At 32.1% G+C, this 72,089-nt stretch overlaps 2 protein-coding genes and 1 long non-coding RNA gene across 3 annotated transcripts; 2 read left to right on the top strand and 1 right to left on the bottom strand.

Moving 5' to 3' along the window:
• Positions 1–3,957: 3,957 nt before the first annotated feature.
• Positions 3,958–4,431, bottom strand: LOC112701668 (uncharacterized mitochondrial protein AtMg00860-like). Its single transcript, XM_025752402.1, has 2 exons — positions 4,425–4,431; positions 3,958–4,346 (listed from the first exon to the last, which is right to left on the bottom strand). The coding sequence occupies exons 1-2, from the start codon at positions 4,429–4,431 to the stop codon at positions 3,958–3,960; spliced, it is 396 nt and encodes a 131-aa protein (XP_025608187.1).
• Positions 4,432–16,461: 12,030 nt separating this feature from the next.
• LOC140174525 (uncharacterized) lies at positions 16,462–19,596 on the top strand. Its single transcript, XR_011864204.1, has 4 exons — positions 16,462–17,251; positions 17,348–17,462; positions 17,567–17,714; positions 19,346–19,596. It is a non-coding gene; the product is annotated as an uncharacterized lncRNA (long non-coding RNA).
• A 2,454-nt stretch (positions 19,597–22,050) lies between these two features.
• On the top strand, positions 22,051–23,650 carry LOC112703611 (epidermis-specific secreted glycoprotein EP1). The gene has a single exon (XM_025755149.1). The coding sequence runs from the start codon at positions 22,066–22,068 to the stop codon at positions 23,407–23,409; it is 1,344 nt and encodes a 447-aa protein (XP_025610934.1). The 5' UTR covers positions 22,051–22,065; the 3' UTR covers positions 23,410–23,650.
• Positions 23,651–72,089: the final 48,439 nt, after the last annotated feature.

The raw sequence follows: 72,089 nt of genomic DNA on the forward strand, positions 1-72,089 counted from the left end.
GCAATATAAATGAAGAAAATGAGAGTGAGAGCTTACTTCATTTGAGACCACATGTCAACGAAAACGCTTTATGGACCACATTTAGTAAGATGTTGACTAACGCTGAATCCAAACGACGCTTGCTTTGATAGAAGGATGAAGGAGGACGATGATACTGATGGACAACGATGCATCACCTCCTTTAAAATTTTTTTAATTTATTTTTTGAGACTTATACTTTAGAATAAGACACCCAAATCTTTCATATTATTTTTTTATTTTTAAAAATTAAATTTATTAGTTTTTACCTCATTTATTCAAAATAAATAATAAAGAGTACCAAGTAATCATATTCTATATTACATATACATTAAACTAAATGAAAACAGAACTCAACCATTTTGATTTTATTATATATACTTTTAGAGTAAATAACTATTTCTAACTACAAAAGATTTAAAGGTTGACAAATCTATCCATGAAAAAATAAAATTAACGATATATCCATGAAAGATAGATTCCAGTTGACAAAACTAACCAAAACTTAAAAAACTGTTTAAAATTCTCAAATTACCTTTTCTAACATTTCACAATCACCTCGTTCAATCCCACAACCTTTTTTCTTTTTCTTTCACCGCCACTGTGACACCCACTCCCCCTCACCTCAATCCGTTACTCCCCAATCTCGCACCCTTATTCCCAATTCTCTCCTCATTCTCCATATTCTTCGTCAACTAATAATTTTCTTGATTTTGACAAGGATTGAACCGAAGGATCGGATCTTTTGATGAAAATCAAGTATGGGCTCTGTATGACATACAATAATTATAGGATGTATGTCATGGTATTATGCGAAGATTCACATTATCTCTTGGCTTAACTCAAACAACAATGGTGAACTACCCCCTGAATTGGATTGCTTCAGGTTTTTCAAAAACTTGTGGGGATTAGAAGAGGCAGACATAAAATCTATAACAACATCAATTTTTTTATAAGGTTAGATAAAGAAAATGTATTCATGGTTACATCTGTATATATTCCAAGAAAGGGGTTGTTTGGTCCCTCTATAGGAGTTGGTCTCCTGAATGGAATGAGCTAACAGCTGACGATGTTATACACAAGTTTGACATGGTTGAAGTACTGGAAGGGTGTAATATGAATTTTATTGAAGGGAATAGCAATAGCAGGTATAACACACTATGGGGGACTCAAGCCTCAATGTAACAGTATAACAAGAACAGAATCAATATAACAAAGAAGAGAAGAAAAATTGTAAAGGAACGACATTAGAGACAATCCACGCTCCTCATTCAAAGACCTGTGCAGAATTTTGGAAAGGTGAGATCAGAAAAGAATTTTCATGACAGAAAGAAAGGAAGAGAAGGAGAGAGAATAGAAAGGCTAGAGAAAATAATAGAAAGGAGTGACAATTACCACATCACGGTAACGAACGTATTCCTCTAACCGCCTATTAGTAGTTCTCATTCTTACACTTCTTTTTGGGCCTTGATTTACCCCTATGCTTGCCACCGGTCCTTGGCTTGTAACTAATTCCTCCTCCAACATATGTGGCTCTAAGGCATGATTGTTATTACTATTTTCTGCATAGGTAGCCTGGTTAACCTCAGCATACTCTGACTTCTTCCTATTCATTACATTACCCCGCTCATCAACAACAACCTTGTCCTCAAGGTTGAAATCAGGATAAGTATGGCGCAGATCATTAACACTCTCCCACGACGTGTCGGCACTCGGCCCCAGACCCCATTTGACCCACAGTTGAAGAATCTATTTACCATCTTTGATGACTGTTCTCGTACCCAGAATCTCTTGCGGTTCCGAGAAAGGTCCCAACTCTGTTGTGCATAGAGGAAGGGGGAGATAATGGTCAACCTTCTCACCCCTAAACTTCTTTAAAGCTGATATGTGAAACACATTATGAATCTTGGCTTCAGGAGGCAGTGCCAATTTATAAACCACCGCACTAAGCTTCGATAGATCGTAAATGGCCCGAAATAGTGCATCGCCAATTTTTTATGCTTCCTCAAAGCAACTGAATGTTGTCTATAAGGTTGAAGCTTCACCAACACGAAATCACCTTCCTCAAATTCAACCAAACGTTGCTGCTTGTCTGCAAAGTGTTTCATAAATTGTTGGGAGCGAGCTATGTTACACTTTAGCTGCTCTAATATCTGATCCCGTGCTAGCAGCATGTCTTGAAGAGACGGTTCATCATCTGGGCAGAATTATGATTGGATTTATATATATTAGTAAAAAATGTGATAGAATATTTTGAATATTCTATATTTATGTTTAATGATTTTTCTTCGAATGACTATTCATCTATTGTATTTTAATGGTAATAGAGGAAAAACTCTATGGAAAAAGGGTGGTTCAATTCTATGCTATTAATACTTCTATATTAATACTTATAATATAAAAGGATTAATCGTAGAAATTAGTCGTATAAATAGAATAAATAAATAGAATAGTATTGAATAGTATTCAATTTGAGAAGAGAATCTTTATAGAGGATCTCAAAATAGAAAGATAATAGAAATATCTTTCTATTTTGAGCGTAGGTGCGTTCCGAGGTGTGAAGTGGGCGAGAAGGGATTTCATAATTGGGATTTTGAATAAGACGACCTTTTTCATTTTGAATTCTTATTACTTTTTCATAAATACTTCACCAAGGACGGCGGTTCCTACCATATAAGGCCTTAAAAGGAGACATCTTAATACTCTGGTGCCATGAAGTGTTATACCAAAGTTGCGCCCATGGAAGCATCTCGAGCCACTTCCTAGGAGCATCAAAGCAGAAGCAACGAAGATACATTTCCAGAGTCTTATTCAGCGCTTCACTCTGACCGTCCATTTGAGGGTGGTAGGCAGAACTCATGGCCAACGTAGTGCCCTGCATCTCAAAAAGCTGCTGCCAGAATTTGCTTACAAAAACCTTATCCCTATCTGATACAAATGATTTACGAAATTCATGAAGCTTCACAACATGCTTAACAAAAGTCTCAACAACAATCTTACTACTAAAGTCAGGCTTGAGTGGAATGAAATGAGCAAATTTGGTGAGACGATTAATAACAACCAAGATCACCGAAAAGTCATTAACCGGTGGCAAGGCCACAATGAAATCCATGCATATGTCCTCCCAAACTCGAGAGGGGATGGGAAGAGGTTGCACCAGCCCAGCGGGTAACTTGGATTCTATCTTTGCCTTTTGACAAGTGTCACAAGAGAGAACATAGCCTCTTATTTGTCACTGCATATTCGGCCAGTAAAAAGTAGAACAAATACACTCCACGGTCTTGGCAATACTCGCATGACCACCTACATCGCTATCATGGTATTCCTTCATGATGAGGTCAATGAGCTTGCTATTCTGGGGTACCACTACTCTGTTCCGCTAGAGAAGATGCCATTGCGATATAAATAATTCTTATCAGCTACCATGTTGTGACGGCACTGAAGGATAATATCGTGAAGGAATGTATCCTTATCAATCTCTTCCTTTAGAATGTGTAGCCATTCAGATTTTGGAGTGGACCAAGCCACAAAGAAGGAACGTGATAATGCATCGGCCGCAAGATTCTCCTTACTCGGCTTATATTGTATCTCAAAGTCAAACCCCAAAAGCTTATGCAGCCACTTATGCTGTTCTAGGGTGTGCAGATTCTGTTCCAAGAGGGTCTTTAAGCTCTGGTGGTCAGTGTGTATGATGAACCTCTTACCCAGTAAATAATGGCGGAACTTGGCAACTGCCTCCGTAATCCCGTAGAATTCACGGATGTAAGCTAACTGCTGCTGCATAGAGGGAGATAATTTTTTTGAAAAATAAGTAATAGGGTGCTTCTCTTGAGCCAATACAGCCCCAATGTCCAACCCTGAAGCATCTGTCTCTAACTTAAAGGGCAACTCAAAATTAGGAAGAGCCATAACAGGACGTGAAGAAATGGCCATCATGAGTTAAAGAAAGGCAGATTCAGCCTCATCTTTGCAGTCGAATGCATCCTTCTTGAGCAGATTGGTTAGCGGGGTAGCAATAGAGGCATAACCTTTGATGAAGCGTCGATAATAACCCGACAAACCTAAAAAATCCCATAGCTGATTAAGGTTTTGAGGTTGTTTCCACTCCATAACTACTTGCAGCTTTGCATCTTCCATATGAACCCCATTACCAGATATAGTATGGCCAAGATAATCTATCTCTGCCGAGCCGAAGGAGCACTTCGAAAGCTTGGCATAAAGCTGTTCCTGCTGCAATAGCTTTAAAACTAATTCGAGGTGGTGTAAATGATGTTCCCACGTCGGGCTATAGATGAGAATGTCGTCAAAAAATACCAGCAACGAACCGCCTTAAGAATGGATGAAACACATCATTCATCAAACATTGAAATGTCGTTGGGGGCATTGGTTAAGCCGAATGGCATCACCAACCATTTGTACAACCCTTGATGCATCTGAAAAGCAGTCTTGAAACGATCCTTCGGCCTAACCAATATCTGGTGGTAACCTGAGTGTAAATCTAATTTTGAGAACACTATCGCACCAAAAAGCTCATCTAAGAGTTCATCAACTATGGAAATTGAGAAGCTATCCTTGATGGTGATATTATTGAAAGTTCTATAATCAGTACAAATCCTCCATGTGCCATCCTTTTTCTTAACCAATAAAATTGGTGATGAAAATGGGCTCTTGCTTCGCTGGATCTTTTCGATGGACTAATACTTCGATTTTTTTCAGGTGCCTGAGGAGGAGAAGCTCGGTATAGCTGGGATCCATATGACGGGACCAGCAGTTCCTTGGTTTCAAATGTCTCAGTGTGCTGCTCAATTTCGTTCGTGGGATCAATTGAAGCGGGTAATAGAAATTGAATTTGGTCTGTCTCTCTATGAATCGCCACGGGAGCTTCTCTTCAAGTTGCAACAATCTGGGTCGGTGGGTGACTATTATTCCGATTTTGTTGAGAGCACCAAATGGAAGGATGTAATATGAATTTTATTGAAGGGAATAGTAGTAGCAAGTATAACACACTATAGGGGACTCAAATCTCAATGTAACAGTATAACAAGAACAGAATCAGTATAATAAAGAAGAGAAGAAAAATTGTGAAGGAACGACATTAGAGACAATCCACGCTCCTCATTCAAAGACCTGTGCAGAATTTTGGAAAGGTGAGATCAGAGAAGGATTTTCATGACAGAAAGAATGGAAGAGAAGGAGAGAGAATAGAAAGGCTAGAGAAAATAATAGAAAGGAGTGAGAATTACCACATCATACTAACGAACGTATTCTTCTAACCGCCTATTAGTAGTTCTCATTCTTGCACTTCTTGGGTCTTGATTTACTCCTATGCTTGCCACCTGTCCACTGCTTGTAACTAATTCCTCCTCCAACATATGTAGTTCTAAGGCATGATTGTTATTACTATTTTCTGCATAGATAGCCTAGTTAACCTCAGCATGTTCTGGCTTCTTCCTATTCGTTACAAGTACTTGAGTGGTTTCTGTGCACTTCGTAGTCTCGAATGGTGTCTAATTTGAGTCCTTCCCACTAATATAAAGTTGGTGAAGAAGGTGAAAAATATGGAGAGAATTGGGAGTAAAAGAACGGAATTGGGGAGGAACAAACTGAGGTGAAGGAGGAGTAGGTGTCACAGTGGCGGTGGAAGGAGAAGAAGAAGAAGAAAGGCTATGGAATTGGATAGAGTCATGGAAGTGATGGTAAAATGTTAAAAAAGATAATTTAAAAATTTTGAATAATTTTTTAAATTTTGGTTAATTTTATTAACTAGAATTTATCATTCATGGATATAACGGTAATTTTATTTTTTCATAAGTAGATTTATTAACGCTTGAATCTTTTGTTATTAGAAATAATTATTTATTCGTACTTTTATAATTTTAAAAATTTTTCATGTGTATTTTTGTCAATTCCTGTGTTTCATGTTATCAACGAGATATTTTAGCCAACAAGCCACACCAACATAATCGTATTCACGTATACATGGAAGTATCCATTCTTATTTATGTAATATCTGATTTTGTCCTCCTAAATCGTTATATCATTGCCTATCAAAGTTTCACTTTTGGTGAGATATTTGCTAATAGTATAGCGTTATTATTGTCTTCTTTTGTTGATCTATAGATCAATTTTAATCTTGTTAGGTTGTGGCATTTATTTCTTTTCTACTATTATATATTCTTCTTTATATTAACATGGGTTCTCATGATGCTTTCCGACCTTAATTAGCTTCTTTCTTTGAATGGAGACAACCATGTACCTTCATGCCTGATTTTCAACTGCTTTAATTTTGTCAACGAGACTATTGCCCTTACATTTATATTGCATGGCAAAATGATTCTTCAATTCAATTTCCTTTCATTGATGTAGCCGTTAATGGGGGGAGAGAGAGGATGAAGTTCGTATTGTCAGAGCCGTTAGATAAAAATTTAGTCAAATTAATCAAATTATCTAATGGCTTTCAGGTATCAACTTCACGTAAAGTTGACTTTACCTAAGTTTTCACTATAAAAAAATATTTTTACTAGAGAAATGTTAGAAAATTAACGACTAGTAAATTTTGTGATTTGTAATAATTAATTAATTATTATTGATATTTTTAATCGTGTGAGATTACTCACTTTTCTTTTACTAATTAAATGCGACTAAATTTTAATAAAAGTGCTGATCTTCTAGATTTTCTCTTTTTCCTATTTCAACTTTTTTAAAAGACAAAAGAGAAATTTATTAAGGGTATGAATTTCTATAACCATATGAATTAATACTATTTATATAACAAGGACATATAATTTAATATTGAGATTAAAAATCTTCCCCTCTTGATTACATACTTTTTTTTTCAGTTTAATAAAACCGCAAATTCAATTAGTTTAATTAGAAATTAGTCATCCGATGGTTCTATTCAGAATAAAAAACCAGTTACAAAAAATTAGATTAATAATCGGTAAAATTGATAAAAAAAAAATGGTGAATCAGTTAAACTAATCTAATCTTTTATTAGAACAATAATAACATCGTTTTATCATCTTATTCTATTAGATGGAGTCAGTTATATAAATTAGATGACAACATTAATTCTATCATGTACTAGTCTTTAATCAGATTATTTAGACGTTGATCTTCTTTAGATTTTTTACTAACTCATATATACGATGTCTTATTAAATCTTTTTCTATTTTTTATCATTTGTTTACTTTACATCTTATTTAGTTTTCAAACTGAATATTTTACTAATCTTTTTTCTACCAAATGTCCAAACCATAATCTTTTACTAGAAAATCAATTAAAATTAATTTTTATAAAAATATAATTTTTAAAAATATATTATAAAATTTATTATTTTATTATACTCGATTCAATTTTAATTAAATTTTAGTTAATAAATTTTTAGACTTTTAAATTACGACACCCATTGGTCCATTGATCTATCTAATTTTCAGAAAAAAAAAATTTGAAGCATCTGTTATTTACTGAGTTTTCTTCAGTAATTCACACACTTTTCTGGTTGATGTCATGCTTGCACTATAATTTTTTAACAAAAAAAATGAAAAAGAAACAATATTAATAATTTCGAACATGATAAATGACAAATTCAGATAAATATCGTTGTCCTTAGACATATATATCATTATCACCATGTACACATAAAGCAGCTCATGTTTTTCACTTTTTCTTTATTTTAGATAAAATATGAGATGAGACGAGACGTGTTACTTAGCTTTGACACTTTTTACTGTCATCTTCTTCTGATTAAGTGAATCTAATTCGAGGCTTAAGCGTGATTAACACCGAGTAGTAATAATAAAGTTGAGATGGTCTAATAGTTAGTTTATTAGTCTATTTAAAGTTGAATTGATTAATATTGTATATATATGTTATATAATTTATATTTAATATATATTTTATATTTTAATATATATTTTATATTTGTGGTTACTTTAGTTATTAATTTTTGGTATAATCATAATATAGTTATAAAATTAATTTTAGTTATATATATATATATATATATATATATATATATATATATAAATTATGATTAAGGAAGTATGATTTTGGTCCTTAAGGTATAGGTTAAAATTTTTTTTTATTTTCAACCTTTTTTTACATACAAAATTATTCTTAAGATTTAACTTAATTTTAAAATCGTCTTTTTTACCAAAATTTTAAATTTTATTATCAAATTATCTCTAACTAAAAAATTATAAAATAAAAAAAAAAGAAAACGGACGAGAGGGAGAAAAAACGGAAAAGGGAAGGAAAAAAAAGGAGAAAGGGAAGGAAAGAAGAAGAAGAAAAAATGGAGGCAGCTCCTACTTTGGCGTGGTCTTCTCCCTCAGAAATGGAGGCAGCTTCTACTTTGGCATGGTCTTCTCCCCAAGTTTCTCTCTCCCAAACTCGCTGTCTTCGTCGTCCTTCTTCTTGGTGAACTTAACAGCAGCAGTTTAGCAATGGCATTAGAAGTTCGGTGATGACACAACAGCTCCCTTATCCTTCTCCAATCTGTTCTCCCTCTCTGCCCTTTCTCGCTCGTGCTTTCTCGTCTCCCTTACGGTGCTCAACGGCGACTGTTCCACGCAGCTACTCTTCCCTAGAGTTTCAATTCTGATTCTGTTTCTAATTTTGTTAATCCATTGTTAATCACATTGTTTTCAATTTTGATTCTGTTTCTGATTTTGTTAATCCATTGTTCTTCTGCTTTTGTTTTTGATATTTTAGATTCTGTTTATGTTTGTGTTTCTATTTTTGTTTCTAATTTTACTTCTGCTTTTTTTATTTATGTTTTTGTTTCTATTTCTTCTGCTTCTGATGCTGTTTTTATTTTTTTATTTTTTTATGTTTATTACATTGTTTCTGTTTCATTGTTGTTATTGCTGAAGAAGAAGAAGAAAAAGAAGAGATGTTGTTGTGATGGGGAAGAAAAATAGAAATTGAATATTTTGGTGAAGAAGGAAAATGGTATTTTAATTCGAAGGACATTTTAAGACTAAGTTAAATTTTATGAACGATTTTGTATGCAAAAAAAAAAGGTTGAAAATAAAAAAAAATTTTCAATTTATATCTTAAAGACTAAAATTATACTTAACCCTATAAAATATTATGTCCACCTAAAATATTAATTATTATATATTTGTATATAAATACATGTGTTATTTATTTTTACTCCTCTTCCTCTTTTCTCTTTCTCTCTAAATGCTTTACTTTTTACCTCACATATTTTTTTCTCTGAAGAACTCACTCAACATAGTTTGATGAGACCAATCACTTCTTTCGAATACTTTTGTAATGAGTAATTTAGTATATATATATATACTTAATTTTAGGAATGTCTTTTAAATATTATCAAAATTATGTAGTTATCATAATGGTAATTATCACATTATGTCCACCTTATAACAATGTCACACTTCATCAATGTTATTATTGTTGTTGTATCAAAGAAGTTATACAAATCAAGTCAAGTTAATTTAATAGTTAGCTCATTAGTTTATTTAAATAAGTATTAAAAATAAAAATAGAGTTAAATAAAATATTAGAAAAGATCGAAAATATTTACACAATAAAATAAGATTAAAATAAAATTCTAAAATAAACTAAATTAAAATTTACATATAAAAAAATTAAAATTAGAAGAATTATTACCCCATTTTTTCACTATATGGCTCCGCCACAGATTAGTGATTTGAATATCTCTTATACATACGGTAATTTAGTAGTTAACGACAAATTTTAAAATAAAGTTTCGATTTTTGACCAATTAATTCTTAACGTATTGAGTTAAAGAATATCATTAGAAAAAAAGCTGTACAACAATAATAAAGTAATAACAGAAGCATCAGTCCCTTCGGCTATTCATCTTATGAGTGCTAATAACAATACGAATATATAAATTTTCACTATTCTAGCTATTTATTTATTTTTTTCCTTTCAATCTCAATTACAGTTATAGAGCCACGGCGTGAATTACATAGTGTAGGAGAATATTGTAGAAAACAAAATAATACCTGAAATCATAGGCATGCATTATTATGAGAGTAGGGTGTTGTATTCAATAATAATGTAACTTATAAATGCTATAAAGAATTATGAGTCTACATAAATACATAATTTCAATCCCTAATATAAAACTTGTGTCCGGTTGGTCCCTTTCTGATGCATCTTGCCTCTTCATTCTTGTTTTTTTTTTTTCTCCAGTATTTTAATCTTAACGGACTGAATGTTAATCCCTCGTAAATTTAAATTTTATTTAATACGTTATTATATAACTCGACATTTGTTATGAATGAATAAACTAATTATTCTATTCTTTACCATTTCATTGTGACATATTAATATGTAGAAATTTAACTAGACTAAAGAAATTAAAATTTGAATTTAACAAAAAATAATAAGAAATAATTTTTAATATTTTGATGAATTTCAACATTGGCCTTAGTAGGAGAGACCTCCTAGTGATGCCAATAATTGAGAGAAAATGATGAGATAGTCTCTCAACGTATTATTGGCCATTTTCCATTATTTGATTAATTTATAGGAGAAAGCGCCACTAAATGTTTTAGAATAATTTCCAAACAACGAAATATCAACATCATGATCCAATAGGATTCTCATCAATCACTCACACTACTACTAATAATATAAATTAAATTATTCCATTATTCAATTTATATGGTGAAAGCTTTGTTTTCACGGCAAGAATGAAGGGTAATCCAAATTTACCCGTATCAACCATATGCTCATATCTAGGAGCAGATTTTTTGGGATCGCCCAAACAATAATTACCCGTACAAATTAATTGAATAATATGTATTAATTACTTTCGAATAGTTATATAGAATATAGTGTTTAATTCTTTGGTTGCGAATCATGCATCCACTTAAATGCAAATTACGGGTCACACAATAGTTTTCATGTCCAAATTAAAAGTAAAATTCAAACTTATTACCAAGAGGCTCTTAATAATTAAAGGAGAAGATAATAGGTCACGAATAACAAACCCACATGGTTGCAAAACTAGATGATCAATTATCATCTTTAGCAAGGATTTGGAGAGACAATCTTAAATGGTTTCCAACTCGCAAATGTGGCCTCTGTGTTTTTATTCGCTTATTTTATATTATTTGTTTTGCATTATCAACTTTATTTTGTTATTATTATTCTCCCCCGATAACTTTTTGCTTTGTCATAATGATGCAAGATCACGCATCAACATCACTAATTTTTTTTTTTTCATTTTGAGCAGTTAAGAATCATTTAACTAACTAATTAAATTAAACTTGGATTGCTATATAGGAAAGGCGTTCCTTTATTTTTTTTTTCCTTTACGTTTTTATGCAATTTTCTTTAGGCCTACAAGAATCAAATATTACCTATCTATCTATCATCTTTGTCCTCACAATATATATAAAGTTTAATTATTTTATTAGTCTCTATAATTTTGTAAAAATTTTAATTAAATTTTTATATTTTTTTTAATTGAATCTCTATATTTTTTATTTAAATTTCTATACTAATTTTTTTTAGTTGAATTTCTATATAATTAAACTAATTACTATAAAGAAGGACCTAACTAAAAAAAATTGATACATGAATCTAATTAAAAAATATATATATAAAAATTTAATTAAAAATTTTACAAAATTATAAAAATTAACAGAGACTTCAATTGAATGATTCTCTTTTGCCATCTGTTTTTGAATGCTTTGGGCATAAGTTTAAGAACAAGTGAACAACTATAATTTTAACATTGAAGATTTTTTTTTTTTTTGGGCGTCTAATAACATTGAAGATTCTAGACGCTTTCGGATTTTCATAATAATAATAATAATAATAATAATAATAATAATAATAATAATTTTGTGTGTAGTGTGTCGGTAGGGACTGAGTGGCGTGTGTGTAAAGTGTAAACACCACGAGTGAAGTGATTCTGTTTGGTAAGTTTTCAAGTTATAGCAAGACACCATAGGTAAGGTACCTTTATTTTCTCAAAAGTATTATTAGTAACCGATTTTTGATATAGACGTATGATTATTAATTTCTTTAAGTACTAATAATAAAAATAATTGAATGGTAGTGGTGGGTTTCATTATTTCATTGTTATTAAATAAAAACACATTAAGTATTATTAGGGCGAAACTTCATTCTCAAATTTGAAGTTCTGGGTATTATACTACTAAGTGACATTTAGATAAGTTAGTTATTAGATTAGTTAGATTGCCAATTAAGCAAGGTAGGTAGTTAGTTTCGGTTAGAGTAGTTCATCTTATACACCGTATCCCCCTCCCCCCGAGTCTCTATATATATAAATTTAATTTTGATATAGTGTAAAATAATATACATCTAATTACATAACGTCACATTAATAAAAATAATTACTTTTTACATTAATTGTGTGAATAATTATCTTAAAAAACAATTATAAATGTACGACTATATAAAATATTTTACACTGTCAGTGTATCAATATATCAATTGTGTCTCTCTTCTTTGGCCATTTGTTTAAAAGAAAAGTTAAGTGTATAAGTAATTTTTAAATAAATCTTCAACTAAGTGGGAATTTCATTATTTTTACACCTTAGCAGCTTCTTCCTTCATCTCTTAACAAAATAACACAATAATCTTACAAAATAATAAATAAATTTTGTTGACACAGCACATAATTTTAACAAAAAGCAATACTATATGATTAACAATTTTTTTTTTTTACTAAAACACTCTAATTTTAAGTACTAAATTCTAAATTTTAAGTTATAAATTCCAATTCTAATAATATATATATATATATATATATATATATATATATATATATATAATATGTTGACTAAAGACATTATCAAATATGAATAAAAAAAATATTAACCCTTGATATTTCTCTTTTTAACAAAATAACACAAGAAAATATATCAAAACTTAGAGTGTTTTAGTAAAAAATAAATAAATTAAATATATCTCAAATAATTGCAACACTGATATTAGTTTGTGCAAATATAAGTATTTTAGGGAATGGATTCTCAAATCCCACAATATCAATAGAAGGATGAGGTTTTAAGCAATAATAATAATAATAATAATAATAACAATAATAATAAGAATAACAATAATAATAACAATAATAACAATAAGAACAATAACAATAATAATAACAATAATAATAATAATAATAATAATAATAATAATAATAATAATAATAATAATAATAATAATAATAATAATAATAATAATAATAATAATTTATATGTTAATTATTTTTATTTCCTTGACATGAGAGCTTTAAATATTCAACTTTTGGGATAAGAATAAAAATTTTGTTTTGTGGGAATAAACTGGTTTTGGTAATAAATTATTTTCAATAATTAAATTTTAAATTTTTGAAAAATTATTTTAATAATATATTTTTATTGATACTTTTTAAGAATAAATTAAAATTCCTTAAAACAAGTGCTAACAAAAATATTATGTACACATTAAAAATTAACTACTAAATTAGCTATTATGTATTTGTGTATAAGTATATATATTGTTAAACTTATTTTTAATAGGTATTTTATATTTTAATATATATTTTATACCAATAATTAATTTAATGATTAATTTTTTATATACACCTATTATGATTGAAGTACTAAATATGTTATCAAATGTCAATGTAAACATTTTATATTGATATTTCATAAAGATGGATCCTTTATTAACTTACACCAAGCTTATATTCAAAGAACAAAACATTTGGTCATGAGGATGTTAAATCTTTGTCTTCATTTTATATATTGTTTTATTTTCAAGATTTTGTAACAAAAATAGTTAAAATCGGAAAGATGAATTTTTTTTTTAATTTAACTAAAGTCAGGTTTTTTTAAGAAAATCCTAAAAAAACAAAGCAGAAAATGAAATAAGATTTACTTTCCAAAATTTAAAATTTTAAATAATCGAAAATTCCAATTATTTTGGAGTTTCTTTTTGTTCACAGCATTAGGACTATAAATATATGGTCCATTATCTTCTCTGGGTCAATCATTCATGGTCCCATTTTTTGGGTCTATAATAGACCTTGTGGTTCATGCTTTGAATTAAACAATGGACTAGTATTAAGAATTGGGTTTAGGACTGAATATAGCTCCAATTTAGGGGGTCCAAGATCTTACCCATACAAAAAATTGTTCAATGTGAGATTGTTCATATTTCACAAGAGTTCAAACCTTCGTTTGTATGGCTTTTTTTTTTTTTTTTTAAATGCAAATTGGACTTCGAATATGAAGAATTGGAGGTCTGTCTCTGGGTATTGTGAGTTTCTTGGTCCTAAAATAGAATAACATAATTTGTTCTAAAATAGAAACTTAGATGCTGAGCTATTAGTTAGTTAGGTGTGAGATTTCTCTAACAGCCTATATATATGTAGAAAGGTGGATTAACATCGTGTAACTCTCATTTATTAGTTTTACTGCAAGTATTATTCAGTTTGGTCTCTTTTCTCTCTCATTGTTTAGAGTTCAAGAAACCTTCTCTATTTCTACATCTCTGTTAATAGCAGAAGCTGTGTTTGCGCGATTCTTGTCACTCACAGCCTCACCTTCCATTCTTTATTACAAAAAAAAAGTCTATCATTACACTTTTTTCTTACCACACTTCAAAAGCATGGTAAAAAAGGTCAATAATCATACTTTTACATGAGTGACAATTGATTACAAATTTGGCTATGTTTTTTTTTTTTTGCTACACTTCAAAAGCATGATCATAAAAACAAAAATGCTTTTAAAGTGTAGCAACATAATTTTGTTATACTGACATTTTTAAAGTGTGCCCGTTTTTTTTAACTCTTTTGGCACGTTTTAAAAGCGTGGTCATAAAATTCCAAAAAAAAAGGTTTCCCATCCCTCTTTCTTTGAAATCAAGAGTTACATTTTTAACACAACTAACACTACTCTTTATTTTCTTCTGTTAAGTTTGAGAAAACAAAAACAATAATTTCATGATGACTAACATTATAGTCTTGAGTTGAAAGTCCAAAAATATTTGTAATATGTGTGTTCATTGTGCAGAAAAATATATTGCTCAAAACAAGCTCAATAGTGTAATAGGCTCAAGACCAAAAGCAGACATTTCATTCTCTTGTGGCCCATGACAATTGTTGCTAATTACAAAATAAGGAGAAAAGCAACAATCTTCTTCTCTTTGGCCTATAAATAAATGATCAAACACTCTCATCTCTCTTCAGTTTGTGACCCATGTGATTAATTCCTAAGTTAAGGAAAAAAGAGAACTTACTCAAGCAAAAAGGGATATTTAGATCAAAGTTCAGTTAAAATGAAAAAAGAAGATTACCAAATCCAAGTAACAAAGAGGAAAGACGAAAAAAATCATAGGTTAGGGCACAAAAGTAAAAATCAAATCAAAGGTTGAATCAGAATAACATTTTTATCTTTGTGCTTCCATTGTAGCTTGTTAAAACTGCCTTCCTCCTTCATGCACAATTCAGGTAAGATGAAGAAAATGGAGGTTGTGTATTACTGCTACAAATCAAAGGTCAAAAGAAAAACTTAGAGCCAAAGAATCGATAAATAAATCATATCCTTGAAGACAAAAGAAAAAGAAAGAAAGAGAAGTAGCTAGTAAGGATGCATGCAAACTCTAATCATTATTACTGTCCCATCTCTTCTTTGCGTTACTGCTCTGATTTTGGAAAAGAAGAACAAGTCAAAGATGCTCAACAAAGCTCAAGTTTTGGAAGATTTATTCTTCTTTAAAAAAGGTAAACGGCCAGAAATTGAAGTAAGGGGAGGGAACACACTGTTTGGGTTTTTATAGATTTCGAGCTTAACCTTCTTCTCTTTTATGACTTTACATTAAATTTTCTGTTCTTCAATTTTTATCTTTCTTTGGAAAAAGACATTATGTGAGATATTAGAAAAATCTATTGAGAGAAAAGACAAAGAGAGTAATCTTGGAGAAAAAGCTACAAAATTATTTCAAACTCTTTTGTTTGTATTTCTATTTTGTATTCATGATCCAGAGGAGATTTCTGTAAGACTCCTAAATTTTTAAAAATTATTAATAAATTATTTATGATATATTATATTTATTTAAGATTATATTTTTAGAGATTTTTATATAAAAGTTGAGTAAACCCTTATTTATTATTTAGAGTTCTTATAATTGAAAAATAATGAATAGTTTATATGCCTTAATTTTAATATATAGATTTTTAACCTTATTTTATAAATAAAAGAGAATTAATTTACTTATCTCTAATTTTTACTAAATTAGTATTTAACTGAAAATTATTTAAAAATTATTAATTAGAAGACATTTTTAAAGATGGATATTTTATATTTAATTTGATTTCTATTATTATCCTACTTTTTATTTAAATCATAAATAGCTTGTTTTATAAAACTTTATTCAACCGTAAGGAAATTATTTGAATGCTTTAATGCTGCTGCTTTGGAAATATAAACAAGACATAGCACTTTATTTTATTTAATAATTGTTATGATAACTAGATTTAGCAATTCTGGTTCTGATTTTAACTAAGAAAAGATTGGGAGTTAATTATCACTCACTTCTTCCCTTTTCCTTTTCACGCTAAACAAAACCCTAACCCCTTCTAAGCTTACCCTCCACCGCCACACTCTTTTTCCCAATACCCAGCAATACCCAAGTACCCAACGTAACTCCAAAAAAAAAAAAAAAAAAGAACCAAAAGAAAGAAGAAGAAAAGGGGAGGGCTGACCACATCACCAGCGCAGGAGAGAACCGAGGGGAGAGAGAGAGTGAGGCGTCTGAGAGAGAGAGAGTCAGAGGGAGCTGCTACGCCGTTGCGAGGGAGAGGAGGCGCCGCTGCTGTTATTGCCTCGCCGTCGCCGATTGATGGAGGGGGAAAACACGTGACTGAGGGAAGCACCCAGGAGATGCGAGGAAGAGGAGCCGCCGCGCTTTGCCGCAACCAGCACCATCGTTTCCTGCGCCGCTGCTGAGTCAAGACGTCGCCACCGAAGCCTATCGCCGCCATTCGCGCCTCTATCGCCGTCCGAGAAGCTTCCATGGTCGTTGCCGTCGAGCTCACAAGTGAGAGAAAGAGAGTTGCATGTGAGAGAGAAAGGTGTTGCGCCGCCGTTCTTTACTGTGCAGCCACCGCCACACCTTGTCATCGCTAGAGCTGCCACCGCCGCATGCCACCGCCGCTTCTCACCGCCAAGGGAAAACCTTGCCTACGCTGCTGCCTTCCAGGCTAGATTCACCGGTAACCCTGCCTCTTGCTTTCTTGAAACATGTTCCACTTCTATTCTGTTCCACTGTTTTGATTATTGTTGGTGTCTCTGCTGCCTTAATTACTCAGATTAATGCTCTCTGCTGCCTTAAACACTCAGATTAATGCTACTGCCGCCAGAACGGGTTTCCTGGTCTAATTTCTGCTTCTTGTGGCTCCACCGTTCTGTTTCTCTGTAGCTGCAGTTAGTCTTCCATCTAAAACCCTTATAATTATTGATGTCATATGCTTGTTTTGATTCAATTTTTGATATATGTCCTTGTCTTCGGTTTCTTGAAACTATTTCAGTCACTGTCATTGCAATTCATATTGACACGGTTGTTATAAGAGGTGTCGGGCTGTTGTTATTTCCATGGGGGTTATTGTTGTCACTGTCGCCATGAATTGAAAGAAAAGGGAATTACCACGATAAATTACGCGAACTCAGCTAGTTGAGGTAGGGATGTCTTTCTTAAATTTGTTTTCCTTTTCAGAGTTGTGATAAATCGATATTAATGCGTGAAATACATTTCTGTGATTTCGTAAGTCTTATGAATTGGATTGAGCTGTTTTGAATGAACGAGATTATTAATTTGATTGACAGATTGATCGATTGAGAAAATTGGGTGTTTTGATTAGTTGAATGATATTGTTAAAGTGGTTTTTCTTGAATTATCGGATGAGATTTATTATTGGCATTTAGTTTAACTTTAGAAAAGGTTTGATTTTAGAAAAGATTGAATATTGAAATCTGATTTGATGCCGGAATCTGATTTTAAAAACAAATTTGGAAAGGACCTGATATTTGAAAATGGCTTGTTTACTGAGAATAATTTACTATTTTGAAAAAGGTGCGAACAAGGTTTGAGGAATGGTTTGGTTTGAAACTGTTTGAGAAAACCGAGAGTTCTTAATCATTGATTGGATTTTGGATTTTACAGTTTTCTTGGATTTCAGTATGGTTGTGAAAATGGTTATTAGAAATGATTTGAATGATTAACAGGCACTTGGTTTGGTTTGGTTGGGACCCGGAAAGGGTGGCAGTGTCCGAGTTTTAGAGGAGATGCTGCCGAAATTTTATAAAAATAGAAGTTTTATTTGAATTAGTTATTTTAAAAAGGTTTAATTTTAAGCATTATATAGTTTAAGATTACTTTATTTATCAAAGGAAAAGTTATGTTTGAATTGGGAATTGTTAGTGAACGGAATGGAAAGAAGGACGATGAGGATTTTCTTTGAAATATGATTTTGAATGAAATCCGATAAAATTGGAAATGAGGTATGATTGATGAATGATAATGATGTTGAGAATGACTTAGACATTGATGAATGTTGAATGAATTATTTATATGGCTTATGAAATTGAAATATCTGAGACACGAGTTTCCCTGGATAAAGTGCTGTGGCTTGCCACCATGTGTACCAGGTAGAAAATTCGATACTCTGTTGACCCTACGACGTAAGTGTGACCGGGCACTATATAAATTCCCGGGAATGTTACCCCCATTGAGCAATATTGGTTATTTGAGAAAAAGCTATGCATAGACTCTTGGGGATGCACGTCGGGGGACAGTCTAAGGACAATTCAGACTTGTCGGGTTGGCTGGATAACCGACAGATGAGCCTCATCAGCCATAGGACAGGCATGCATCATATGCATTTGTATGCTTTGCTTGAGTTTGAACTTGTTTTGGTTTGCCTAATTGCTAAACTGTTCTTAACTGTTACTTGAACTATTTGCTGTAATTGCTACCTACTTGTGTTTTCCTTGTCTGTTTTGCCTGTGTTTGTTCTGCCGTGCTACATTTGAGAATGAACTTTGGTGCTGAATTATTGATTGTGCTGTTTGAATGTGTGTTTGGTTTTTGATTGAGATTCTCTTATAGGAAAGGAAAGGTTTCGGATTTCTAAAAGATTAAAAGTTATTTCTTTGAAAAGGTTCTGAACGATTATTCATTGGTTTTTAAAAGATTCATAAGGCAATGATAATCACTGAGCTTAAAAACAGCTTTCTTATTGAATATCTTCTTATGACAACTTTGAAACTCCGTGGTGAGACCGTGTGGTTAAGTTCTCACCCCCCTACAGGTTTACCTTTTCAGGAACCGGGTGAAGAAGCATTAAGAAGAGTTATACTGCGTTTGGTTTATATGCTGTTGTATTGATTAGATTATTTTTCTTCCCTCGTCTTTGTTATTACAAGTTTGTAAGAGGGATAGGAATTGTATGTTTTATATGTATAATATATTGAACTATTATGTAAGGAGTCTTGTATATGAATGTATGCCTGTTTTGTATTTTTCTTAAGATAAAGTATTTATTTATGGTTTTCAAAGAAATCAACGATATAGTGTCGAATCACAGGCTCCTATTTTATTATTTAGTATGTAAAGTGGTCGTAATACTTCTTGCTATTAGAGTAGCGCAGCCGGAAGCGTGACTTCTGATAGAGAGGGTGTTACAATTTCCTTGCTAAGTTGGGTGAGCACTTAGTGGTTGAAAGTCTAAAGAATGAATCTAGCAAAATCAAGCTTGGGTGGAAGTTCAATTTGTCCTAGATAAGTTTGGACAGAATCCTAGAAAATTAGTGATTGTAATCTTTGTGAAAGATAGTGAAAATTTCACTACAATTACGGTGGAGATTGGATGTAGGCCATATTGCACATGGTGATTGAACCAGGATATATGGCTGTATCATTTTCTCTTCTCTGTTCTGTTTCTAATTTTATTCTGATCAATTATATATATATTTAAAATTATAATTTATCTATACATTATACATTTCAATAAATATTATATTTAATTAATTTAAATAAAAATTTCTTATTTGGATGCCATTTAAATTATTAAAAAAATTCAATTAAAAAATACATTTTATTTTTTAGTATTTTTGTATAATAAAAATAAAAGTATTATAAGAATAAAAAATATCTTTTACATTATAATTTATATTTTTTAAATTTTTATTTAAGAGAGATTTTTATATCATTGCACCTAAACATAATTGTTAAATAAAAAAATATTTTTATATGAAATATAAAAATATAAAATTATTTTTAATTTTTTTAAAATTTTTTTTTAAAAAATTACTTAAAAAAATCTTTAATAAAACCTCACTCAATCAAATTCATCACATGATTGAGTGATATGATATTATATCAAAAAATAGAAAAATTTAAAAAAATTAAAATATAAATTCTTAGAATTAAAATCAAGAAAAATATTAGGATCTTCAATTACATCATGTATATTTATATTATTATATTATATTTTTATTTATAATATATTTCTCTAATTAAATTATAAGTCCAATACTAATTCTAATATTACGACTATTAGTTAAAATCTAATTTTCTTGTTTTTTTTTTAAAAAAAACCACGGTAGTGACTACTACTGACTAGTAAGGTAAAGATCTTTGTTTTGGACTTGGAGAAATAAACTGTGATTGTTGGAGCAAATAACGTCCTTTTCTATTTTATTTTTATTTCTTTGTCCTTCCTAATTCACTTTAACGACTTTATTGGGCGATTAGAATTTTATTAGGACTAGTGAGTTGTATCCAATTAATTGACCTAATGTCAAAAGTCATTGCCCCCATATATAAATGTCCACATAGTTTTTAATGTACGACATGACAAATCTCCTTTAATCAAACTTTTTCAAGGATTATTTTTCAAATAATAATAAGTGTGAAGAATTATTATTTTTACTGATTTAATAATCTCTCATTAATATTTCTATCATGTTATGTTATATACATCTTAAAAATTAATTATTAAATCAATTATTTATATATAATAATTAAAATATAAAATTATATATATCAGATTTGTGATTTTTTTTTTCTTTTTGTTTGTTTCGAGAAAGCTAAATTTCATTCATAAAAGGTGTAAGCTTAGTTGCATGTTCTTATCCGACACAAACTCCGTAAAACAATAGGCAATTCGAATCTTGGCCCATAGTATTTGTTTTTTTAAATTGACTTCACCACCATGGTCATACATTTCTTAATTAAAGAAAAACGTCTAAAATTTTTAAATAAATAAATATGTTTAATTAATACTTATTCAATTATCATAATGTATTATTTGAAGAAAAAAATTAATAATATCTGAATATTAGAAATAAACAATTATATTTTAAATTTTTAAATTAAAACACCACTTTCTTTATCTCTTCTTTTTAACAAATATTTTAAATCAAATGAAGTATTAAATTGAAATAAAATGCTTGTTGAAGAAGAGATGATGATTTAATTTCATGAAAAAGTTCAGGGACATCAACTTTATTAAATTCTAGTCAGCATGTAACTAGCAAAGAAAAGTCACAAAAATTTATAAAAGTTCACACCAATCTCACACTATTAAAATCATCGTTAATGACTATTTGATAATTACAAATCACAAAAATTGCTGGTTCCTAACACTTCTCTTATTTCATTGCTTACTGAGAGGATTGATGATGAAAGATTTTAGACAAATATAGAAGCAAGAGTCTTAAAATACTTAAACAATAGCCATCAACTTAGAACTACATGCATCCTCATCCGATAAAGAAGAGTGTACGAAATTTGTACCTCAAAAATGACATAAAAAAAGAAAAAGGATAACAATTTTAAGGGATTTTAGACAGTTGGCATCAATCCTCATCAGTCATCATCATCATCATCATCAATACATATTTTATTTGCATTTATAGATATGATCTAGATCCAACTACTCGAATTCTATATAATAATTGAGTTGACAACATTGACCAAACCACAATATTCAATCATCATTGCATGTATATAAATAAATAAACTACAATGGCAAATAAACCCACACAAATCAAAACAATGGTTTCTTCTTTGCCATACCCCAAAACCTTCCTTCTTACACTTTTGTTCTTATCATTCTCTATAGTCAATGCTCTTGTTCCTAAAAATGAGACATTCAAGTATGAAAACTCAGGTGAGTTTGGCCCTTACATTGTAGAGTATGGTGCCAATTACCGAATGATAAGCATATTCACCTCTCCTTTCCAAGTTGGTTTCTATAACACCACCCCAAATGCTTTTACCCTAGCGCTTCGCGTTGGCCTCCAGCGATCGGAGCAGCTTTTCCGATGGGTCTGGGAGGCCAACAGAGGCAATCCCGTCGGCGAGGGTGCCACTTTCGCCCTAGGAGCCGACGGGAACCTTGTGTTGGCCGAGGCCAACGGAAGAATTGCATGGCAAACCAACACAAGCAACAAGGATGTTGTTGCCTTTAGGTTGCTACCAAATGGTAACATGGTGCTAATTGATTCCAAAGGGAAATTTGTTTGGCAAAGTTTTGATTACCCAACGGATACACTCTTAGTGGGCCAGTCTCTAAGGGCTCAAGGCCCATCAAAATTGGTTAGTAGGCTTTCGGAGAAGGAAAATGTTAATGGGCCCTATAGCTTTGTACTTCAGCCCAATGGGCTAGCCCTATACTACAAGAGCAAAAATTCTCCTAAGCCTATTATCTATGGCCTCCTTTTAACTAAAAACTTTTTCTTTTCCGAAAAAGGGTCATTGAAAAACGTGACACTTGCATCCGATCCAGAAAGTTTCACCCTTGGATTTGATTACTATGTGGCAAATCCTTCTAGTACTGGCACTAGGGTTATTGCTTTGCCGGTTAATAATAGCACATTGACATACCTTAGGCTTGAAATTGATGGCAACATTAGGTTATACACTTATTTCCTTGATGTGCGTGATGGGGTTTGGAAAGAGATATACACATTGTTTGATAGAGATTCTGATGAAGAAAGTGAGTGTCAATTGCCAAGTAGGTGTGGGAATTTAGGGTTATGTGAAAATAACCAATGTGTTGGTTGTCCTTTGGAGAATGGTATACTTGGTTGGAGCAAAGATTGCATTGCTAAGAGTGTGACTTCTTGCAAGGCTAGTGATTTCCACTACTATAAGATTGAAGGTGTTGAGCATTACATGACCAAGTACAATGTTGGGGATAAGGTAAGTGAGAGCAATTGTGGGAACAAGTGTAGCAAGGATTGCAAGTGTGTTGGGTATTTCTATCATAGGGAGAATTCATTGTGTTGGATAGCTTATGATCTACAAACACTTACTAAAGTGGCAAATTCCACACATGTGGGGTATGTCAAGGTGCCTAATAGTTAAGGAGAGACATCTATATAGTCCTAGGAAAAAGTGTTGGTGTTGATGTAATTGATGATGTGTTTTCTATTTTGTATTTGGGGTTGTGAGTTTATTCATTTCGTGCTAGTGATTTGGTATTGCAATAAGATGGGTTTAGCATATGTTCTCTATGCGGAGACATGCAACATGGAAATAAAATAAAATGTGTCATAAAATTGTAATTGTCTTGTATTCGTAATGCAATTCTGAATTTTACGTATTAGTATTTTTTTAATTTATATTGATTTAAATTTGAATGTATAGTGTAAATGCATTATGGTACTTGAAATTGAGAATTGACCTGTTCATCGAACGAAAAAAAAAAGCAAATTGAAATAACTTTCAAGGAAGGTTATAGTTGGTAGTGGGCTTGGAGCTGTCCTGACTGTGGACTCTTATGGGTCCAGAAGTGTGGGCTTTATTATAATATGGACAAAAATATTTAGATACCATAAAGTTAGAATCGATAGATACCAATATTAATTTTTAAGTAAATGTTATACTATTTAATAACTTGTTCATATAACTTTTTAAAATTTCAATAATTGTATTAGAAGTTCATATGCTATAAATCACTTTTAAGAAATTTTATGTTAACTTAAAATTGTTTGTTATACCATTTATGTTCTAAAAGACCAACATGATATATTTTTTTTTCAAAATATACATGAATAAATAAAAATTCTTTAGTTACATATTTATTGATGTTCAATTATTATAAAATTTAGTATAAATAATTTTAATTAGAATAATAGAATATACTTCTTATAAAAATATGAAAAGGTAATTTTTTTTTTAATTAACATCAGTCTTATATATATTGTAGACGAGTTTTGGAATCTAATCTTGTGCTTGGATTCCACAGCATTTGTCTTATTCAAATTTTTTTATTACTCCTATAGTCCTATACCTAACCTTAATTTGTATCAATTATATGTTAGAAAAGATTGATAGTACTAAGCAATAAGCATCCCCATAGCATCGCCAAAAATAAATTAAAAGTAGATGAATTACTTAATGGAAAAAAGTCAATAATATAATTCTGATAACTTCCACACCAACAGCTAGTATGTCAGATTAAAGTATTGGAGATAAAACATATATATATATATATGCTTGCATCATGTAGGCATGAATTCGGTGTTACCCTTTCAAGTTATGAGTTATGACTTATGACTTTGAAAATCATAATATAAGTTATAAGGTGCCTAACGTCTTTATGATAGGAAGAAGAAATTATATGCATTGCTTTGATAAGCTATTGATTTAAACGCCTAAAATTGACAAGGCTATTATCTTTCTTATATTTACGTTGGCTTATCATTTATCAATAATTAATGCAATTAGGTCAGGCTAGAGACATTGTCAACATATTTGTTGAAGAATCAAACTATAGATGGGATAATTAAGCTTTAATAGTTTCCATGTATTGACTATATTGAAAGCTTAATTTATTTTAATAGATCTTTCCTACTTATAATTGTAAACACATTTGTTAGAAAAATTTAAAAGTACTTATACAATAAAAGGAGATATTAGGACTTAAAAAAAAGGGAGATATTAGAACTTTAAATAATATTATAAACAACAAGATACATTAAAATTTATTCCGTTTAGAGTGTAAACGAAATAAAAATAAATGATGTATTTTTATAATAATTTTTAAAATTATTTATTTAATTAATATAAATAAAAAACCCTTAAAAAAGTCCAAAATTTCAGTTTGAGAGAGATGCTAATTAAAAGAATAAGTTTTTTAACTATGATTTAAGGGAATCATAAGCTGAGCGGTGTCGGTAATAACAATATATATACAAAAATATAGGGGTGAGTATTGATCGGATTGGCTGGGATTTAAGGTAAAATTAGAATCGAACCAATTGAATTTTAATTGGTTTAGTTTGGTTTGGATTTGTATTTTTTTTTTTGTATGTATTCGAATTAAACCAAACTAATTAAAAATAGATTGGTTCGGTTCGAATAATTGGGTACCCAATAAAACAAAAATTCATAAAAAAATGAAACTTTTATCTTAAAAATTTTGTAATTACAATAAACATATAACATTAATAGAAATAATCTAAACATGTTAAATACTAAATACATTAAAAACTAAATACATTAAAATTCAAATATATTAAACACAAAAATATTAAAATCCAAACGTATTAAAAGACATATATATATATTTTAAATTTTTATTTATTTATTTATTTAATATATGGTTAGATCTACGGATTGATTTGGATTTCGCACCCATAGAATCATTAACCAAACCAATTATTAAAAAGAGTCGTTAGTTTAGTTCGAGTTAAACCAATTACCCATTAATTTTAGAACCAATTTAATTGGTTCAATTCGATTTGGATGAATAACAAAAACAGATACTGAATAGAAAAAATTTATTACATACTATTACCATTATATAAGAAAATCAACATTATTATTTAATTATATAAAATAAAAATGTCTATAAAGAGTAAAAATGCAGCACGACAGGAGAATAATATTTGTCTAGATGATAGTATATATAGTAGTATCAAACGTTTTTTTTAAAAGAAAAAAAAAACAAACAGTTTGAAAACTTCTAGTAGAACATACTACTTTGCATTGTAAGTCAACTTCATGAGCTGCATTGGGTTATTGAGTTATTGTTATGATCAATTATTCGTAGAAGGCGTGCACATGATATGTTTTGGCAAACATCAACCAAGAAAACCAAGCTACATTATTTATTATAACATCATTGACAATCATGGATTTGGTTCAATTGTTCAGGTTGAAAATAATGAGAACAAATATCTTAAAGTAGAACAATTTTATAGTTAAATTGAATTCTCGTATATTTAATATCAGTGAAAACTTTAAATTTTGTTTTTTATAAATTTTTATTCATAAAAAGTTCCCTTAAAATTTAAAATTGAAGTTATTTGTTAGTAAAAATATTTTTAAAAAAATAGAAAATGTTGTCGCCGGAAGAATAATAAGCATTTGTTGAAATAAGTATGCGAGTCGTGTATTTTATTCAAACTAAGACTTTATTATTGTGATAATCGTGGAGTATGATGTAATACAAATTATTAAAAACAAAAGGGGATGACTGATCAATGAAAGGCTAAGTTTACTTTTCATATTTTGTTGTATCAGAAATATAATAACACATCCATCCTAAATCAAATCATTTGAGTTAAAAAATGAATAAAAATAACCGATAGGAAAACGAAACAACATAGAATGAAAAATTTGGAAGCTTTAAGGAGCGAGTGAGTAAGTAAAATTTAATAAAAAAAATATTCGTACACTAAAATTAATAACTAAAATCAGCTACTATATATTTATATATAAATATATATATTATTTAATTTATTTTTAATATATATTTTATATTTTAACATATATTTTATATTTATGATAGATTTTATTAGTTAATTTTAATATGCACGTAACATAATTAAATTTAATATATATAACAATAACAAATATGGAATATAATCAACATATATAGCAACTTAAGTATTTCTTTTAGTAGCATGTCTTAGTTACAAATTTTAGTATTGATAATTTTTTTTAAATAAATATATCAAAAAAGAGTAATTTAGGAATAAAATACATATTTCTCAATCCGTCTCTTTATTTATGATTTTTTTTATTTCTTTTTACCTTTTTTCTTTTTTATTTTAAAATAATTTTATATATATATTTTTTAAATGAATGTAATAAAACTTAAAAATTACGTAAAAAATACACAAAGATAAAGAAAGTTGTGTTTTATATTTTTTGATTGAAAAAATTATAAAAATAAAGCTAAATATATAGGCCAAAATTGTAATCGAATTAATTTTGTTGAGCTGAATTTATGGGCCTATGTGAGACTTCTTTGTTGTTGTCATGGACTAAGACGGAAGAGTAGTTTAATATGCCCCCGCAAGACAGAGGATGAAAGATGTTAAGAACACTGAATTTATTGAGATTCAGATGGAAAGATTGAGGAGACAAAGACTTGGTGAAGATGTCAGCTAGCTGCGTAGAAGAAGGAATGGAGAGAAGTTTCATCACTCCATTTTGAGCTTTCTGTCAAACCAAGTGACAATCAACCTCTAAATATTTGGTCTGTTCATGAAAAATCAGATTAGCAGCAATATGAAGGGCACTCTGATTATCACAATATAAAATTGGTGGGCGGATAGAAGATATGCGTAAAAATTGTAACATATCTAGTATCCATTGAAGTTCACAAGTTGTATTGGCAAGTGTACAATATTCTGCTTCAGTGGATGAACGGGTAACGGTGGTTTGTTTCTTGGTCTTCCAAGAGATTAAAGAGTTGCCAAGAAGAAATAATAGCCTGTTAAAAATCGCCGAGTGTCAGGACATCTGACCCAATCAGAGTCACTAAAGTCTAGAAGCTAAATTTCTGATTCTCTTGGAAAAAAGTCCTTTATCGAAGTTAGTTTTCAAATATCATAACACACGCTTGGCAGCTTGAAGACGAGAGTCAGTAGAAGATGCCATAAATTAACTTAATTGTTGAGTGACATCCATGTGTCTGGTCGGATAGTGGTGAGATAGATAAGATGCCCAACCAAACGGCGATAAACGAAAGGGTCAGATAGTATGGGATTATTGTCTTGATATAGTCCTTTGGCACTATCCATTGAAACAGAGGTGGGTGTAGCACCTAATAAACCAAAATCCTCCAAAAGATCAAGATAGTATTTTCTCTGAGATAAAAAATTTCTTTCGCTGATTGAGCAACCTCAATACCCAAATAATATTTTAATGGGTCCAAGTCTTTAATTTGAAAGTGTTGGTGCAAAATAGATTTAATGGCAGCAAGTTCAGAAATAGAATTACGAGTGAGAATAATATCGTCAACATAGATCAGAAGGATAGAAATTTGAGCATCAGTGAATTTAACAAATAGACTATAATCAGATAAGGTCTGCTAATATTTATGAGATAGAAAAAGATTATAAAGTTTGTCGTACCATATATGACTATATTATTGTAAACTATACAATGACTTCAGCAGCTTACAGCATTGATTCAGTCGAGGAGATGTAACCCTGGTAGCAGAGTCATATAAACATCTTTAGAAAGATTCACATACGAGAAAATATTATTGATATCCAACTGATGTATGGGCCAATGCTTCAAAGAGGCCAAGATCAAAACCAATCTAATGATGCTAGGCTTGACAACAAGGGAGAAGGTTTTCAAGAAATTGACACCTTCAGTCTGAGTGAATCCTTTAGCCACAAGATGTGCCTTATATTGATCAACTGAACCATCAAACTTGCGTTTGATGCGATAGACCCATTTACAGCTAATCGGCTTAACATCTATAGGGCAATCAATAAGATGCCAAGTTTTGTTTAACTCAAGAGCATCCAGCTCATCTTTCATAGCACTACACCAATTAGAGTGTTGATTGGCGTCCTCAAAAGACTTTGCCTCAACATCAGAATATAGAGATAAAAGAAACTTATAATGAGAATATGAAAGCAAAGAAAAAGACATGACTAAAGATAGAGGATATCGGTACTTTGAGGGAGAGAGATTTATAGAGATGAAAGAGGAATTGCACAAGTAATCAGAGAGATATGCTAGAGGTCGGTGAGGTCAGTCATAATGACAAGGACGGGGTTGCTCAGGTGATGAGGAAGGTGGCGTGGGATGAAGAGGTGATGGTGGACTAGTGTCTATTACGGAAGGATGGAAGGGTGTATGACTTGAAATAGATTCAGTGGTCATGGGTTCAAGTTGGTTAGGACACGGCAGTGAGAAAAAATGAGAGGTTGTTAGAGAAAAAAAAAGAATTAGATGGAAGTGAGTCAATAGGTACAGGTGAAGGTCCAATTGGAAAACTAACTTAATCTTCTTTTTGAGAAGGCGTGTTTAGCAATGTTGGACTATGTGTATGAAATTGGACATTTTTTGTGACTAAGAGCAAGATCATTTCATAAAAAAATCATATTTTTAGAAATCTCAATTTTTTTATCTTATAAAACATAAATAATATATCCTTTAAAACCATGTTGAAAACCAAAAAACACAATCTTTTTGGCTCTTCGATCAAATTTTGATCTATTTGTCATTAGGGTAGAAACAAAACATAAGCATCCAAAAATTTTAAAGTCATGATAATTTGGTAGATAATTAAATAAAATCTCAAATGGTGTTTTCAAATTAATTGCAAATGATGAAACTCTATTAAGCAAATATCCAACAAGTTTAATAGCATAAGACCAAAAAAAATGATGGTAAATTAGATTAAAACATAAGAGCACGAGCTATATTCAAAATATGTTAATGCTTCCATTTTACTCTTCCATTTTGTTGAGGAGTTTCAACACAACTACGTTGATAAATAATGTCGTTTGATGCAAAAAAATCATGTAAAATGAATTCTGGTCCATTATTGGAACGGACAACTTTGACTTTAGAGTTGAATCGTATTTCAATTAAAGTAATAAAATTATTTACATGATTTTGTACTTCTCTTTTTTATTTTAATAAATTAATCCACTAAAATCATCAACAATAGTAAAAAAATATTTATCATTATGAATAGAATTTTGTCAAAATGGACCCTAAATATTAAAATGTGATAAATCAAAACTTGCATTAACTTTGTTAAAATTTTGAGAAAATAGAAGTTTCTTTTTTTTAGAAAGATGACAAATGTTACAAGCCTCATCATGATGCATAGAAATAAAAGGAAAATATTTACGTAAATGATTGAGTTTTTGTCCAGAAAGATGCCATAAATGAAAATGTCATATATTTGAAGGTATAATGGGTAGGGATTGGATGAAATTTATGAAATGTATAGTGGATGCATTTTTACCGAAATTGGGTTCAAGGATATATAATCCCTCTCTCATTCTGCCCAAATCAATCGTCCCCAAATTGTTGGCCGTAGAGTGCAAAAAGAAGATGAAGAAGTGAGTACACATTTGAATCCGGAAGTGATTTTTGAGGTGGAGATAATATTAAAATTAAAATAAGGTAAATAAATAACATTATAAATAACTAAGGATGGTGACAATTGAACAATGCATTTATAAAAAACAGTAATTTGAGAGTCATTTGGTAAATGGACAATAATAGGAGAAATTTGTGTGTAAAAAATGAACCAAGACAAATTTGATGCAATGTGATCTGTGACACCAAAATTAATGATCCAAGAATTCAAAAATAAATTTTAATTTAAAAATTATTAACAATAGAAAAAGTACCGAAAGAACAAAGATAATGAGTAGTTGGACTAGGCAAAAGCCCAAATTAGTTTGAAGGACGGTTTTTTTTTCTTTATTGAAAAAGTGGTTATTTCTGGTTTTGTAATATGGAAGATGAGCTTCAACCTTTCTTAGAAGTGTCATGAGAGAAGAGTGTTGGACTGATGAGAGGTCCAAAAGAGACTCTTGATGAAATTGCTAGTGTACTCTTTCTCCTTGACTTAGGACAAAGTAAGAAGGTAAGGGGACAACGACAGTGTTAATAGAAGAATGATTATTCATTGTGGGAAGGAGAGTTGATGAAGTTTTAAGATCTGAATTAGTTAGTTTATTCATGGATGTCAGCAGAACTCAAAACTGAGCTCTGATACCATAATAAAACTTAAAAGGTACTCAAAGATAAAGAATGTTGTGTTTTGTATTTCTTGATTGAAAAAATTACAAAGGTCAAATTAAAATATATAGACTGAAATTATAACCGAATTAATTCTGTTGAACTAAATTTATGGACTGGTGTGAGATTTCTTTATTGTTTGTTATGGGTTAAGGTGGAAGAGTAGTTTAATAGAATGAAAAGTACTTCATGAATGAATGAAAGATAAAACATGCAATTGTAAATAAAAAAAGCAAGACCAATAGTCTCGAACAAATAGTAAACACGATTTATATAAATAAACATGTTTTATTTACACAAATAAACATGCATTTGCAAATACAATAAAAATGGGTTATAGTTTGCAACAAACATGTATGTCACTGTAAGAAATTCGGTCAGTACTATTAGATTTTAAATAAAAATATGATGATAAAAAAATTTTGAATATCTAACGCTAACACAGTTAACATTATTGTCGAAAAAATTTGACAAAAAATGGCTAGCTATTTGGCAATTTCACGCATTTGTTATCGTTGAATAATTTAAAAAAAACGACAATAAAAAGAGCATTAAAAAAACTAAAAATTTTAAACAAAATATATGTTTCCAAATTTATTTTTAAATTTTTCTTCTTATTGAAGTAACAAATAAATCTTAAAAATGTCTAATATTTTTATTTTTATTAAAGTAATAAATAAAAATATCAGCAGTACAATTATGAAAAATTATCAAATGAAATAAATGATGCACTAAACAATCGACTAAGATGTGCTACGAGGCCACATAGATGGTATGATGGCATCGTTGTTGATGACAACTCCCTGCCCATGAGCTCAATCCGGCTCGCATATGCTCATAGTATGCAACAATCTCCTCCCTTATTTTGTGATTTCCTCTCAATTCCACAAGACTTTCGCACGAGTTTTTGAAATGGCTTATTTATCCTATATAAACAATTACTCACACTCATCAAGGCAAGTGAGCAAGTCACAGATGCAGTCCTCAATCTCATGGTATTACAGACCTTGATCCTCTAAACTTTGTGTGAGACTGCGGATTCTCTCATGCAATTCGGTGATGGTCTCCTGAGAAGGCAAAGATACATTTGTAGTTGTGGAGGACACCACTAGAGGACTAGATTAAAGTGTGTTGGTAAGAAAAATCCATGTCTATAAATGATGATCTTGTATGGTTGTCTAACCATCTCTAGCCATAGCACATTTGGATCCACCATAGTATCTCTAATCGATCCATCACTCTACTCGGATTTTTTGGTCGAATCTCCAAGATTTCTGTATACTTGTCATATGCACTAAAAAAAGAGATTTGGTTACCATAGTTGAAATTAATATTATTTAACGTAACTATTAAAATGATCGAGACTCATATAAATACTTGGATCGCTCATCTATTCATAGAGCTTTCGTCTCCTTCCTAGTGTGGAGAGGCTTGAAGACCTCAGTGTAAGTCGGCTCGCGATCCATCCCCTTTTTGTCGGCGCATAGTCAAGCACAAACGAAGACAAGTATAAATACAATGGTGATATCAATAAAATCAAAACTAATTATTATTTAAATAGTTCACTATTAATTATTATTTAAATACTTCACCATCTTCCTTTTTATGGATGTGATGAATTCCAAGTCTTTACAATGGAACAAATCACCTCTTGCCAATGCCATGTTTGCCATATTCATTGTTTGGCAATGCTTGAAGCTAGCATCAGTCTCAAAGTAGCACCTCAAGTATCGCAATGCAACCACTGTGTGGTCTTTTTCTTGCTTTGGCAGACATCCTTAAGCATCTACTGAAGACGTTGACACATGCAATAGTTGAATGTCTTCTGGAAAAAATGTGGGGCTCGTGATCCAAATTGAAGTCTCCTATACAGAAAACATTGATCATTAATAACCAGTAAAACTAGAATAAAGATCATAATATAATTAAAATGCGATTAAGTTTAATTTTACCTTCCACTTCTCAAACCACTTGTCTCTAACCTCCCAAGGTATCTTTCCTGTAACTCAACCATGCCATAACATACATCTGTTTAATAACATCCATTATGGCCTAAGTTGTTGTAGTATGGGGAATAAAACTAAACAACGAACAAAAATGTCAATAATTATGATATATATAATAAAATATCATAAAAGACAATGAATTGAAATAATAACAAAGGCACGTATAAAATTTATTATCCGTTGGATCTGTCGAGTGGCATTGGCTTCATGTTGTTTTGCTCTGTTACAGATGCCTATAAAGAATTTACATGTGAAATCGTTTGTGGCAAAGGTGGAGTCACATCTGGTGTAGGCAGGGAGGTGATCACCAGGAAATGTGAGGTGGATTTTGCTAATGTAGTGGGTCTAGGAGGATCCGAGACAGACGGTGATGAGAATGTAATCCAGAGGTCATCATTTTTTTACCCCCTTTCTTGACCATGACTATTACCTTGTCCACAACCAACGACTATTTCTTGATAGTTAATATAAACAATAATCAATAAATTATCAAGCTAACAAAAGTGATATACATGAATATAAGTATAAGCAATGAATTAGATACTTTTAAAAATTAAAGTTTAAAAATACATGAATACAAACTATTATCCTAATCTAATTCCAAAAGATAGAGTTTACCATCACTATTTTCAGAGCTAACATCATCATCATCAAATTCATCTTCATCATCATTTAACCCCTTCCACCACTTCTTCTACAACTTACATGGAATTTCTGATTAAAGCTCAACCACTTCATCATCTGCTATAGGAAAACTAGATTGATTGGAGCATCAGTTTCAAGCACTGTCCTAGAAAGAGTGGGTTGTCAACTTGGAACAGTTCTTGAGTTTCTTGTCCATCATATTCAATTAGACTTCTTGGTGCTATTTACCTCGATTATGTTGTAATCTTTATGTTTTTGTGTTCCATGGACACAGATCAAACCATTCGTATCTGAACAACAAAAAGCTTTGTAGGTAACATAATAAAAGTATTCTAATTGGAGTATGTGGTGCAATACCACCATACCGATCACCCTGACCACTATTTGCATTGCCTCATTCTCACACTCCAGCATTTTTTTTCTGCCCACCAATAAGGATGAAATGTATATTTATTTACATCGTAAATTATATAGCTCATAACTTTATTTATTGGAACCTAACTAAATAAAATTAGATCGAAGTTTATTGTGTCATATAGGTTATCCCATATGTAGTTCTTGAACCAACTTGAAAATTTATTAAGGACCATATCAAGATTTGTCTCATAGAATAACCTATTAAACAAAACCATTATCGTATTATGTAATACATGCTAGGAACAACATAATATTTAAGTCAAATAACCTAACAAGTAAAATGAGATTACCTACTTGACAACATCTAAAACTTCATCACAATTAAAAAAGACGTGCAAGTAGACAACTAGTGTTTTCTTCTCATCAGAGGAACAATCAGTGCTTGCCCTCATTGCAATACCTTCTTAAACAAAGATTGATAAATTGGGTTGTACCAAAGATGACTCTTCTATGTCATCATTCCTATTGACTCGATTTCTTCGTGATTGTACATGAGGTTCAAAATAGAATGAGCAAAACGCAAAAGACTCTTTTGCTAAAAATGCATCATATATAGAAACCTTAATTTGAGTTATGTTCTTCACATATCTCTTAAATGAACCAATCAATCTCTCAAACGGATACATTCAAATGAATTGGACCTGCTCGCAAACTCTTGCTTCATATGGAAGGTAAACTGGTAAGTGTTCTATCACATTAGAAAAAATATTATCTCTAACTTGCACTGAATGATAGAAATATTGTTCTCCATAACTAAGAGACCATCCATTCTAAGTTTAGTGGAACACAACTTTCTAAAGAACTCACTTAACTGAGTAAGGAATTTTCAAATGTTGGTGGGTAGTTCACTAAAAGTAATGGCAACAATGACTCTACAAAGATGTGACAATCATGACTCTTCATCTCCATAAGATTTCGTTGAACGACATTCGTATATTTATCCAAATTAAAAGCATAACCATCAGAAAATCTCAACCCATGAAGCCACCTACACATATTCTATCTCCATGCAGGAGTTAAAGCAAACACAACATAAACTGTAGTTTAGACCAGTGACTATTGTCTAGATACTTTTAAATTCAAGACCGGATGCTTGAAAACTTTCACCAAGTTTAACCTTAGTGTCTCGTTATCCTTTTATGGTTATTAGTGGCTAAGAGAAAGGGGGTTGAATCTTAGCCACCTTTTCTGCTGAGTTTAACTTTCTCTTTTAATCAAGAGAACTTAGGAGATATTTTGTTTTTATCTCCTGTCGAGTTAGGAGATACTTTCCTTTTTATCTCCTAAATTGCAGAAACAATAAAAGAGCATAGAAGATAGAGTGTCACCCAGAAGTATCATAGTTCAGCTACTTAGTGTAATGTAGCCTACATCCAGTCTCTATCACAATTATGATGGAATTTTTCTATCTTTTTCACAAGGTACATACACCAATCTTTCCCTAGGATCTACTCAATCCTATATAGGACAAATCCAGATTCTAATCCAATCTGAATTTGACTAGACCTCAATCTAACTTTCAACAGCCAAGTGCTAACCCAACTTGTAAGGGAATCCCTACAAGATCATGATACAAAATAGAAAGATGTACAAAGAAAACTGAGACATCTTAAGGCTTTTTATCCAAGTTTAACTCATTGTCTTTTACCTCTCATTGGCTTTTTCTTACAAACCTCACTATGTTTGTCTTTTTCAATGAGACTCAGACAAACAAAACTGAGAAAAAAACTACTAAATGAGAACCATGAAGGAAAAGAACTCAACAAGCTTAGGAAGCTATGAGAACCAAACTCTGTGCTTTAGTTCTTACTCTCTTGCCTTGGGAAAAGCTTTGTTGAGGTTGGTGTAATCAACACACATCTTCTATTTTTTGTTTTGCTTTTTTACAAGGACCACATTAGCCATCCACAAAGGATAATTTACCTCTCTTATAAACCCAGCTTCTAATAAGGCTTGCACTTGTTCTTCGACGACCTGTGTCCTTTCAGGACCGAGCTTCCGCCACTTTTGTTGAATAGGTCGAGAGCCTGGATAAATGGCGAGCTTGTGAGTCATGAGGTCAGGGTCTATACCAAGCATATCAGAGGCTTTCAAGCAAAGAGGTCGGAGTTCCTTTATAAGAGATCAACAAGTTTTGCCTTTAGACCTTCCTGCAAGTTGGCCCCTATAATTGTTGTCTTTTCTGCCTGATCTCTAATTTGTACATTTTCTATCTTTCATTCAGGTTGGGGACGTAGCTCTTCCCGAACTTGGACACCACCGAGCTCAATAGTATTGACTTCTTTACCACCTATACTGCCTTTTAAGTTGAGGCTTTCATTGTAACATTTTCTGGCTACCTTCTAATCTCCTTTTATGGTAGCGATTCCTTCTACAGTTGGGAACTTCATACATAGGTGAGGTGTAGAGACAACTACCGCTAATCGATTTAAAGTGGTCCGACCTATTAAGGCATTATAAGTGGATATGACGTCGGCTACAATGTAGTCAATGCTTAATGTTCTTGATCTTGTGCCTTTACTAAAGGTGGTGTATAACGAGATGAATCCGAGGGGTCGGATTGGTGTGTCCCCAAACCAAAAAAATTGTTCGGATATGCCTTTAAATTCTTTTCTTCTAGTTTGAGCTTGTCAAAAGTGGGCTCAAAAAGTATGTCAGTCGAACTCCCTTCGTTCACCAAATTTCTATGTAGATTGGCATTAGCGAGAATCATTGTAATTACTACAGGATCGTCGTGGCCCGGTGTCATCACTTGTGCATCTTCTTTGGTAAATGAGATTGTTGCTAAGTTGGGAGTTCTATTATCTTCCACGACTTGATATACTTCTTTGAGATGCCTTTTACGCAAGGATTTGGTGATTTCCCCTTCTGCAAACCCTCAAGTTATCATGTTCTTAGGAGTTGTGGGGGTTGGTATCGTCATCCTCCCTCATCGTCATCTCTCTTCCTTTTCCTGGGGTCGTCTGACCTCTCGGCCAGGTATCTTTCTAGCCGACCTTCCCTGGCCAACTTTTCTATGACATTTTTTAAGTCATAACAGTCATTAGTAGAATATCCATATAGCTTATGATATTCACAATATTCTGACCGGCTTCCAGCCTTTCTGTGATTGATGGGGTGAGGAGGTGGAAGCTTTTCAGTGCGACAAATCTTCCTATAAACATCAACAAGAGAAACTCAGAGTAGGGTGTAGTTGTGGTATCTTCAAGGTTCTTTCGAGTTGTACTCCTCCCTTTTCTTAGCCTTATTTTTCTTATCCCAAACTTGGTAAGAAGGGTTTGGCCTTGGAGCTGGTTCTCTAAGTCGAGAATTCTCTTCCATGTTGATATATTTTTCTACCCACTCTTCTACTTCGTACAAGAAAGTTAGGTGTCGCTTGGATATTGATTGGGAGCACGACTCTTCTCTAAGGTTGTTAACCAAACCCATTATTACTGCTTCAGAAGATAAATTTTGTATTTCTAAACAAGCTTTGTTGAATCTCTCCATATAATCTCGGAGGGTTTCTCCGACTTCTTGTTTGACCCCCAGCAGGCTTGGAGCATGCTTGATCTTGTCATTCTGAATTGAAAATCGGGTAAGGAACTTCCTTGACAGGTCATCAAAGTAGGTTACCGACCTGGGTGGTAAATTGTCAAACCACTTCATTGCGGCTTTGGTCAGTGTTGTTGGAAAGGCTTTGCAACGAGTCGCATCGGACGCATCAGCTAAAAACATCCGAATTTTGAAATTACTAAGGTGATGTCTCGGGTCGTTGTTCTGTCATAGAGACCCATGTCGGGAATTTTAAAGTTTCTGAGAACCCTGGCTCGCATGTTCTTTTCAATGAACAGATCCTCCCCTCCCAAAGGACTTTCCTCCTGATCTGTCCGATAGCTCCAATTTTGAAGTTCGACCTCTAACTTTGAGAGCTTTTCCTCCAGCTCTCTCTGTTAGTGTACTTCTTTTCATAATTCTCTTTCTAATTCTCGGTGTTGTTTAGCTTCCTGCTCGAGCTATTCCAATCGACCGCGATGTTCCTACACTAGTCCTAATATCTCCATCGGATGGGGAGGTTCCTCTACCTCGGGTGAATGGACTTCTGAGTGGATTTGTCATGGATGGGGATTTTCTGGTGTTCTTTCCCCATGGGGGGCGCTTGTTCTCTCCCGTGGTGAGGGTAGCGCAAGTGCTTGGTCATCGTTGTGAGGTTCTGGCTCGGACTCAGAGGCAGTGCGTTTGTCTTCATATTGTTCGTCCGCCATGGTAGGGTGTAGACTTCCAGGTCCCCGACAACAGCGCTAATGTTCCGAGGTTTACCTAAAATTGAGTTACTTATTGGGTCTAAATGTGAGGTCCAGGCTTTCTATATGGCAACGTCTGACTTCCTTTAGCGCCGAGGTGCCGCTGTCTGAGTTCTTCGTGAGGAGGTGGGGGTAATACCTGTAAGAGACTTCGATGCCTAAGTCAGCAAGGGTTTAAGCAAGTTTTTAGTAGATTGGGATCGAAATATACCTAAAAGTGACAGTGTATTTATAGTAGAATAGATAACCACCTTTTAGAGTAATTCCACCTTTGATGGTGGATAACTGTTCCCTTTTTTTTATATAAGTTATTGAGATCTCCCTTCTAGATAAAAAGGAGATATCTTAGGAGATAGTTGCTTATTCAGATAAGCAGGGTTGGATTATCTTCGTTGCACCCGACCTCAAAAAATGCCACCTTTACTAGGTGAACTCTTATTTTTTTTGGATCTGACTTTATTTTGGACTAGAATATGAACAACTATTATATTTAATTATATAATAATTTCTTATTACTAATAAGTAGTTAGATACTAAATTGAATCACTCAATGGTTTTTTAAAATATAAATTTATTTCTCTCTCTCACACACACAGATAGATAGATCTATATATATTGGGGACATTCAAACATCAAAATGTAATATTTAACTCTTGAAGATATAAAAAGCTAAATTGATTAAAAAATTAGTTCAAGCTATTCAACAATTGTATTTTATTTCTATAATGTTAACTCGGAATACATGATATATATGAAATGATAAAGAAAGAAAAGAAAAAGAAACGAGGCATGAAGTAGTCGTCAGTCGTCACAAATAAATAAATATATTTTGAGTTATTGATATTTTACTTTAAAGGAAAAAGAGGGGAGATCGATAATTATATTTAGATTAACTTGCATGCACTATTAACAATTTATACAAATATTTAATTAACAAGAAAAATGAATTATTTTTTAATACTCATTATGTGAATGGATGGTCGTTTGAAAAATTGTATGTATTTGATAATTAGAATTTACAAAAATTTTACATTTTTAATATGTTAAAATTAAAGTATTATATCAGGTTTAGTTAGTCGAACATTCACAACAAAGTATATATATTTTAACAGTTTAATTGGGAATAAAAACTACTACATATTATGTTGTTTTGGTACGAAAAGTGACAAACTACTTGTAATTTATTTATATATTCTTTTTTTGAAAATTGAAATAAACAGGATATGCTCCATGTCCCTAAACAATACTTCAAAATTTCAAATGGCTTATCATCACACGTAAACATGCACGATTTTATCATATTATTAATAATTATATAAATAAATAATTTTTTCTCTCTCCTCACATGCTCCATGAGCAGCAGTTAGTTGTAATAATCATAGTAATTGAAAAATAATAATAAAGCAAAACACAAAAAGAAAATTAGGCAAATAATGCATGCTGAGTCATGATGCATACACACCAAATTGGCGCTTATATAATTTTATCAAGTTGATATTCTTAAAACCATGTATGTATACTTTATTTGCCTTTGCTGGTTTTATCACGCCTTTAATCTATTTTATTAAAATTTTTAAATCAAATCAAGTACAAAATATGAGTTTATTTTATTTCATCAAGATCACAAAGTTTTAAGATTTTTTCATTTGTCTATTTGGATTGAAGTGAAAGGGAATAAAGTTAAAAACTTTTGCAACAATTTAATCAACCAATATTAAAGATTTGAAGCATAAACAGTCAAATAATAATAATAATAATAAATAAAATTTAGCAGCCATTAAATAAAGTGTCCAAAATACTGTCTGCGCCTCCAGAAAAAGGCACACCTCCATGTTTGATTGTTGAATAATAATAATAATAATAATAATAATAATAATAATAATAATAATAATAATAATAATGGATAATATTGGATGTTTGTATTACAAAAATTTATGGTGGAGATGGAATAATATTGGTGCAATTTATGATATTTCGATTTCATTAATGTTCCTTTCCGTTTGAAAATCAATTTTGTAACCACATACGTTTTGAAAGCATCGAAGATATTATTTTATCTTTATGTGAGATGCTCCGAATGTATATATTATTTATTGTATTTTTATCAAAATTTGATTGTGATTTATATCATAAAAAACTACAAAATAGGACGTCAATTTTTGAATGATTTGTTCTTTTTAATTTTTATACAATGATAATATACATTTTTTAATAAAACAAATAGTTAATTAAATTAAGAACATTTAACTGATGTTTTAATGAATCAATACATAGATATTTTTAATTTTCTTTTATCTTTTAATACATTGAATGTATGTATATATAAATTAATTCCTATTTTTAAACCGATGAGTGTCCGTATGTGGCATAAAGCAAACGAATACCAAATAGTCATTATTCATTACTACTATATCATTTAATTTGTATATATTTACTATCAATGTTATAAAATTCACAAACCCATTCTTATATTTGACTTAGTTATCTGTTATTATTTTAAAAGTTATACAAATACAAATATTTACATATATATGAAAAAAAATCTAAAATATGAGGATGGTACAAATGTTCAAATTAAAGTAGTTGAATTTTTATTACTGTTTTTGAAACAGAAGTTGAGACTCAAAGACAGAAAATTAGAAATCAGAGATTAAATTAAATTTTTATATTGTATTTAATATAAAATATATAGAATTGAATTATGTTTTATTGTCATATTTAGTTTAAGATAAATATAAAGGTTGATGGATAAATTTAGAATTTAAACAGTTAAATTAGAGTATTTTTTAAAAGAAATGTTATTAAATTTTTAGTTTTTCTCTCTAAAAATTTTAATCTCCTATGTTCTCAGGTATTAAAGGGACTGAAATTCTATATTCTTGGGCTAAAATTTTAGTTTTAATTTTTGGTCACCAAACATAATACTCACTCCTAGTCTTCTAATTATTTCAGTTTCAGTCCCAAAAGACAAGCACAACCTATGGGGTATTCGGGCCTTAAAACCAACTAGCGTATCTACCCATGCATAGAGGTGGGCAAAAATTCGTCGAACCAGTTCGCGTAACTCGCTAAAAAATATGGGTCGGATTAAAAATTTGAGACTACTATAATAAAAAAGTCTGCTTAATCTGCACTACCTAATCCATGGGTTTTGGCGGGTTTCGGCGAAGCGGGAGGCAGACTTTTGACTTTAAGATGATAATTGAATTTGGAACATTACTTTTGTGTTTGTATTTGGAATGTTTGTTCATTTTTCTTTAAGTTGTAATTTGGACTATATTTGATTGATTAGAGACTTGGATAATATTTAATTATATATTTTAGATAATGTTTGTTTTGTTTTGGACAATGTTAGTTTCATTATTTTATTTTAAAAAATTTGGTGGATGATTATGTTTATTAGATATTTAGAATTATAATGACTTTAGTATTTGTGAATTTAAAAATTATAAGTTTATTTAAATATTTGTGAAATTATATATTTTTCTAAAGAATTGGTTTAATCATTTTTTCAAAAAAAAAAAGGGTTGGCGGGCTTAGCCCCCAATCTACTAATCCGCCGTTAGGTGGGATTGGGTAAAAATTTGGGACCGCCTTAATAGGCGAGACAAGGCACGCTTTTGACGGGACGGGGTGGGACAGGAAGGAGTGGGATGGCCCGCTTGCCACCTCTACCGATGCAATGCACAAAAATATTTAATTTTTTATTTATATCTAAAATATTTTTAATGAAAAATATTCTTTAATATATTTAACTTTGAATTAAGCTCAATTTATTATTTTTTATTCATGTAAATACTAGCAAAAGTATATAACAAATAATTCACAAAATAATTGAATTAACTAAAGAAAAAAGCATAGTATACAATAAATCAACGTTTTTTATGAGAAAATATGCGTACATATTTATTTTTGTAAACAACCAAAATTTTAATTTATATGTTTAACATTGATCATTATACATTCACAAACTGTATCTATATTTCTGTATCAAAATATCCTAACTTTAAGTTTCCAAGCTTTATGCTTAGACGTTGTCTTGAATTCTTGATATTCTTCATAAGATCGTACCTGTAAAGAAATTAAGATAAAATAAAAAGACAAAAAAATATAAATAAAAAACTTAAAAAAATTATATTTAATAATATATTAAACTCAATATTAGAATATAACCTAGTAATCATAACAATTGTTAAAAAAAATATAAGTCTCAAATATAAAAGTTTATAATCATGCTAAGGGAGTAGGGCTGGAAGTGAGCCGAGCTGAGCCGAGCTAGACCAATGTCAAGCTTGGCTCACCAAAATTAAGCTTGGCTCACGGCTCAACTCATTAACAATCGAGCCTATTTCTTAAGTTCAAGCTCGGCTCACCAAAAGCTCACGAGCTGGCTCAAATAATAGAAACATAAATACATAATCTATAATTTTATATCAATAAATTATAACTTATATATTTTAAAAAATATTTGAAAAGAACAATTTTATATATTATTTATCTATCAATAAATATAAATTTTTTATTTATGTCCTACATCAAAATTATATGTAATAAATAAATATAAAATTTTAAATAATTAATATCATTAATATATATAATTAAATATTACTATTTTATATGTATATATATAATATTAAAAGTATAGACTAGATGCATATAGGATATGTGTATTAATTATATATATATATATATATATATATATATATATATATATATATATATATATATATATAATCGAGCCAGCTCACGAGCTAATGAGCTGAGCTTATCCAAGCTCAAGCTTGACTCATTTAATTTATGAGCTCAATTCCAAGCTCAAACTTGGCTCACCAGCTCACAAGCTTATCTTATCGAGCTATTAACGAGTCGAGCTCGAGCTGGCTCATGAGCTGGCTTGACTCACTTCCAGCCCTATAAGGGAGCATGTATAATGTGTAGGATTGACTACTTTGATTATCTATTTTTAAAATAAATCATTCTAATTATACGTGATTGATTTGTAAAATTAAAATTCTATGATAGATTTTTTAAGGATAAAGTATACTTTTTATCCTTTAAATTTGGCCAAAATTTTAAAAATATTCTTAAATTTTATTAATATTGATATTTTTTTGCAATCACTTATTAGTGAGTTGAAAGAATTATGGAGAGGTGTTGATATTTACGATTCTATTTGTGGTCAAATATTTCGTATGCATGCTGCATTATTTTAGACTATTAGTGATTTTTCAAGTCTTGATAATCTCGCTGGGTGGAATACACATATGAGCTTTGCTTGTCTATTTATGTAACTTTGATACAGTCTCCAAAAGATTAAAATTTGACATGAAGTATTGCTTTATGAGACATCGTCGGTGGTTACCCGATGACCACAAGTATAGACACAATAAACATTCTTTTGGTGGCCTTACAGAACTAAGAAGCCCACCTCTGACATTATCAGGCAAAAGGATTTTGTCCCAAATTGAGAGTAGTCGAAAAAAATCTCAAGATGCACTCAATGATGGCAACAATCCACTATAATAAAAAAGAGAAATATATTCTGAGATTTACCATATTGGAAGGATAATTTTATTCGTCATCATCTTGACATGATGCACATAAAAAATGTTTGTGATCATGTGCTTTTTACTGTATTTGATGACAAACAAATGACTAAAGACAACTTGCAAGCTTGTAAGGACTTGCAGTTGATAGGAATCAGAGAACAACTCCATCCGTATCATAATTCTTTCAAATACTCTGCCTCATGCTTTAGTATGACAAATATTGACAAGGATATTTTCTAAGTGTTCTAAAAAGTGTGTTTTTTCTAGATGGTTACTCTTCAAATATTTCTAGATGTGCCGATATTAAAAAATCAAAGGTAATCGGTCTCAAATGCCATGATTCACATATTCTTATGGAATATATTTTGCCAATTGCTCTTAAAAGATTATTGACTAAGGAGGTTACATTTGTGCTTATCGAGCTGTGTAACTATTTTAGAGAAGTCTTAGGCAAATCACTATCCCTTGAGAATTTAGATAGACTACGACAGCAAATTATTTTGACACTCTGTCATATAGAAATGATATTCTCTCCATCATTTTTCACTATTATGGTTTAACTAGTTAATCATCTTGCAGAAGAAACAATGGTTGCAGGTTCAGTGCAATACAGATGAATGTATCCTGTTAAAAGGTAAATTTTGGCACTCTTAGAAATTTTAATTGAATTTATTTATTTTGTCTATTTTTTATGGTTAACTAATTTTCTCTTCTTGTTATTAGGGCCCTGAGACATTTAAAATCTTATACATGAAGGTTATATAATAATTAAGGAATATCTAACTTTTTACTCTTTAGAGGATGACGACATTGAGACAAGGTTCAACCGATTAAGCGATGACCAAAATGACAATACTCCTAGTAGTTGTTCTATTGTCTTATCTAAGATTTTTCAGCCTTAGGAATATCTCGTGGAGTAGAACTGCACACCGATTGGATCGGATCAGATATAGCTTATAATTCTATCCGATCTGCACTGCACTTATCGGATCGGATCGGATACGATATCCGCATTTTTTCAGATCGGATCGGATCAAATATCTGGTATATCCACATAATTAAAAAAACTGTTTTGAGACTCTGTTTGTCCATTTTTATAAAAAAAAGTCCAGAAAATCTATTTTTTCACCTATTTAAACCTATTTACTCCAAAAATATTATCAATAAAAGTTCTCTTGAATAACAAAAAAAAATAATAACACAAGATCTAAGTTTAATTATTCTAAGTTGAAGTACAATATAAAAAATTAAAAATAAGATATCATAAACTATGCTATTTATATGAGACATGCAGATATGCGAATCAGATCTAATCTGATCTGATGGCTCTGTGGATTGGATAATATCCTCAAAATTCGGATCGGATGAGGATAATTACCGCATATATTATCCAATCCATGTGCAGCCCTATCGTGGAGCTCACAAGATTTGTTCGTTGACACCAACTGAGGAATTATAGGTCCATCGTTATATGTTGATAAATTGTTTAGTGTTGGACAAGTTTTGCGAGTAAGTTATGTTCTTATTTCTAACTTAGATTTCAATTATTTTCTATAACTATTGCATAACCATAGTCTACTTTACTAGAAAGTGTAGATGTGAGATTTTCAGAATATACTATGATAGAAAAAATACAACCAAAACCAAACTCGTTGAAGACTACATTCACTCCAAATTTCATGAGTGGTTTAGAAATTACGCGAGTTATTTATATTTAGTAAAAACGTGTTTGTTCCTAAATAGAATTTAGGATCACATTTTAGAATTCTAATCTATCTAATACATGTAGGTCACAAAAAACGATGATTTAAATGTCACTCCTAAAATCAAGTAGCTTGCAGAAGAGCCTAATGATGTTGTGAAGAGGTTTGAAAAGTATAACGTTCATGAGTTCAAGTTTCGTACAATGAAAAAAGATCAAGGACTTAAAACATAAAATAGTGGCGTGGTTATGTCTGCTATTACTAATAGTATTTCAAATGGCAGGAACCATGTTATAGTAGCAAATGACAATACATACTACAGTAAGTGGTAGATATAATAAAGTTAGACTACTTTGACAAGTTGAAGGTTGTGCCGTTCAAATGTATTTGGGTTGATACCACACTTAACAAGAGAATCAAGATTGATCAATTTGATATCACAAGTGTAAATTTTTTTAACTTGATACACACTAGTGATAATGAAACAGATGAGCCATTTATTCTTGCAATGAGTGCAAGAATGGTTTACTATGTTGATGATCCAGTTGACAAAGGTTGGTGTTCTGTTTGTCATATGAAACCCAGAGATTTATATGATATGAAGGATTTGAATGAACATGAGTTAGGTGAATCTTTGGTGGAAGACATACTATTTTGTTAATAACAAATAGATAACCTTAAAGAGTTTTAACTGGTGAGGAACAAGGTTAACAAAGCATAACAAAATGAAATACATATTGACGAAAATGATGATAATGACTGGAATAGTGATCATGAAGTAGATGAGTTAGACGACATTGATGCATTCTAGTAATTTGTTACTCTAGAGTTTTTCCAAGTCTCAGAAAATTTAGATAGATATAAATATTTTCTATAATAATATTATGAGATAATGTAATTTTATTATTATACAACTATTTGTTTTGATAGTTCTATATATTTAACATTCATTTATAGTGATAGTGAGCAATATATCATGATATAACTATTAAAATGTCTAATAATAAGATAATCTTAAATATTCAATTATTGTTTTTTGACTAAACTTATGAGAAATATAACAAAATAAAAGATAATGCATAAACTAAAGATAAAGATAAGATAATTGGTTTTTTTTTACGAAACTTATGAAAAATCTGTTGTAAGCAACTTAAATTATAAGAGGAATTTTTCTATTAATTCTTTAAAAAATTTATCATTGACAACTTAGATCAAAGAAATAAATTAAAAAAATAAATACTAAGATTTACTCTTAATGTGGGATGATTTTCATATAATAAAATTATAAAATCTAACATTAAATTAAAAGTATAGTTCTAGACTACACTCTAACTAATTTAAATATTTTTATTCAAAATTTGATTAATATGTAAAGTGAAAAGAGGATTTAAATCTACATTTAATTGACAATGCAATAATGTTCATATTCATGGCTATCGATTGAGTAAGTTAACCAGCTAGTCCACTATCAGTTGGCGGTGTAGGATTATTTCTTACATGCAACATAAACCTTAATTCAATAAGATTACTGAACTAGTTTAATTTGAAATACAAAAGTATTCATCACATGAATTCATACTTGAATAAAATTATCCGTCTTAGTCATAAGAAAATTAATACTAATTAATTTATGAGTAATTACTCACTTATGTAAAAGTTTGTAATTTTATTAAATGATAATAGAAGCTAATTTGTAAAATTTTTATAACAATTTTATGTGATAATTAATTTGTCTAATGAAATAAAATATTAGTAACTGATTTAATAATTACAATTTATTAAAAATTTAATTTTTCAAGTAAAAACATTTACAAAATTAATTTAACGTATAACTCTTACTATATTGTTTCGTGCATAATCAGAAAATAAATAAATAATAGTACATTTTTTGAATCATCAATAGCATGAAGCGAGAAATTATAGAGGTCGCATATTTATTAAAGTGGTTTTTTGTTTATTTATTATTATTATAACAAAAATTAAAGATAAAAATAATACATGCTCAAAATTTAAATTTAAATTTTTAATCATTTTTTATCATTAAAAAATAAACAAATAACTATTGTATTAACAGTAAAATAATTTAAAGTATATTTAGTAGATAATAAATAGTAGAATTAGAAAAAAGATTTTTAAGATTAAAGAAAGGTAAAAGATGATCTAAACAACAATGACCAAGTTGAATTTTTAAGATTTAAAAATTTAAACTGCACGTACCTTTTAATGAGTTTTTGGTGAAAAGTTAAATTAATCACGAAAAAGGTCCAACATAACTTTTCTATCACTTCTATTCACGTCTTTTGACTCCTAATTTCTACCGCATCTGAAGGCACTCTCTTTAACCACACCATATGAGCCCTATAATATGATATAGCATTCTCCAAATTCAAACTACCAACTTTTTTTTATTCATTTTGGTATTATTTGTTGGTTTTTTTAGCAAATTTTCTCGTGAAGAAAAAACATAATAGTTCAAGAGAGGCACTTCTAGCAGAACTACGACAACCACAGAATATCGACAACAATAAAGAATTTGCAAAGAGTTTGGATGAAACAAGTCTCAACCAAGAAGATGATAGATCTTTGGATATAAACATGAGGAATGAGCATGATAGAGTGATAACAAAACCAACTGCACCTACTAGAAAAGATCATAATGACCATTTAGTTATTAATATCAAAGGTATAACTAATTTCAAGTTTTTTTACGTTATTTCTTGAGTTCTAATATTTGGTTTATTTCTTTTATTTAATTTTGCATTCGGTTGTAGATACCTCTACAGGAGAAATTACAACCCGCAAAATGACAGAAATTCAAGTTTGTTATTTGAAAAAGGATGAAAAAATTATGATGGAACTTGATGGCCATGGACAAGGTCGAGATAATGACGTGAACTTATTCACACGGTTCTGGGTGTAATGGCCCGTAGAGCAATGCAATGTCCAATTTTAATTCAAAGATGGGATTATATGTCTAAAGACAACACAAAAAAGCAGTGGAATTATATTGAAGTAAGTATATACACTTTAGACATTTTAAAATTTTCTTTTTTAATTAAATTGCTCATTGTCTGCAGTTTTAAGAGGTTGGTATGCTACTTATATTGTACTGTATCTATTTATGGTTGTTTCCTCATACTATATTGAAGGTTCTTGTTGGCAAAGAGAAGGGGGTTGAATCTATGACCTTCTTTTAAACTTGATTATTCTTACCTTAAACTAGAAAATAAAACTTAGCTTATATTCTGTCTGCGAGATGGATTACGTAGGAGACAATTTCATTTTGTCTCATAAATTGTGAAAAATAGAATTAGTGCAGAAAATAAGAAGATGATACAGCCATGTATCCTGATTCAGTTGCCTCATGCAATGTAACCTACTTTCCACCACAATAGCGGTGGAATTTTCACTATCATATCAACTATTACAAACACCAATTCTCTAGGATTCAACTTAATCCTATCTTGGACAAATCAAGCTTCTACCCAAATTTAACTTGGCTAGGTAACTTTCTAGACTGTTAACTCACTATGTGCTTACCCAACTTAGCAAGGGATACAACTCAGATATTAGAAACAAAACAAAAATATATTCAAAGGAGATCTGAAACAAATCTTGACTTTTCTCTCCAAGTTTCTCTCAATTCCTTTTCTCTCAATGGCTTTTTCTTAATGCCTCTCTTTTATTCTTTTTACCACTTGATAGAAACAAAGAAAGACATAACATACAAACAAAATACTCAATAATAAGCCATGAAGGAGATGATATCGTACAGCTTTAACGTTATAAGTTGAACCTGATTTAGCACTCTCTGATGGAGCTCTCCATCTTGGCGGAATATTTCTTTGATGTAAAAATATTGTCCAAAATGTTGAACTCTCATAGGAAAGCTCTCAATGAAACTTAAAACTCTAGTTCTCTCTTCTTGTTTGCAAACTGAAGCCATTTTCCTATTTGTATGAGCTCTATTTTTCAGCTAGGGTTTCTTTCATAAGTTAGCTCCTTGATTCTTAAATCTAGAGTTAGCTGAGGTCTTTCTTCTTCTTTCTTTCATCAGCCCCAAAAATCAGGAATTTGAAATAAAAAATAAGTAATGCAGCTTCCTTGAAAACAGATCCTCAATGGATTTGATAAATCCAAGCCCTTAATCTTATGCTTTGACTCCAAGAAACAATATTGACCATTGATTCATAGCAGAAAAAAATTGCCACCATATTTCACGAAATGGATGTGGAGAGGGAAGAAGATATTATCAAGCAATTTACATACATATAAATGAAACAAATTACCTTTTTCTTCTAATTGTATTTTGATTAGACATTTGTTTTTCTTTCTTCTGATTTGGTGCCTAATGAGAAGTAGAGTACCTTTTTCTTCTTAGATGTTTGGTGAGAAAGTGAACTCTTCTTTCTTCTTTGTGCAATACCCAAAATAACATAGTATCCCAGCTGAGGGTTGCTATTCCTTTCATGAAGACAATGGGCTAGACTCATAGTTTGGATTCAATTTTATTCAGCAGCCTTGAAATCACTTTGCTTTTGTATCTGGGCTTCTTGTCTTCTATATTTGGGCTGCACACTAATAATTTAGGCCTACAACACTAAGCCATACATCAAAAATACACTTGGGTTATCAATCCAAATAAAATCATGTTTGTCATTACCTAAAGTGTTATTATTGTTTACTTAACTCAACAATCTCCCCCTTGATAACAAACATCATTAAACATGGAAACAAAGAGAATGAAATACAAAGTTTAAATTAAGAACTTTCCTTTGATGATGCCATTTCAAATGTGATGATCTCTCACTTTCTTTCATAAAAGTAGCTCCCCCTTAATGTGAGCTTTTCAACAAACAATTCTTATGTCATATTGAAATTTATGCCACAAATTATTGAGCATGATTAACTTAGCAACAAATCATAACAATTAAGCATCAATTAATCACCAAAACAGCATAAGTTCTCATATAAAAAACAACATCGTTAAAGCATAAACAATTATTCATCAAAGTATCAGAGCATGAGAATCATCAGAGCCATCAAATTAATTGGTGGACAAAATTGTGATTCAATTGTTATTCCATTTTGCAAAATTCATTGCTTTTCATTCCCTGGTAATGGCGCCAAAAAACATGATGCCAATACCATAGTTCACAACTCCGTTCAACTTAACCAGCAAGTGTACTGGGTCATCCAAGTAATACCTTACGTGAGTAAGGGTCGATCCCACAGAGATTGTTGGTATGAAGCAAGCTATGGTCATCTTGAAAATCTCAGTTAGGCAGATTAAATAGTTTTGGGTTTCGAAAATTAATAGTAAAAAGAAAATAAAAGGGATAGAAATACTTATGTAAATTAATAGTGGGAATTTCAGATAAGTATATGGAGATGCTGTGCTCCTCTTGAATCTCTACTTTCCTATTACAGTCATCCAATCCTTCCTACTCCTTTCCATGGCAAGCTGTATGTAGGGCATCACCGTTGTCAATGGTTACATCCCATCCTCTCAGTGAAAACGTTCCTATGCTCTGTCACAGCACGGCTAATCATCTGTCGGTTCTCAATCAGGTTGGAATAGAATCCCTTGATTCTTTTGCGCTTGTCATCACGCCCAGCCTTCAGGAGTTTGAAGCTCGTCACAGTCATTCAATCCCAGAATCCTACTCGGAATACCACAGACAAGGTTTAGACTTTCCGGATCCTCATGAATGCCGCCATCTATCTAGCTTATACCACGAAGATTCTGTTGGGGAATCTAAGAGATATACGCCCGGCCTAGAGTAGAACGAAAGTGGTTGTCAGTCACGCGTGTTCATAGGTGAGAATGATGATGAGTGTCACGGATCATCACATTCATCAAAGTTAAGTGTAGCGTATATCTTGGAATAAGAATAGAAGAGAATTGAATAGAAAGTAATAATAATTGTATTGAAACTTGAGGTACAGCAGAGCTCCACACCCTTAATCTATGGTGTGCAGAAACTCCACTGTTGAAAATACATAAGTAAAAGGTTCAGGCATGGCCGAATGGCCAGCCCTCGCCATGATCAAGTGACCGAATAGTCAAGAGATTAGACTGTCAAAAGATATCTAATACAATAGTTAAATGTTCTATTTATAATAAACTAGCTCCTAGGGTTTACATGAGTAAGTAATTGATGCATAAATCCACTTCCGGGGCCCACTTGGTGTATGCTTGGGCTGAGATTGATCTATCCACGAGCTGAGGCTTTTCTTGGAGTTGAACTCCAAGTTATGACGTGTTTTGGGCGTTCAACTCCGGATCATGACGTTTTTCTGGCGTTTAACTCCAGACAGCAGCATGTACTTGGCGTTCAACGCCAAGTTACGTCGTCAATTTCCGAATGAAGTATGGACTATTATATATTGCTGGAAAGTTCTGGATGTCTACTTTCCAACGCCGTTGAGAGCGCGCCAATTGGAGTTCTGTAGCTCCAGAAAATCCATTTCGAGTGCAGGGAGGTCAGATTCCAACAGCATCAGCAGTCCTTTTGTCAGCCTTTTTCAGAGTTTTGCTCAAGTCCCTCAATTTCAGCCAGAATTTACCTGAAATCACAGAAAAACACACAAACTCATAGTAAAGTCCATAAATGTGAATTTAACATAAAAACTAATGAAAACATCCCTAAAAGTAGCTCAAACTTACTAAAAACTACCTAAAAACAATGCCAAAAAGCGTATAAATTATCCGCTCATCACAACACCAAACTTAAATTGTTGCTTGTCCCCAAGCAACTGAAAATCAATTAGGATAAAAAGAAGAGAATATACTATAAATTTCAGAATATCAATGAATATTAATTATAATTAGATGAGCGGGACTTGTAGCTTTTTGCTTCTGAACAGTTTTGGCATCTCACTTTTTCCTTTGAAGTTCAGAATGATTGGCTTCTCTAGGAACTTAGAATTTCAGATAGTGTTATTGACTTTCCTAGTTAAACATGTTGATTCTTGAACACAGCTACTTATGAGTCTTGGCCGTGGCCCTAAGCACTTTGTTTTCCAGTATTACCACCGGATACACAAATGCCACAGACACATGACTGGGTGAACCTTTTCAGATTGTGACTCAGCTTTGCTAGAGTCCCCAGTTAGAGGTGTCCAGAGCTCTTAAGCACACTCTTTTGCTTTGGATCACGACTTTAACCACTCAGTCTCAAGCTTTTCACTTGGACCTTCATGACACAAGCACATGGTTAGGGACAGCTTGGTTTAGCCGCTTAGGCCTGGATTTTATTTCCTTGGGCCCTCCTATCCATTGATGCTCAAAGCCTTAGATCCTTTTTACCCTTGCCTTTTGGTTTTAAGGGCTATTGGCTTTTTCTGCTTGCTTTTTTCTTTTTCTTTCTATTTTTTTCGCCACTTTTTTTTTTTCACAAGCTTTTGCTTTTTCACTGCTTTTTCTTGCTTCAAGAATCAATTTCATGATTTTTCAGATCATCAATAACATTTCTCTTTGTTCATCATTCTTTCAAGAGCCAACAATTTTAACATTCATAAACAACAAGATCAAAAATATGCACTGTTCAAGCATTCATTCAGAAAGCAAAAAGTATTGTCACCACATCAATATAATTAAATTAAATTCAAGGATAAATTCGAAATTCATGTACTTCTTGTTCTTTTGAATTAAAACATTTTTCATTTAAGAGAGGTGAAGGATTAATGGATTTTATTCATAGCTTTGAGGCATGGTTACATACTAATGATCATGAAGTAAAGACACAAAACATAGATAAACACAACATTAAAAATCGAAAAGCAGAAAGAAATAAGAACAAGGAATGAATCCACCTGAGTGAGGGTGGCGCCTTCTTGAAGGTCCAATGGTGCTTTTTGAGCTCCTCTATGTCTCTTCCTTGCTTCTGTTGAATGATTCCTAGTAATTTTGGTGTTTCTACCCTTAGTTGCTTCCAATATTTGTGTGGAGGACAACTTATCCCCTGAGGTAACTCAGGGATCTCTTGGTTTGTAGCCACATGTTCTACCACTGAGCTATGACGGCTTTATATGAGTCTTTCCATCTCCCAAGACTCAGAGGTGGAAGCTTTTGTCTTCCCTTTGAGGTTTCTCTGGCCTTAGGTGCCATTAATGGTAATGGAAAAGCAAAAAAGCTATGCTTTTACCACACCAAACTTAAAATATTGCTCGCCCTCGAGCAAGAGAAGAAAGAAGAGAAGAAGAAGTAGAAGAAAATATGGTAGAGAGGGAGAGAGGTAGGTTCGGCTAAGTGGGAGAAGAGGGGTTTGTGTTGTGTGAAAATGAAGGAGAATGGAAGGGTATTTATAGGGAGAGGGGAGGGTGTATGTTCGGCCATTTTGGGTAGGAATGGGTGGGAAATTGAATTTGAATTTTATGAAGGTAGGTGGGGTTTATGGGGAAGAGTGGGTTGATGTGAGTGGTGAATGGGGCAATTGGGAAGAGGAATTGAGGTGATTGGTGAGGAGTGTTGGGAAGTGTGACATGGGGAGTAGGAAAGTGTGATTAGGATTAGGAGAGTGTAATTAGGGAATATGGTAGGTGGGGATCCTGTGGGGTCCACAGATTCTGAGGTGATCCTGTGGGGTCCACAGATCCTGAGGTGTCAAGGAATTCCATCCCTGCACCAAATAGGCATGTAAAATGTCTTTGCACACCATTCTGGCGTTTAAACGCCCATTGGTGCACGTTCTGGGCGTTCAACGCCCATGTAAAGCATGTTTCTGGCGTTGAACACCAGTTTCATGCTTGTTACTGGCGTTCAGCGCCAGCTTTTCTTCTTTGGGCACATTCCTGGCGTTCAGCGCCAGAATGTTGCTTGTTTCTGGCGTTCAGCGCCAGAATGGTGCTCTGTTCTGGCGTTGAACGCCGGCCAGATGCATCTTACTGGCGTTGAACGCTAGCCTGTGCGTCCTCCAGGGTGAAAAATATTTTTCTTCTGTTTTTGACTCTGTTTTTAATTTTTATGATTTTTTTCGTGACTCCTCATGATCATGTACCTAATAAAACACAAAATAACAATAAAATAAAAATTAGATAATTAAAATTGGGTTGCCTCCCAACAAGCGCTTCTTTAATGTCAATAGCTTGACAGTGGCTCTCATGGAGCCAAAAGGTGATCAGGTCAATGTTGTATAGTCCCAACACCAAACTTAAAGTTTGGATATGGGGTCTTAACACCAAACTTAGAGTTTGGTTGTGGCCTTACAACACCAAACTTAGAGTTTGACTGTGTGGGCTCTTCTTGACTCTGAACTGAGAGAAGCTCTTCATGCTTACTCTCTTTTGTCACAGAGGGATGGCCATGTGCCTTAAACACAAGGTAGTCCCCATTCAATTGAAGGACTAATTCACCTCTGTTGACATCTATCACAGCTCCTGCTGTGGCTAGGAAAGGTCTTCCAAGGATGATGCAATCATCCTCTTCCTTCCTAGTGTCTAAGATTATGAAATCAGCAGGGATGTAAAGGCCTTCAACCTTTACTAACACGTCCTCTACTATTCCATAAGCTTGTCTCAATGACTTATCTGCCAATTGTAATGAGAACAAGGCAGGTTGTACCTCAATGATCCCTAACTTCTCCATTACAGAGAGTGCATAAGATTTATCCCTGACCCTAGATCACATAGAGCTTTTTCAAAGCTCATGGTGCCTATGGTACAAGGTATTAGGAACTTGCCAGGATCTTGTTTCTTTTGAGGTAGAGTTTTCTGAATCCAAGTATCTATTTCACTAATGAGCAAGGGAGGTTCACTTTCCCAAGTCTCATTACCAAACAACTTGGCATTCAGCTTCATGATAGCTCCTAAGTATTGAGCAATTTGCTCTCCAGTCACATCTTCATCCTCTTCAGAGGATGAATAGTCTTCGGAGCTCATGAATGGCAGAAGGAGATTTAATGGAATCTCTATGGTCTCTATATGAGCCTCAGATTCCTTTGGATCCTTAATAGGAAACTCCTTCTTGCTTGAGGGACGTCCCAGGAGGTCTTCCTCACTAGGATTTTCGTCCTCTTCCTCCCTTGTGCATTCGGCCATATTGACTATGTCAATGGCTTTGCACTCTCCTTTTGGATTCTCTTCTGTATTACTTGGGAGAATACTGGGAGGAGTTTCAATGACTTTCTTACTCAGCTAGCCCACTTGTGCCTCCAGATTTCTGATGGAGGATCTTGTTTCATTCATGAAACTGAAAGTGGCCTTTGACAGATCAGAGACTATATTGGCTAAATTAGAAGTGTTTTGTTCAGAATTCTCTGTCTGTTGCTGAGAAGATGATGGATATGGCTTGCTATTGCTCAGCCTATTGCGCCCACCATTGTTAAAGCCTTGTTGAGGCTTCTGTTGATCCTTCCAGGAGAAATTTGGATGATTTCTCCATGATGGGTTATAGGTGTTTCCATATGGTTCACCCATGTAATTAACCTCTGCCATGGCAGGGTTCTCAGGATCATAAGCTTCTTCAGAAGCTGCCTCTCTAGTACTGTTGGATGCATGTTGCAATCCATTCAGATTTTGAGAGATCATGTTGACCTGTTGAGTCAACACTTTGTTCTGAGCCAATATGGCATTCAGAGCATCAATTTCAAGAACTCCTTTCTTCTGAGGTATCCCATTATTCACGGAATTCCTCTCAGAGGTATACATGAATTGGTTGTTTGCAACCATGTCAATGAGTTCTTGAGCCTCTTCAGGCGTTTTCTTCAGGTGAATAGATCCACCTGCAGAATGGTCCAATGACATTTTCGAAAATTCAGAGAAACCATAATAGAATATATCTAATAGGGTCCATTCTGAAAACATGTCAGATGGACATCTTTTGGTCAGCTGCTTGTATCTTTCCCAAGCTTCATAGAGGGATTCACCATCTTTTTGTTTGAAGGTTTGAACATCCACTCTCAGCTTGCTCAGCTTTTGAGGAGGAAAGAATTTATCTAAGAATGCAGTGACCAGCTTATCCCAGGAGTCCAGGCTATCCTTAGGTTGTGAATCCAACCATATTCTAGCTCTGTCTCTTACAGCAAAAGGGAAAAGCATGAGTCTGTAGACTTCAGGATCAACTCCATTTGTCTTTACAGTCTCACAGATCTGCAAGAACTCAGTTAAAAACTGATAAGGATCTTCAGATGGAAGCCCATAAAACTTGTAGTTTTGTTGCATTAAGGCAACTAGCTGAGGTTTCAGCTCAAAGTTATTGGCTCCAATGGCAGGAATGGAGATGCTTCTTCCATCAAACTTGGACGTTGGCTTTGTGAAGTCACCAAGCATTCTCCTTGCATTATTATTATTTTCGGCTGCCATCTCCTTCTCTTGTTCGAAAATTTCTGAAAGGTTACCTTTAGAATAATTTAATTTAGCTTCTCTTAGTTTCCTCTTCAGAGTCCTTTCAGGTTCTGGATCAATTTCAACAAGAGTGCCTTTTTCCCTGTTCCTGCTCATATGAAAGAGAAGAAAACAAGAAAAGAAAGAAGGAATCCTCTATGTCACAGTATAGAGATTCCTTTCTGTTAGTAGACAGAGAAAAGGGGGGAAGAATCCAAATACAAGGGATATAAGAAGTTTGGATTCTTAGATGAAGAGAGGTGAAGAGAAGTGTTAGTAATTAATTAATTAAATAGAATAAGAGAAGAGAAGAGAAATTTCGAAAATAATTTTTGAAAAAGAGGTTAGTAATTTTCGAAAATTAGAGATAAGATAAGATTAAAATTAAAATTTAAAACAATTAAAAAGAATTTTTGAAAAAGAGAGAAGTATTTTTGAAAATTAGAGATGGATAGGAAGTTAGTTGGTTTTGAAAAAGATAAGAAACAAACAAAAAGTTAGTTAGTTGATTGAAAAAGATTTGAAATCAAATTTTAAAAAGATAAGAAGATAAGAAGTTAGATAAGATATTTTGAAATCAAATTTTGAAAAAGATAAAATTTTGAGAAGGATAAGATAAAAAGATAAGATAAAAATTTTAATAAAAAAAAAGATATTTTGAGAAAGATTTAATTTTTAAAATGACTTAACTAACAAGAAACTACAAGATAAGATTCTAGAATTTAAAGATTGAACCTTTCTTAACAAGAAAGTAACAAACTTCAAATTTTTGAACCAATCACATTAATTGTTAGCATATTTTCGAAAATATGGTATAAAAGATAAGAAAAAGATTTTGAAAAATAATTTTTTAAAATTTTCGAAAATAAAAAAAGAAAATGGAAAAGATATGATTTTTGAAAAAGATTTTGAAAAGATAAGATTTTTAAAATTGAAATTTTGACTTGACTTGTAAGAAATAACTAACTTTAAAAATTTTTGACCAAGTCAACCCAAAATTTCGAAAATTTGGAGGGACATAAGAAAAAGATATATTTTTTTTTATTTTTGAATTTTTAATTATGAGAGAGAAAAATAACAAAAATACTCAATGCATGAAATTTTTAGATCAAAACAATGAATGCATGCAAGAATGCTATGAATGTCAAGATGAACACCAAGAACACTTTGAAGATCATGATGAACATCAAGAACATAATTTTGAAAGATTTTTGATGCAAAGAAAACATGCAAGACACCAAACTTAGAAATTTTTAATGCATGGAAAATATGAATGCAAAAGTGCACATGAAAAACAACAAAAGACACAAAACAAGAAATCATCAAGATCAAACAAGAAGACTTGTCAAGAACAACTTGAAGATCATGAAGAACACTATGAATGCATGAAATTTTCGAAAAGATGCAAGAAAAATTTTTAAAGCATGCAATTGACACCAAACTTAAAAATTTGACTCAAGACTTAAACAAGAAACACAAAATATTTTTTTATTTTTATGATTTTCTAATTTTTTTTGGATTTTTATTATTTTTTTTCGAAAATATTTTTGGAAAAACGAAAAATAAAAGAAAAATTTTTGAAAAATATTTTTGAAAAGAAAATTACCTAATCTGAGCAACAAGATGAACCGTCAGTTGTCCATACTCGAACAATCCCTGGCAACGGCGCCAAAAACTTGGTGGACAAAATTGTGATTCAATTGTTATTCCATTTTGCAAAATTCATTGCTTTTCATTCCCTGGTAATGGCGCCAAAAAACATGATGCCAATACCATAGTTCACAACTCCGTTCAATTTAACCAGCAAGTGTACTGGGTCATCCAAGTAATACCTTACGTGAGTAAGGGTCGATCCCACAGAGATTGTTGGTATGAAGCAAGCTATGGTCATCTTGTAAATCTCAGTTAGGCAGATTAAATAGTTTTGGGTTTCGAAAATTAATAGTAAAAAGAAAATAAAAGGGATAGAAATACTTATGTAAATTAATAGTGGGAATTTCAGATAAGTGTATGGAGATGCTGTGCTCCTCTTGAATCTCTACTTTCCTATTACAGTCATCCAATCCTTCCTACTCCTTTCCATGGCAAGCTGTATGTAGGGCATCACCGTTGTCAATGGTTACATCCCATCCTCTCAGTGAAAACGTTCCTATGCTCTGTCACAGCACGGCTAATCATCTGTCGGTTCTCAATCAGGTTGGAATAGAATCCCTTGATTCTTTTGCGCTTGTCATCACGCCCAGCCTTCAGGAGTTTGAAGCTCGTCACAGTCATTCAATCCCAGAATCCTACTCGGAATACCACAGACAAGGTTTAGACTTTCCGGATCCTCATGAATGCCGCCATCTATCTAGCTTATACCACGAAGATTCTGTTGGGGAATCTAAGAGATATACGCCCGGCCTAGAGTAGAACGAAAGTGGTTGTCAGTCACGCGCGTTCATAGGTGAGAATGATGATGAGTGTCACGGATCATCACATTCATCAAAGTTAAGTGTAGCGTATATCTTGGAATAAGAATAGAAGAGAATTGAATAGAAAGTAATAATAATTGTATTGAAACTTGAGGTACAGCAGAGCTCCACACCCTTAATTGAGTAAGTTAATATGATTAATATGTAAAGTGAAAAGAGGATTTAAATCTACATTTAATTGACAATGCAATAATGTTCATATTCATGGCTATCGATTGAGTAAGTTAACCAGCTAGTCCACTATCAGTTGGCGGTGTAGGATTATTTCTTACATGCAACATAAACCTTAATTCAATAAGATTACTGAACTAGTTTAATTTGAAATACAAAAGTATTCATCACATGAATTCATACTTGAATAAAATTATCCGTCTTAGTCATAAGAAAATTAATACTAATTAATTTATGAGTAATTACTCACTTATGTAAAAGTTTGTAATTTTATTAAATGATAATAGAAGCTAATTTGTAAAATTTTTATAACAATTTTATGTGATAATTAATTTGTCTAATGAAATAAAATATTAGTAACTGATTTAATAATTACAATTTATTAAAAATTTAATTTTTCAAGTAAAAACATTTACAAAATTAATTTAACGTATAACTCTTACTATATTGTTTCGTGCATAATCAGAAAATAAATAAATAATAGTACATTTTTTGAATCATCAATAGCATGAAGCGAGAAATTATAGAGGTCGCATATTTATTAAAGTGGTTTTTTGTTTATTTATTATTATTATAACAAAAATTAAAGATAAAAATAATACATGCTCAAAATTTAAATTTAAATTTTTAATCATTTTTTATCATTAAAAAATAAACAAATAACTATTGTATTAACAGTAAAATAATTTAAAGTATATTTAGTAGATAATAAATAGTAGAATTAGAAAAAAGATTTTTAAGATTAAAGAAAGGTAAAAGATGATCTAAACAACAATGACCAAGTTGAATTTTTAAGATTTAAAAATTTAAACTGCACGTACCTTTTAATGAGTTTTTGGTGAAAAGTTAAATTAATCACGAAAAAGGTCCAACATAACTTTTCTATCACTTCTATTCACGTCTTTTGACTCCTAATTTCTACCGCATCTGAAGGCACTCTCTTTAACCACACCATATGAGCCCTATAATATGATATAGCATTCTCCAAATTTAAACTACCAACTTTTTTTTATTCATTTTGGTATTATTTGTTGGTTTTTTTAGCAAATTTTCTCGTGAAGAAAAAACATAATAGTTCAAGAGAGGCACTTCTAGCAGAACTACGACAACCACAGAATATCGACAACAATAAAGAATTTGCAAAGAGTTTGGATGAAACAAGTCTCAACCAAGAAGATGATAGATCTTTGGATATAAACATGAGGAATGAGCATGATAGAGTGATAACAAAACCAACTGCACCTACTAGAAAAGATCATAATGACCATTTAGTTATTAATATCAAAGGTATAACTAATTTCAAGTTTTTTTACGTTATTTCTTGAGTTCTAATATTTGGTTTATTTCTTTTATTTAATTTTGCATTCGGTTGTAGATACCTCTACAGGAGAAATTACAACCCGCAAAATGACAGAAATTCAAGTTTGTTATTTGAAAAAGGATGAAAAAATTATGATGGAACTTGATGGCCATGGACAAGGTCGAGATAATGACGTGAACTTATTCACACGGTTCTGGGTGTAATGGCCCGTAGAGCAATGCAATGTCCAATTTTAATTCAAAGATGGGATTATATGTCTAAAGACAACACAAAAAAGCAGTGGAATTATATTGAAGTAAGTATATACACTTTAGACATTTTAAAATTTTCTTTTTTAATTAAATTGCTCATTGTCTGCAGTTTTAAGAGGTTGGTATGCTACTTATATTGTACTGTATCTATTTATGGTTGTTTCCTCATACTATATTGAAGGTTCTTGTTGGCAAAGAGAAGGGGGTTGAATCTATGACCTTCTTTTAAACTTGATTATTCTTACCTTAAACTAGAAAATAAAACTTAGCTTATATTCTGTCTGCGAGATGGATTACGTAGGAGACAATTTCATTTTGTCTCATAAATTGTGAAAAATAGAATTAGTGCAGAAAATAAGAAGATGATACAGCCATGTATCCTGATTCAGTTGCCTCATGCAATGTAACCTACTTTCCACCACAATAGCGGTGGAATTTTCACTATCATATCAACTATTACAAACACCAATTCTCTAGGATTTAACTTAATCCTATCTTGGACAAATCAAGCTTCTACCCAAATTTGACTTGGCTAGGTAACTTTCTAGACTGTTAACTCACTATGTGCTTACCCAACTTAGCAAGGGATACAACTCAGATATTAGAAACAAAACAAAAATATATTCAAAGGAGATCTGAAACAAATCTTGACTTTTCTCTCCAAGTTTCTCTCAATTCCTTTTCTCTCAATGGCTTTTTCTTAATGCCTCTCTTTTATTCTTTTTACCACTTGATAGAAACAAAGAAAGACATAACATACAAACAAAATACTCAATAATAAGCCATGAAGGAGATGATATCGTACAGCTTTAACGTTATAAGTTGAACCTGATTTAGCACTCTCTGATGGAGCTCTCCATCTTGGCGGAATATTTCTTTGATGTAAAAATATTGTCCAAAATGTTGAACTCTCATAGGAAAGCTCTCAATGAAACTTAAAACTCTAGTTCTCTCTTCTTGTTTGCAAACTGAAGCCATTTTCCTATTTGTATGAGCTCTATTTTTCAGCTAGGGTTTCTTTCATAAGTTAGCTCCTTGATTCTTAAATCTAGAGTTAGCTGAGGTCTTTCTTCTTCTTTCTTTCATCAGCCCCAAAAATCAGGAATTTGAAATAAAAAATAAGTAATGCAGCTTCCTTGAAAACAGATCCTCAATGGATTTGATAAATCCAAGCCCTTAATCTTATGCTTTGACTCCAAGAAACAATATTGACCATTGATTCATAGCAGAAAAAAATTGCCACCATATTTCACGAAATGGATGTGGAGAGGGAAGAAGATATTATCAAGCAATTTACATACATATAAATGAAACAAATTACCTTTTTCTTCTAATTGTATTTTGATTAGACATTTGTTTTTCTTTCTTCTGATTTGGTGCCTAATGAGAAGTAGAGTACCTTTTTCTTCTTAGATGTTTGGTGAGAAAGTGAACTCTTCTTTCTTCTTTGTGCAATACCCAAAATAACATAGTATCCCAGCTGAGGGTTGCTATTCCTTTCATGAAGACAATGGGCTAGACTCATAGTTTGGATTCAATTTTATTCAGCAGCCTTGAAATCACTTTGCTTTTGTATCTGGGCTTCTTGTCTTCTATATTTGGGCTGCACACTAATAATTTAGGCCTACAACACTAAGCCATACATCAAAAATACACTTGGGTTATCAATCCAAATAAAATCATGTTTGTCATTACCTAAAGTGTTATTATTGTTTACTTAACTCAACAATCTCCCCCTTGATAACAAACATCATTAAACATGGAAACAAAGAGAATGAAATACAAAGTTTAAATTAAGAACTTTCCTTTGATGATGCCATTTCAAATGTGATGATCTCTCACTTTCTTTCATAAAAGTAGCTCCCCCTTAATGTGAGCTTTTCAACAAACAATTCTTATGTCATATTGAAATTTATGCCACAAATTATTGAGCATGATTAACTTAGCAACAAATCATAACAATTAAGCATCAATTAATCACCAAAACAGCATAAGTTCTCATATAAAAAACAACATCGTTAAAGCATAAACAATTATTCATCAAAGTATCAGAGCATGAGAATCATCAGAGCCATCAAATTAATTGGTGGACAAAATTGTGATTCAATTGTTATTCCATTTTGCAAAATTCATTGCTTTTCATTCCCTGGTAATGGCGCCAAAAAACATGATGCCAATACCATAGTTCACAACTCCGTTCAACTTAACCAGCAAGTGTACTGGGTCATCCAAGTAATACCTTACGTGAGTAAGGGTCGATCCCACAGAGATTGTTGGTATGAAGCAAGCTATGGTCATCTTGAAAATCTCAGTTAGGCAGATTAAATAGTTTTGGGTTTCGAAAATTAATAGTAAAAAGAAAATAAAAGGGATAGAAATACTTATGTAAATTAATAGTGGGAATTTCAGATAAGTATATGGAGATGCTGTGCTCCTCTTGAATCTCTACTTTCCTATTACAGTCATCCAATCCTTCCTACTCCTTTCCATGGCAAGCTGTATGTAGGGCATCACCGTTGTCAATGGTTACATCCCATCCTCTCAGTGAAAACGTTCCTATGCTCTGTCACAGCACGGCTAATCATCTGTCGGTTCTCAATCAGGTTGGAATAGAATCCCTTGATTCTGTTGCGCTTGTCATCACGCCCAGCCTTCAGGAGTTTGAAGCTCGTCACAGTCATTCAATCCCAGAATCCTACTCGGAATACCACAGACAAGGTTTAGACTTTCCGGATCCTCATGAATGCCGCCATCTATCTAGCTTATACCACGAAGATTCTGTTGGGGAATCTAAGAGATATACGCCCGGCCTAGAGTAGAACGAAAGTGGTTGTCAGTCACGCGTGTTCATAGGTGAGAATGATGATGAGTGTCACGGATCATCACATTCATCAAAGTTAAGTGTAGCGTATATCTTGGAATAAGAATAGAAGAGAATTGAATAGAAAGTAATAATAATTGTATTGAAACTTGAGGTACAGCAGAGCTCCACACCCTTAATCTATGGTGTGCAGAAACTCCACTGTTGAAAATACATAAGTAAAAGGTTCAGGCATGGCCGAATGGCCAGCCCTCGCCATGATCAAGTGACCGAATAGTCAAGAGATTAGACTGTCAAAAGATATCTAATACAATAGTTAAATGTTCTATTTATAATAAACTAGCTCCTAGGGTTTACATGAGTAAGTAATTGATGCATAAATCCACTTCCGGGGCCCACTTGGTGTATGCTTGGGCTGAGATTGATCTATCCACGAGCTGAGGCTTTTCTTGGAGTTGAACTCCAAGTTATGACGTGTTTTGGGCGTTCAACTCCGGATCATGACGTTTTTCTGGCGTTTAACTCCAGACAGCAGCATGTACTTGGCGTTCAACGCCAAGTTACGTCGTCAATTTCCGAATGAAGTATGGACTATTATATATTGCTGGAAAGTTCTGGATGTCTACTTTCCAACGCCGTTGAGAGCGCGCCAATTGGAGTTCTGTAGCTCCAGAAAATCCATTTCGAGTGCAGGGAGGTCAGATTCCAACAGCATCAGCAGTCCTTTTGTCAGCCTTTTTCAGAGTTTTGCTCAAGTCCCTCAATTTCAGCCAGAATTTACCTGAAATCACAGAAAAACACACAAACTCATAGTAAAGTCCATAAATGTGAATTTAACATAAAAACTAATGAAAACATCCCTAAAAGTAGCTCAAACTTACTAAAAACTACCTAAAAACAATGCCAAAAAGCGTATAAATTATCCGCTCATCATTAATCACCAAAGCATCAAAGCCTAAACAATTGATCAATTAATCACCAAAGAATTCAAAACATGCAGTTTTTCAACATTACATATTCAACTACTCTACTTTAACTACTCCCCCTTTTGTCATCAAGGGAGAAAACTAAAAGTAGTCCAGACCTGAAAAAAATGAATTATTTCCAAAAGTTCACATAAATAGAACTGAAAAATAAGTGCAAAGTTAAAGTTACAGTCATCCAGAGAATAGTAAAAACAGTGTCTAAAACCAAATTGTTTCAAGGAACTAAGTGCAAGATAATAAAAAGTCTTCAATATGAGATATCCCTAGGCATCCAAGCCTTCATCCTCAGTGTCCAATGGCTCCTCTTGATTAGTGGCCATAGTGTCATCTTCATGAATGTTGTCCACATATTTCTGAAGAACTACTACTCTATCTCTTGACTTGCGCAATGCATTTTCAATCCAAAAGACAAGCTTTCTCTCTTGTTGGCTTGTGGAGATAAGGTGATTAGACAGATTCATAAACTCCTGCAGAACATCCTTAACAAGCTCTTCCTCATCATCATTAAAGACCACTCTTTCAGATCTTGTAGATCCTTTCTTTTGTTGTTTTATTGTACCATCCCTTTTTAGATAAGAGTTTTTATTTTCAAATATTTCATTGGTTAGGTCAACACTAAAGAATTCAAAAATGCAGGTTAGAAACATGCCATAAGAAAGTGACACATTTTTATCACTCCTTATACAATCATGCATATGCCTCATCATTAAATAAGCAACAAAAAAAATTTAATTTGCATAATGATAGCATACAATACCAGTGTGTCACAAATGAAACTCTTTGGTATGAATCGCTTTGAGGAAGAATTATGTGATTCACTATACGATAAAATTGAGCACGAACCGGACCTAGAGCCTTATGCTTAGGAGTGAAACCATCAATTAGAGATATATTTTCACAAACAGAAGCTAGGGCATCTTGGTAAGAAATACATAATCCTTCATCCTATTTCCAAAGGTATAAGAATTGACACTCATATTTGAATACCCTAGGACATTGCTAATGGTTTTACTATTCATATTTAACTCACACCCTTTGATATAAGAATGAACATTTTCATCATGATAGGTCATGTTTGCATAAAACTCACAGACAAGATCAGAGTAAACAGGCTTCTTAATTTTGAAAAGATAATTCCAGTCTAAAAAGGTTATATTTTTCACAAAGGTGAGTCCTTTCTTTTCCAAAGCAAGTAACTCAGCAAGATACGTAGGGCATAAGGGTCGGTGAACAACCACTTGTCTATAGAGCTCATAGTTCATGGTAGAAGTGAAATGGTGAAGGTTGAAGTGAGAATGAGAGATAGCAAAATGAGATTTGAAAGCAAATTGGTCAACATTTGGAGGTTCTTTAACTGAATGAAGAGGGATCTGAGAGTTACCTCTTTGAGAGCGTTGAGAAACAGACTTAGGTTTGGGTCTTTGTGGTTCAAGATACTCTTCTTCAGTGGCTGAACGTTTTCCCTTTGAAGCAGTTTGTCGTGAAGGAGCACTTGATGGTTTGGCTTTCTGAGAGGAGGAGGGACGCCTTGCCGTCGTCTTGGTTCGAGCCATCGTGTTTGTGCTAGGAGGTGAGAAAGATGGAGAGGGCATATGGGAATGTTTTAGATCATGAGAGTGAGATGGTGCTCGAGATTTTTTAGAGATTCTGGAAAGTTGATGAGAGAACATGCCTCTACGGGTTGTAGTTTTCTTTCCATCTTAATAACACAATGGTGTTGTAGTTTTTCAAGAAAATTGAAATGATGAGAATGAAAAAAAATTGAAGAGGCATGCAAGATATATGAAGAATTTATGTTATGCAACTGCAACTAGTTAAAGTTTTCTTGAAAAAGTAGAAGTTTAGAACCCTATGAGTACTTGATTTGAAAAGATTTGACCGATGGTTGAAAAGATATTTTATTAAAATAAAATATTAAGTGTAGAAAAGACAAAACAAAAATTTTCAATGTATGACAAAACCAATGAGGCCTACTTACACACAAACCAACTCTTATTTGGCCCAAAGGGTTGTGTTTAAGGAAACACAATGGACTACTTGATATCTAGAGAAAATGGTTGTCCCACATGAAATCCATTCAAAACTGAAGACCATATACAATGTTCATTGATGAAAACTCTTCACTTGCCTAGAAATATTTCATCCTAACCTGAGAGACAAAAACCTCAAACAACATATCAGCAAAGTTAAAACAAGAAATCATAACTAAGTATGCTTAAGCTTATTCTTAATTTACAAAATTTATTTTTAGACAAGGGTTTAGTGAATATATTAGCCAGTTATTCCTCTGATTTAACAAATTGAATGTTTATATTTTTCTTTTAAACATGTTCCCTTATTGAGTGAAATCTTGATACACCACTATTTCATGGGGTATTTTAGGTTGAATTGAGTGGATTTTATCCATTATTCTCACACTTATTCATGGAATTCGCATGTTTCACATTTTCCTTCCTAATTTTGTGCTATGATTAAAAACATACTTCTTTGGCCTTAAAATCACAAATTTTTAATCCTCTCTTATTACCATTCGATGCCGTAATGAGTTTGTTAAGTGTTTTCAGGTTTTATAGGGCAGGAATGGCTCAGATGATGGAAAAGAAGCATGCAAAAGTGGAAGAAACACAAGAAATCAAGTATTTCAGAATCTGGCCTCGATGCCTATGTGTGGATGATGCGTACGCGTGACCGGTGCAGCAGGCAAGTGACGCGTATGCGTGACCAGGAATTCGTTCAGCGACGCGTACGCGTGGCTGACGCGTACGTGTGATGAGCGTCACGTGCTGCAATTAACAGAATTCACTAGGGGTGATTTCCGTGCTGCTTTTGACCTAGTTTTAGGCCCAAAAATTTAGACAAGAGGCTGCAAAGTAGGACGAATTGGAGAAGCATTGAATCACTTTTCATTCATTCAATTTTAGGTTTTAGATGTAGGTTTCTAGAGAGAGAGAGGCTATTTTTAGTTTTATTTTTTCTTTAATTCAGATTTCCACCTTACTTTAATTTAGTTTTCTTCTACTTTTATTTATTCTAGTACTTTAGTTCATCTACTTCTCTTGTTGATTTCTTTATTTTCCCAATTTAATTTATGAACCCTTATTGTTAGATTCAATTTTCTTTTAATGCAATTTGAGGTATTTCATGTTTATTGCTTCTTTTTTCATTTGTTGTTATTGATTCCTTGCAATTGTTGGTCCTTGATTTTACATTCTCTTATTACTTTTCTATGCTTTTATTTTGTGCCTTCCAAGTGTTTGATAAAATGCTTGGGTGGATTTTAATTTAGCTTTTTATGTTCTTGACTTAGATTGATTATTTAGAGACTCTTAAGTTATCTAAAGTCTTTTGTTTATTGGTGATTGAAGATTGCCGGTTAGCTTGAACTTCACTAAAACTAGTCTCTCACTATGAGTTGACTAGAACTTGTGAACTCAAGTTAATTGTATGTACTTGACCTTCCTTCATTGGTTAGATGTTAACTAAGTGAATGCAATTCATATTTACCATCACAATTGACGATGATAATGAGGATAAGACTTCTAACTCTCAATCCTTGCTAAGAGCTTTCTTAGTTATTAGTTTATTTTCTCGCCATTTTACTTTCTTGTTTCTTATTACAAACCCAAAAATATATTTTTTCATAACCAATAATAAATACACTTTTCTGCAATTTCTTGAGAGATGACCAGAAGTTTGAATACTTCGGTTAATTTTATTGGGTTTGTATTTATGACAAACAATCTAAACGTTTATTGAGGTTTAATTATCGATTTAGAACTATACTTGCAACGCGATATTTTTGTGAAAATCTTTACCGACATTTTTCCTCCGTCAAATTTCACTTTAATATGTTTTGTTCTTGAGTGCAAAACAGGATTTTTGAAAATATTAATAGCACTCATGTTATCACACAATAAGAGAATATTATCCACATTCAATTTGTAATCATCTAATTGAGTTTTCAACCATAACAATCAGGAATAGTAAAATAAAACAGCAATATATTCAGTTTCAGCAGTGAAAAGTGCCACTGTAGACTGCTTCTTGCTTGACCATACATTCAAAAACCTGCCTAGAAAATAGCAAATACCAAAAGTACTTCTCTTATCTACTCTATCTCTAGCAAAATTTGCATCACAGTAACCAACTGCAGAAAAATCATCAGACCTAGGATACCATAAACTAAAGTTGGATGTGTCATGAACATATCTAATGATTCTTTTACTTGTAGAAAGATGTGACTCTTTATATTGTAATTGGAATCTTGAACAAATTCCAACATTTTGTACAATGCCAGGTTTAGATGATGTTAAATACATAAGAGAACCTATCATTCTTCTATACCTAGTCTCATCAACATTTTTCTCAGTTTCACCCTTTTCTATTCTAACCGTGAGTTTGGGTGCATGGGAGTGCCCATGGATTTGGTATTCTTCATTCCAAACTTTTAACCTAGTTCCTTGGCATACTTCTCTTGGTGAATAAAAATTTCATTAGGAGTTTGTTTTATTTGAAGTCCAAGAAGAAAGTTAAGTTCACCCATTATACTCATGTCAAATTCACTAGTCATGAGTCTACCAAAATCAGCACAAAGTGATTCATTGGCTGGGTAAAAAATTATGTCAACAACATAAATTTGAACTAGGATAAAAGAATCATTAGAATTCTTAATGAATAAAGTAGTGTTTGTGGTGCCTCTTTAAAAATTATTTTTCAAAAAGAAAGAGTTTAGTCTTTCATACCAAACTCTTGGAGTTTGTCTTAAACCATAGAGTGCTTTAGAAAGCTTGAAAATATGGTTTGGAAATTCTTTATTTTCAAAACCAAGAGGTTGAGCCACATACGCTTCCCTATCAATAATACGATTCAAGAAAGCACATTTCATCTATTTGAAAATGTTTAAAGCCACAATGGACAGCATATGCAAGGAGAAGTCTTATTGCTTCCATTCGGGCGACTGGTGCAAAGGATTCGTCAAAATATATTCCTTCTTCTTGGTCATATTCTTGAGCCACCATTCTTGCTTTTTTCCTTGCTTTGCTTTCATCTTCACCCAATTTGTTCCTAAAAATTCACTTGTTTTATTTCCTTATTAAAATTCAGCCACATAGTATGTAATGGTTTAGCTTAAGGGCCAATTATCTTTGAACAACAAGTTGGGCTTAAATTGTCTTTGACCCATTAATTAAAATCTTCACACTAACAAACTCATTAACCAAACAATTTGAAGCAATTAACAAATTAATAATTTCCTAACTAATATTTTAATAATATTTGATCATCATAAAATTTCAAGTTTTTCAAACTCAACAGGATTTGATAAATTCAAGCTATTAATCTTGTGTTTTGGCTCCAAGAAACAATATTAGCCATTGATTCACAGCAGAGAAAAGTTGCCACCATATTTCTCCATATTTTTTGAAATGGATGTGCAGAAGGAAGAAGATATTATCAAGCAATTTATATGCATGTAAATAAAAATAAATGACCTTTTTTTCTAATTATATTTTGATTAGACATTTGGTTTTCTTTCTTCTGATTTGGTGTCTAATGAGAGATAGAGCACCTTTTTCTTCTTAGATGTTTGGTAAAAAAGTGAACTCCTCTTTTTTCTTTGTGCAATACCCAAAGTAACATAGCATCCCAGTTGAGAGTTGGTATTCCTTTCATGAAGACAATAGACTGAACTCATAGTTTGGATTCAATTTCATTCAGCAGCCTTGGAATCATTTTGCTTTTATTTTTGGACTGATTGTCTTCTATGTTTAAGGCTACACACTAATAATTTAGGCCTGTAACACTAAATCACACATCAACAATATATTTGAGTTATCAACCCAAATAAAATTATATTTGTCATCACTAAAAATGTTATTATTGTTTACTTAACTCAACATATATGATTTAAATTATAAATATACATACAATACTTTTTGTATCTATTATTCTCTTATGAAAAATAATTTTGCTTTGCCCAATTTGTATTGGATTGGCTTGTGGGTCTATTTTTTATATTTTATCTTTTACTTAAAGTGTTATATAACTCTAATTTTAATGATGGTTATAAATTATGGTAGAAAACAGTACTTTAAGAAAAACAAGTGAAGAAATGTTAAGAGGTGTTTTTTCATATTTTAAAAAAGGGTTGGGGTGGTGATAAACCACTATTTTATGGTTTATATTGTGTTTTATTGAGTGGTTTTATCAAGTTTTTCACCCACTTATTCATATGATTTGCATGTATTTACAATTCCTTCTTAAAAATATCCTATGATTAATAACTTGCTTCTTAAGGACCTTTTTGTTGTATATTTTTATCTTCCTTCGTACCATTCGATGCCGTGATCTGTATGTTAAGTATTTCAGGCTTCATAGGGCAGGAATGGCGTAAGGAATGAAGAGGAAGCATGCAAAAATGGAAGGAACACAAGGAATTGAGGAGATGACCAGCGAGAAGTCACGCGGTCGCATGGCTCACGCGACCGCGCAAAATAGAAGGAATTACCGTGACGCGCTCGCGTGCCTGACGCGCTCGCGTGCCTGACGCGCTCGCGTGCCTGACGCGACCTCGCGGATTGGAAGCTGCACGAACGACGCGAAAGCGTGGACGACGCGTACGCGTGGTACGAGAAATGCTGAGTGACGCGAACGCGTGGACGACGCGGACGCGTGACGAGCGAGATCTGTAGAATTACAGAACTCACTGGCACAGATTTCGGGCCGCATTTCAACCCAGTTTTCGGCCCAGAAACACAGATTAAAGTCTGGGAACATGCAAAGACTCAGGACATAAATTCATATCAGATCATAATTCAATTTTAGGTTTTAGATGTAGTTTTTAGAGAGAGAGGTCCTCTCCTCTCTCTTAGAATTTAGGATTAGGATTTCAACTTCTTCATCACAGGTTCAATGTTCCTTTAATTTATTTTCTACTTTTATTTATTACTTTAGTTGATTATTTGATGTTGCCAATTTGGCTTATGGATTTCTATGTTCAATCTAACTTTCTATTTAATATAATTTGAGGTATTTCAGATTTATGATTGCTTTCCTTTATTTATATAGATAATTTAGA

This window comes from Arachis hypogaea, chromosome 7 (genome assembly GCF_003086295.3).
Source record: "Arachis hypogaea cultivar Tifrunner chromosome 7, arahy.Tifrunner.gnm2.J5K5, whole genome shotgun sequence".
Classification (NCBI taxonomy): Eukaryota; Viridiplantae; Streptophyta; class Magnoliopsida; order Fabales; family Fabaceae; genus Arachis; species Arachis hypogaea.

Excerpts from the sequence above, each read along its gene's own strand:
- LOC112703611 (XM_025755149.1), top strand. The coding sequence starts at position 22,066 with ATGGCAAATAAACCCACACAAATCAAAACAATGGTTTCTTCTTTGCCA.